This window comes from Schistocerca serialis, chromosome 9 (genome assembly GCF_023864345.2).
Source record: "Schistocerca serialis cubense isolate TAMUIC-IGC-003099 chromosome 9, iqSchSeri2.2, whole genome shotgun sequence".
Classification (NCBI taxonomy): Eukaryota; Metazoa; Arthropoda; class Insecta; order Orthoptera; family Acrididae; genus Schistocerca; species Schistocerca serialis.
Window position 1 is genome coordinate 322,074,933 of NC_064646.1, and position 72,089 is coordinate 322,147,021.

A 72,089-nucleotide genomic window follows, 5' to 3' on the forward strand; every position below is an offset into this window, starting at 1 on the left:
ATGACAGGAGCTGAAAAGCCCGACTGGTGTAGAAACTAAAGTGGAAACAGTCATGCATTCCGTCATCTTAGGTTTTCTTCATTGGACTAGGAGACCTTCAGCGACGGTTATGCCTTCCGTGATCGTTTATCACCGACTGGCACCTACATGACACCTACAACGCTGCAACGCATGGATGGCCACATATCGGTCATCACGTGGAGTTGTAATGGTTCGGTGACCTTTTCCAACTCGCCTAATGTACTACAGCGATGATCTTGTCGTATCCGTCCCATTCCCCTTGAGATTTATTGGAAGTCGGGACTCGCCACTGGCCATTCCATTACTTCTCTGTCCAGACTTTGCAAGACATTCCTGGTGATGCCCGCTACGAGGCCCCTGGCATTATCGTGCAGGAGAAGGAATTCAGATCAGCAACCACCACATGGTTCAACAGGATATATTCGCGCTGCATTGCCTGGCGGTAAGGCGACCACGGACAAGATGCGTACGGCTGTCAACATTGATGCCTCCCCGCACCATCACAGAACCTGGGCCAAATCTGTCGATTTCCTGGACAAAACTTCTCAGATATAGCTTATTACGGCGGCTACACACAGGAATACGGCCATCACCTTGCGTCAGAAAAAATCTGGACTCATCTGTGAACAAAACGTTTCACCACTGACGAAGTTGCCTGTCGACATCGGAACGGCAGATCTGAAGATGAGCTGCGAGATGTCGTCTTGTCGAGAGGGCTACCCGAACAAAACGTCTGGGTCGTAAGGTCCTTTCTCGTAACCTGTGCCAATCGGACACAGCGGCTTCACTGTCCCATCTGAGATCGTCATGCAGGGCTCAAGCGGTAGCCGAACAACGCAGAGATAGCCAGATATTGGTCTTCATGTGGGATTGTAATGCATCGTCCAACTTGCCCAGCTCGCCTTGTATAGGGACCTGTTTCCGTGTAGAGTGTTCACAACTTACGGATGACACAGCAGAGAATCATTAACGTGTGCAGCAGCAAGACGGGAAGTCACCCTTCTTGGATCAGACAGACTACCCTTGCAACTTACACTGCATTAAGATGTCGCACTGCACGTGTGTGGTTCAATACAACGTCCACAAATGACAACTGCCGCCTGTGTACCACGCTAGAGAACACTGAGGGGACCGGTACTCACTTCATTCTGAGAGGTCACCAAATACTGTACTGCATAACACAGCCGATAGATGGCGAACAACTTTATTTGTTGTAAACATTGAAAAGAAGACTTCAGATTATGCAATAAGACCACAAATACCGCCTGTATCAAAATAGCTTTAACATACCGGGCGTTGATACGCGTGTTCCCCAAGTTCTTTTGAGCACTTTATTTCCATTATATAACATTACTTTAATGTAACAGACATTCGCTCACCCGGAGTTCAAAATGGTTCAAATGGCTCTGAGCGCTATGCGACTTAACTTCTGAGGCCATCAGTCGCCTAGAACTTAGAACTAATTAAACCTAACTAACCTAAGGACATCACACACACCCATGCCCGAGGCAGGATTCGAACCAGCGACCGTAGCGGTCGCTTGGTTCCAGACTGTAGCGCCTAGAACCGCACGGCCACGCTCACCCGGAGTTTTGGGTTTTGAGTTGACTTCTCTGAGCGTATTTTGCCAGTTGCAAGTCACGTGACCGTTGCCCTACGAGTGACCCATTATATTAAGAAACACCACAGGCCTCGGCGCCATAGCCTGAACTATTAACATTGGCCATTGTTTGCCGCAAGGACTTGACTACTCGTGTTGCGCATGCACCACTGTCAGCGGACATCTCGTGGAGCGCAGCAGTTTTCCTTCTTGTTCAATTGCTGGCATCAAACTGGTGGAAGTCGTTCTGGAAGCGGCGGAGAAATGTGACTGGAGAAACAACGCCTTTGTGTATCTGGGTCTCACTCGGGCTATCTTTGCGTTGCGCCGCTAATGGCTTGCGGACAGAAGAACAAAGAGATATGTCCTGTAAACTAGCTGGGAGCTTTGTGTGTGTTTCGTTATCGATAATTGTAGTTCGGTTGCTCGCTGTAAAACGGAAAATAATGAGTAATGTGCCGCCGAGTGGTGGACTGTAGAGGCGAGCCTCGTTTCTCGCACCAGTTTCATATTAGTGATTCTAAGTGAAAACTATGAAGCAAGGCGATCATTGCTTGCGTGACCTTTATATGGTACTATTTGTGATTCCGGTATCTTGGTCGTCACGCCATTTCTTCATAGTCAAACATGAAAGTAAGTGCCACGCTACGTCATTCAAACGTCCATACTGAGTTTATCGCCGATTTATTAATCATAGCAATGGACGTACTAATTTTTCACTGGAAGCAGACTATCGGCCCACTGGCTGACAGAAGTAGCTGTATCAATGGTAGTCAAATGACCTTGGTCTGCACCGACAGCTTTGTCGCTTCCCCCAATATGTTATGGGTGTCTACGTACTCGTCAACGAAACCAGACGCATTTCGCGGAGGTAAAGATCGTCAAAAAGTTTTATGAAAAAGTTCAAATTTATTGATATGTCCAGTGAAGGCTCTCTTTGCACACGATATTGAAAGTTATGATCGGTAGCGATAGGAAACAAGTGAACGTCGATTTTACCAACTTGTCAGCTCCTCCCGTCACCCATCGCGGCAAGGGTCTTCTTTGAATGAACAATTAATACCTTCGATTTCGCAAACAGAGTGTTCTTCAGTGAAAGATATCACATGCTTTGTCAGGATACTACAGGAATGTGAAGGGATGTAAAAATAAGCGACGTCCAGATATGTATATGCAACCATAATCTGTAGTCACAACAGCATGGAGGAAACAGCAAATCGGTAAAGGTGTCATATGGGAGGCATAACATTTCTTAGGTGAGCAGATAACAAACTCTTTCATCGTTTGATTGTCGAATTTATCTGGTCATTATTAACAATGGATCCAATATAAAACTGTTATGCACACTAACTGAATACATCCGCAAATTCATTCTCATGTGTTACCTCAAGTAAACAATAGTCTATTATAATAGGGTCTCCAACTTTATTCTATGACAAGTCAGAGTGGAGGCTGCTGCAAAACAATGTGTCGAATAAATTCTGACCAAGTCTCTTACTTCCTGTGAACTCACGGTAGATGAAACGGAGTCAATGTAATTCTTTAGTCTTGTGGGCCAACCAAATAATAAACTGTGGACATACAGTATTAAATGTTATTATGTCACATAACGGCAACGATTTCTTTTAGGGTATATTGCCGTCCACCATCTAGGATATTCAGAGATATGGTATTTAGAGCAGCTGGTTTTCACCTCGGCGTAATCTATTTCGCTGCATGTAAACACAACCAGCCCATATTTTATAGCGAAGGAGCAGGCCGCCTACTGCAAATAAGCAAGCAGCCCAGCCGTTTGTTTAGGGAGTCGGGCGTGATAGGGCCGTTTACAACGGCGGCCTTGCCAGGGGCGAGATGGAGGCCAACCCTGACGTGGCGCATTCCACGCGACCCCCGGGCTCTGCGCATCAGCCGAGATCTGCTAACGCCACAAAAAATACCACATCTCTGCGAAACACTCAGTACCAGCTAGAGCCAAAAATACCACAGCCATACCTCTCACAACAAAGAAGCAGTTTGTTCTTTCAGTGTTACACCACCGTCGGTGAGCCCTGGCTGCCGTAGAGCATTCGATGGTTAGCCGAGAGCGATGCATCGAGATTAACTCCTATTGTGTTTAGAGTATGTATCAGTTATTGTATTATCAAAAGATAAAGTAGAAACATCCATGCTTCAAAAAATAAATAATTATTTGGAAAGATAGAAGACTTTACTAGGTAAAAGTGCAGATATTTTTATGGGTGACTGAGAACAATGTACTGTAGAGCATTACATCGGTATTTACGTCATTTGCAGACTAATAACTACAGCCAATACAAGTCGTACGTTATTAGATTGGATAATACCTCCAAGAACATGTGGCAAGAGCAAGCCATTAATGTTTATTTTCCCCTGGACAGCAGGTCAGGTATTGAAGTGTGGATGCGTGGAAAAAAGTCGGGTTGTAAGGTTTGTGACATGTTTGTGAGAAGGCCGTTCGATGCAGAGGAAAAACGACCAAGACACTGATGAATGTACTGCACTTATACCCGTTAAAATTCGTTAGCATTATCGCTCCATGACACTGAGTTTCACATGTCTAACCACCCAAACGGAGTTTCTGTACAAATGGTTCAAATGGCTCTGAGCACTATGCGACTTAACATCTATGGTCATCAGTCCCCTAGAACTTAGAACTACTTAAACCTAACTAACCTAAGGACAGCACACAACACCCAGTCATCACGAGGCAGAGAAAACCCCTGACCCCGCCGGGAATCGAACACGGGAACCCGGGCGTGGGAAGCGAGAACGCTACCGCGGAGTTCCTGTCTCTGCACAATAATTATAAGCTTTTATGTTACAAAACGACTTTTCAAAGCATGCCGGATGTTGAATGAATGGCTCTGGAATGTTTTCCTAGAACGTTTGTAGCAACTTCTGTCCAGTGATTTTGTTGTTTAAATAGAGACTTTGTATCTCCAGCCTGAGAGCTGCTGATAGTAGTGTTTTGTTTGTATCATGCTATTGGCTAGTTTCAGTCGTGGAGCTATTTCTAATGGTATAGCAGGTGTGTAGCCTCAAATTTACGTCAGACGTCATTCAAAAAGTTGGGCGGTACTGAAAGAAAGCACTCTTGTGACATTCAAAAGTAAGGCAGTCACCGCACACGCAGACGATAAATGTCAGAAATCGTGTGGCTTTATCTGCAAGGTTACTTGAAAACAACTAAGCTCGGAATTGGCTGTTAGTGCGCCATGTAAATAAAAGCTATCGTTAGTGATTTTATGGTGTAGCCTGGGTGGAACAAAATCTGCGAGAGTTTATTTTAATGTTTCGAATTATTACAGCACAGCTACGAGATCTTGAAGACCCGAGAAGTCTTCAACGCTTAGAGAAAGGCTGCTCTCAGTAATATTGGCACCTCCCTCCGTCGGAGGTTCGAGTCCTCCCTCGGGCAGGGGTGTGTGTGTGTTGTCCTTAGCGTAAGTTAGTGTAAGTTAGTTTAATTAGTGAGTAAGCCTAGGAACCGATGACCTCAACAAATTTCCGATTTCCAGGAATGTTGGCACACAGTATATTGGAATTACATTTCTCTGTTGAAGCCAATACAGCTCCACTTTTGGTGAAGGCCACTATAGAGTGTAACCTCTCGGTGATAGCTTGCAGCGTATGGAGAGTGACGTCGCCCGTGTTGCTTTTGCGCAGGGATACCGAGGCAAGGCGCCGCGGACGCAGCCGGCGGCGCCGCCGCAGCAGCAGCCGCCGCCCCCGCAGACGCAGCCGCCCTCGCAGCAGCCCGCCGTGGCCACAACGCAGCCCCAGCAGCCGCCGCCGCAGACCCACAACAACGCCGACCCCGCCATGGCCGGCACCACGGTCAGTAACAGCCAAGCTACCAGCATTTTGGGCCCATCGCGACGCTGCTCACACATCCAAAGTTACAGTGCATTTCTCTCGAACAACAACCGCTCGACTGCACTTGCAAATAATTTGACGATCGGTGCCATAGCTTAGATGCCACATCATCAGGTTGGATATGGTGAACCACGACACTCAAGGTGCAACATGGACGGGGCAGAACATTCTGTTTTTATAAATAAATGACGCAATTAGCGGATCGTCAGGTAAGTGGAAAGTGAGGATACAAAGCTGGGCATTTTCCCGCCTACATCTCCATCCATTGCGTTCTGCTGTATTTATGGCACTCTGGATGGATTGTGCCCTTATATCTGATGGTTAACTGGTTACGTTCGGCCTACTCTCGTCCGTTCCGGATCATGTCACGCTTGAGGAACCGTGGCCCATACTTTCGTACAGTACCTGACGATCCACTAATTGCGCCATTTATTCCGTCCCGTCCATGATGCAACTTCAGTGTAATGAGCCACCACATTTAACACGATGATGTGGCTTCTAGGTTACGAGACCGATTGTTAAATAAATTATTTACAAGAACATCCAAACGGTCCTTATTCCAGATCTCTACTTAGAGTTGCGATTGGTCCTCATACAGGTCGGCGTATTTAGCTGTTCGATTGCAAAATACTGACACGAATTAGTTATAGAAGACTGGAAAAACTGGTAGAAGCCAACCTCAGGGAAGAGCAATTTGGGTTCCAGAGAATTGTACGAACACGTGAGGCAGTGCTGACGCTTCGACTTAATTAAGATAGGTTGAAGGAAGGATCCACTTTTTTAGATTTTATATAGTTAGAAGGAAAATTTCTGAATATATGCGTTTGGAGTACAGCAATCTGTGGAAGTGACTCGTGGACTGTGGGTAAACCAGAAGAGACGAGAATCTAAACGTTCGAAACGTGGTGCTATAGAATCGACAAGGATAGTAACAGCACGAGAGGAAGGGACGGGGTGATAGAACGTGTGCTAAGGCATTGGGGGGGGGGGGGGGGAGGGGGGGGGGGAGCAATTGCATGGTACGAAAGGGAGCTGTAGAGCGTAGAAACTTTAGCGAAACTCGAATACATGAGGCAAATAATTGAGAACGCATGGTGCAAATGCTGCTCTGAGATAAAAAGGTTGGTACAAGAGAGAATTCTTGATGGGCTGCACCGAGTCAGTCAGAAGACTGGTGAATAATTGAATAAATAAAATACAAGGAGTGAAAGTTAAACTACAAGTTACAGAGAAACCAGTCTGCAGTTGTAAGAGTCGAAACATGAAAATGGAAGCAGTGGTTGAGAAAGGAGTGAGATAAGATTGTAGCCTATCCCGTACGTTACTGAATTTGTACATTGTACAAACAGTAAATACAACCAAGTAGAAATTTAGGAATGGAATTAAAGTTGTTGGAGAAGAAAGAAAAGCCACGTTTCCTTATGACATCGTAATTCTGTCAGAGATGGAAAAAGACTTGGAAGAGCAGTTGAACGGAATGGATAGTGTCTTCAAAAGGCGCTAGAAAGATGAATACCAACAGAAGTAACACAAGAGTCAGGGAATGTAATCGAATTAAAATGGGGCGATGCTGAGGGAATTATAGATAGAGCTTCATAAAGTACATTAAACATGTCTATTTACATTAGGAGCATTGTTCAAAGAGTGGCGCATTATAACCAAATACAATGTCGCGTTCAACCGTAGTGAAATGGTGCCAACAATTTGACCGATCGCGCGCAGATGTGGGTGATGGCAATCCGGAAGAAAGGCTGTCTATACCGGCCACCAACGGCAGTGTCCAGGTAATCGAGGAACTGGTTCGCAACAGTCGCAGAGTCACTTTCGCGGACATTGGTCAGCAGATGCGAATCTCAATAGGCAGTGCTCATTCCATCGTCGGAGATCGTCAGCAGTGTCGGAAAATGTGCTCGCGCTGTGTTCCGCTATCAATGTCATCTGCGAACAAACAGGCGCAAGGCTTATGACTCTCTGGATTTCTTGAGCGTTCCTCCGTGGAAGACAAAGATGTCCTAAGTCTCATCATTACGTCCAGTGAGACATGAGTCCATCATTTCACACCTGCAAGAAAGAGACCATCTATGGAATAGAGACACACTGTCTTAATGCAAAGTTGCGCCATCAGCAGGCAAAGCTACGACCACCGTTTTCTTCAACTGCGAAAGAGTTGTGTTCACAGAGCTTACAGCGCATAGCACAACAGTTAATACCGATTTGTGCTGTACAACGCTGACATCGCTGCATAACTCCATAAAGAAGAAGAGCCATGGAAAATTGAGCGAAGTCGTCGTTCTCTTGAATGTAGTGCAATACCCTACACGGCGCGCGCAACACAAGCTTTGTTGCGTTTTCGAAAGGACGTTTGGAAGCATTTGTGACAGATCAGATCTCGCACCAAGCAATTTCCATCTTTTCGGGAAGCTGAAAGAACATGTAAAGGGGGGAGGGGAGATTTTTCAAACGAGAACCGCGTGCGCACACCGGTTCTGCAATGGCCGCGTGACAGAGGTGAGGATTTCTATCGTCGAGGAAATGAACAAATACAGCGTGTTCTTCCATTAACCAGCACAATGATAAATGGTTTCGATGGAGCCGATGGGGTGTGAGGAGGACTGAAGTTAAAGTAAGACAGACATTTTCAAATCCAATATTTTAGTGTCTACCGTTTATTAACTTTTAATATGTCAAGATTCTTGTATCAATAACCTAAGGATGTGAACCTACTTCCCGAAAAGGGTCGTTAGTTATGTACCTTGTCACTAAAATTATATGTGGTTGAACGAAAGTTTAATACGTCACTAATTACATATACAATCTCCTTAACGCCTTCGAGTAGACTGGAAAAATCTGAACCACTTTTATTACATATTTTACTGTGGTAGTCTTTTTGAAGCAGTAGCGACTCACGTTCAGGTTGCCATGTGATCGATGGGCGTGTGTGCTTTAAAAGACTGGAATCGTCAAGCGCCAAGTGAAGCAACTGACACATGAAAGGCGTACACTGGGCTTACTGTTCTCAAATAATTGGACTTTTCTCCTTGCGTGTAACAGTTGTGTTCATTTCCCTGCGTGCCTGAGGACTTTTTGGCGTTCATCTGCAGTACGGTGACGGCTCCATTATTTCCAGAATGCTTATTGATCGGCACTATAGAAGCTCATAGCACACTGTACATGTATAGGAACATGCTCTGCATTGTATGTGATTGCTTTTATACCGCGTGTGAATGAAATTTAGTCTCTCTGCCCATCTCTAGCTTAGGCATGTATAAAGCAGCTCGCACTTATGTTTCTCGGGCTAAAGACGCCTTACGCAGTTACTCCTCCGGTGAAATCAAAGAAATACGTTAAAATTAATGGAACCTCTAAACCATTCTCTAATCAACTACCTTTTATACTAGGTGACAGTGTATATCCCCGATTTCTGCTATTCAGCGCTTTCAAGGTCGCCTCGTCTACGCACATTTTACGTTATCCGTTACTGTGGTTGTTATGAGAGTCACTTGAAACTACAAGTTTACTGTTACCAGTCACAATCTGAAAAATGAAGATGATAAAAGAGTTACTTTTTCATCAGCACCTAATGGTGTGATGTTGTGGATAAGTTATTCGTACGTGGGAGGAAACCATTTTAAAATCTTTGTGATCTTTAATTAATGCACCACGTTTATTCTTCTGTATTACGTTTTACCATTCTTGTTCATCTGAGATTTTGCTGCATCTCTAGGGACACCGTTGGCTACAGCCATTAAAGTAGGTGGGAAAAAATCACTGCTGTCCTCCTTGTTTGTTTCTGTTTTTAACTATATCAGGACGCCAGTTCTATTGAAAGCTATAGCAAATCTGTATTCTGAAGTTCAATGAAGTAGTGCTTGATGCTTCAACACCAGTCTTAAGACATTTCAGCTGTCTATATTGAACTTAATCGTCAAGAGCCGCGATTAGCAAAACGTACAGTGCTAATATCTTGTATTTGAACACAAACACATTTATTTTCGTCTTTGCTAAACTAAATTATGTTCTTTGTTGATTATTTGCTGATTACACGAATATTTCAAGAAGCTTTTTCATTTATTCCAAAATATTTACTACCGCCAGATAAAAGCGTAGTACATAGGTTGTTTCAAACCTCAATGGTAAAATTTAAGGAACGGAATCCTAATATAACAAGAAGAAAAAAAGTCTAGTACTCAGGCGCTCTAAAATGTATGCCAAGACCTAAGAGCACTTGTTGATCTTCGCTACTGTCAAATACATATCTTCTAGTGAACAAGTGTAATAATCAAGGAGTCTTACAACATTGAAAAATTTTATGATACATGTTGTAGGTACTGTCCAGCACAAGTAGAACAAATCAAAAAATTTAGCTGTGGATGAGGCCCTACACAAGCCGTCGCAGTCTGTCACATCCGTATTGACGCACTACATGACTGTTCCCCGAATCAGCCAAGTACATTTCCATGTCGCGATGAATAAGAGGCGCCTTTCTCGCAAAGTAGAGGATGATTTTGGCAGTACTGTCAATACATTAGTCAGTCAAGATAGTCATTCTGCGCGAGGCTGCCGTTCAATCGCCAAGACTAGCCAAGATCACCATACAACTGGGACAGGATTTTCACAGGTTTATATCGCCCATCCCTCGGGAAAAGTGTTGAAGCCGTAGCTGTTTGGATAATCTCATATGGTGATATTACTGTCTCTAACCTTGTAATTTTTGGGTATCATTTTCTCCATCCAGTATAATTTGTCTGACAGTTTCTTGCCAAAATATACATCCCAGTTCTAGCACGTATGTAATACCTGTAGTATACTATGCAATAAATTACCAAAACGATTAGACGGATTCACATTCTGGAATCGTCGTGACGTTAAGACTAGGTGAATCGAGATTTACCACCATTACGTGAGATGTGTTCCTGTTATATTACAGAAAGCGTTTTTCCCTTCTTATTGAATGTAGCTAAAGCCATTTTCATTAGTTTCACATGACATAGCTGATATTTTAGGAAACAACTTTGGAACAACTGACAATATCAACTAGCCTTCAGTACACTGTGTGACGCTAAAAGTAGAACAGGGATCTAATACTGAAATTTATAATATCTTTTAAAATATCTGAAATCTGCTCTGTAATTAAGCTAACATCCACATCTCAATCCAAGTGGTCCTCACCTCTGGAACAAAAAGGAAAATACAATAATAATGAGGCGGGTTATGTTCAACCGACGAGGGATACGCTGGATGACTTTCAGTATCGACTTGGTATAGTTACTGTATCGATAAGAAACCTGTTAGACTTCGACATAAAAGTTTTCTAGGTATGGTACCGCGTCATATTGTGGAAAACTGCTGCTGGAGAAAAACCAACGTTTCGGCCACGGTTGCAGTGTCCTTCTTCTAGGTCTACAGGTGTTGACCCGGAAGAAGGCCGCTGCAACCGTTGGTTTTTCTCCAGCAGTAGGTACCATGCCAGAAAACTTTTATGTCGACTGACTCTGGCCGCGGAAACCTACGAAGTTATACTGTTAAGACTTATTTTACGAATCTTAAAGTCTCCCAAGCCAACCGGAGCTGGTGGGAACTTTTAGCTGAGATGTGACAGCAGTGCTACAAGAATATTTTGTTATGGAGGTGTTTCCTAGCGGGAACAGATCGCCGTGGGTTGAAACATTACTTCTGAAAATTAGCAAAGTCCAGAGGAATTTGGGCAATAATTCCGCATAGTGTGAGTTCAGCTACCGCCAGATCTGTGCTCAGAGTTTTAACACTGACAGGACGCTGTCATCACTTGCCATCAATATATTTTCGCTGGTGACAGTAATCATACCACACTTTCGAATAAGCAAACACGAAGATTGGGTTTTGCCATTTCAGCAGCGACTACGTATTTTGTAAATGCGATGCGCTTACAGGAATTACCGAAGGAGTGTGTTATAGAGGGGAGTACTTTTTTTTAATGTTAAGATTCTGGCACGAAAACCTATAAGCGAAAAACTGCAAAGAGAATTGAACTACTGCATATTCCATCAACTACGGGCCGTCTCACGCGATGACTTGTGCTTGTCAACACGACAGTACCAGTTACTATAGGACACTGTCTGGGAGAAACATTTCTGCACAGCAGCGTTCTGGAAATGTCGTCGTCGTTGTTGTTGTTTTTGTTTTTGTTTTCGTCGTGGTCTTCAGTCCGAAGACTGGTTTGATGCAGCTGTACTGCCCTGTGCAAGCCTCTTCATCTTAGAATAACTACAGCAGCTTACATTCTTGTGAATCTGCTTACTATATTTATCTCTTGGTCTCCCTCTGCGTTTACCTCCCAGACTTCCCTCAAATACTAAACTGGTGATTCCTTAATGTCTAAGAATGTGTCCTTCTTCTAGTCAGGTTGTGTCACAAACTTTTCTTCTCCCCAATTCTGTTCAGTGCCTTCTCATTAATTGCACGATCTACCCATCTGATCTTCAGCGTTATTCTGTAGCACCACGTTTCAAAACTTCTATTCTCTTGTCTTCCATTCATGGCTGCTCATCATACAAACACTTCGAGAAAATCGTTCCTAACATTTAAATCTATATTCGATGTTAACAAATTACTCTTCTTCAGAAACGCTTTTCTTGCCATTGCCAGTCTACATTTTATATAGTCTCTACTACGTCCATCATCAGTTATTTGCTGCCCAGATGCGAAACATGTCTACCACTTTTAGAGTGTCGTTTCCCAATCTAATTTCCTCAGCATCACTTACTTAATTCGACTACATTCCACTACCTTTATTTTGATTTTGTTGATGTTCATCTTGTATCTTCCTTTCAAAACACTGCATTCCGCTCAACTGCACTTTCAAGATATTTGCCGTCTCTGACAGAATTGCAATGTCATTGACAGACCTCAATGTTTTTATTTTATTTCTTTTCCCTGAGCCTCGATTCCTACTCCATTTTGCCCCTTTACTGCTTGGTCATAGATTGAATAAGGTCGGGGATAGGCTACAACCCTGCCTCGCTCCCTTCTCAACTACTGCTTCCCTTTCATGCCCCTCCACTCTCACAACTGCCGTCTGGCTTCGGAACGAACTGCAAAGAGCATTTCGATCCCTGTATTTTACCCTTGCCACCTTCAGAATTTCAAAGACAGTCTTCCAGTCAGCACTGTCAAAAACTATCTCTAACTCTACAAATGCTATAAACGTAGGTAAGCCTTTTCTTAACCTATCTTCTGAGGTACGTCGTAGGGTCAGTTTTGCCTCGCGTGTTTCTACGTTACTCCGGAATCCAAACTGATCTTCCCCATTCCATTTTTCCATTCTTCTGTAAAGAATTCGAGTTTAGTATTTTGGAAGCATGACTTACTAAACGTGTCAGAACCTGCTTTCTTTGAAACTGGAATTATTATACTCTTCTTGAAGTCTGAGAGTATTTCGCCTGTCTCATACATCTTCAATGGAAGAGTTTTGTCATGGTTGGCTATCCAAATCAACCTTCGGGTTGATGAGACCTCCTTCCGGTTGATGAGAGCTTCACTGTCACTCCTAACAGCACTGTGGTGTACAAATTGACCTTCGGGTTTGATATGAATTTCACTGTAACGTATCACAGCTGGTCAGGAAACCGTGTTCATGTGTGAAAAGCGGCAAGAGCTGCATTGACTCCACGGGACAGTAAGCTGGCGAGAAAATGAAGGCCGGGGCTACGTGCGTGCTTTAACGGCCAGACTGCCCAAGGCCACGCGCTGCTTTCTTCCGGAGGTACACCCAGTGGGAAGCGCTCCGCTCCAGCTCCGTGCTGCCACCTGCAGGCACTCCACTCACTTGTCGAACTGCTCGCCTTGTGCGTGACCTCCTGACCTCTCGCCGCCCTCATCGTCTCACCGCTCCCCGCCTCACCACACACTTCCTGCGTGTGCCTACTGCTTGTGCTCCGTCTCTAACGATCTCGATGCCGACGGGACGCTGAATTCTTATATTTCTTCCTCCAAGTCTGTGTTATCGTAGCGGAAAATGTCAGTGTTTTTCCTTGAGACAGAGAAGTTGCTGTCCATGCATCAGCACGGCTCTAGAAAGCATCGCTCCTGCGAAACGCAACTCGCTCTTTTTTCACATGATATCTTGCGAACCATGGATGAAGGGTATCAGGCGGATGCCATATTCCTTGACTTCCGGAAAGCTTTTGACTCGGTGCCCCACTGCAGACTCCTAACTATGGTACGAGCATATGGGATTGGTTCCCAAGTATGTGAGTGGCTCGAAGACTTCTTAAGTAACAGAACCCAGTATGTTGTCCTCGATGGTGAGTGTTCATCGGAGGTGAGGGTATCATCTGGAGTGCCCCAGGGAAGTGTGGTAGATCCGCTGTTGTTTTCTATCTACATAAATGATCTTTTGGATAGGGTGGATAGCAGTTTGCGGTTGTTTGCTGATGATGCTGTGGTGTACGGGAAGGTGTCGTCGTTGAGTGACTGTAGGAGGATACAAGATGACTTGGACAGGATTTGTGATTGGTATAAAGAATGGCTGCTAACTCTAACTATAGATAAATGTAAATTAATGCAGATGAATAGGAAAAAGAATCCCGTAATGTTTGAATACTCCATTAGTAGTGTAGTGCTTGACACAGTCACGTCGACTAAATATTTGGGCGTAACATTGCAGAGCGATATGAAGTGGGACAAGCATATAATGGCAGTTGTGGAGAAGGCGGATAATCGTCTTCGGTTCATTCGTAGAATTTTGGGAAGATGTGGTTCATCTGTAAAGGAGACCGGTTATAAAACACTAATACGACCTATTCTTGAGTACTGCTCGAGCGTTTGGAATCCCTATCAGGTCGGATTGAGGGAGGACATAGAAGCAATTCAGAGGCGGGCTGCTAGATTTGTTACTGGTGGGTTTGATCATCACGCGAGTGTTACGGAAATGCTACAGGAACTCGGGTGGGTGTCACTGGAGGAAAGGAGGCGTTCTTTTCGTGAATCGCTACTGAGGAAATTTAGAGAACCAGCATTTGAGGCTGACTGCAGTACAATTTTACTGCCGCCAACTTATATTTCGCGGAAAGACCACAAAGATAAGATAAGAGAGATTAGGGCTCGTACAGAGGCATGTAGACAGTCATTTTTCCCTCGTTCTGTTTAGGATTGGAACAGGAAGAGAAGATGCTAGTTGTGGTACGAGGTACCCTCCGCCACCCACCATATGGTGGATTGCGGAGTATGTATGTAGATGTAGATCTGAGCTGTTGCAACCTATGTGATTGGAATGCGTGTGTGAAAGGCTATGTCAGGCAGTTGTTTGCCTCAGATATTCATACTTCCCGTAAGAGCCTAAGATCTGTATTCAAACTGAACTGACTATATGAAAGTAATCGTAAGACAGGTATATGCCACACGGAGATCCAGTGAACCCTCAATAAGTGTACTCCATCGACGGAGATGGATTACAAATCCCTCGTTTGACCAACAGCTGAATATTGCTTATCAGTCTGGTACTGTTACCACAAAATATTGACAGATCAGATGCTAAGAAAAGCAGCGCGGTTAGTCACACGTTAATTTAGTTAGAGCGGAAGAGTTAGATGCTCGCGTAATTCCAATGGCAGACGCTACAGGAGAGACGTCGCGTCTTACTGTTAAAATTCCGAGAGCATACGTTCCTGCAATAGTAAACCAGTATATTGCTTCATCCTGCATGTAATTAGCGACAAGGCAATTACGATAAGAGAGATTCGACCTCACACTGAGGTTTACCAGTAGTCGGTCTTCCCGCGCACCATTCATGACTGAAAGGGAGGGAGGGGGCGAGTGACAGCGGTACGCAAACTGAAAAGTTATGCCTCCGAATTTTTTATGTGAAGATTCTTAGCGTTTTTCACATAAAACAATCTATCATTAACTTTTTACATCTTTATTCATCACGTGTACGCATTTATTTCTCAGCATAGTCGCCCTGGCGACGAACACGTTTCTCTCAACGAGAGACCAGTTTGTTGATACATTTACTGTAGAATGTTAGACTTCGTTGACGGAGCCACAACCTCACCTCTGCTTGCACCGCTTTATCACTATCAAAGCGAAGTTACGGAGCCACTCCGTGCCCTGTCACACATGTCGAGGGCAGCACCATCGCTTTCTTCATTGCGAGCACGCACAACTCAGCGTCGCAACATTACTGATGTGGACACAATCATCACCGTACACGTATTTCATTCTTCTATGGATTTCAATTACAGGCACTTTCTCTGCGGTTAGGAACTCGATAACAGTATGCCGCTCCTCACTCTTGCTTAGGGTTGCCATTTATACCTCGGACCTCGTTAGGACACTCCGAGGTGGGTGTGTAGAATTGAAGTAAAAATTTACTTAATATAATTTTTTTATTCGGAAGTCTATTACATGGAACTTGTTGCGGTAGAAGTAGCTTGTACACCAATTTTTTCGGAACATTTCATCTTTTTCAGCAAGCCTTTTTTCCCCCTTTTACGTATTTATAAAATTCTATGCAAGTCAGCTTGTAGCTAAATTGACACTGTAAGATTGATTCCACAGTCCCTGGCAGCAATCGATTTCTTTTGTCAGTCAACTGGGTCGACATAAGCAAAAATACTCTTTCTACATTGACGTTGCCTGCGGGAATACAAAACAAATACATAATTTTAGCAGTTGGCATTTACACGCCTTCCGTGAGAGTAAATTGACCTTTCATCAAATGGTTCGAATGGCTCTGAGCACTATGGGACTCAACATCTGAGGTCATCAGTCCCCTAGAACTTAGAACTACTTCAACCTAACTAACCTAATGACATCACACACATCCATGCCCGATGCAGGATTCGAACCTGCGACCGTAGAGGTCGGAGCGGTTCCAGACTGAAGCGCCTAGAACCGCTCGGCCACACCGGCCGGCCGCCTTTCTTCCACAGAGTATTTAGACTTCCATTTACCGAGCCACGCTTAGTTTCTAGAAAGCTCTTCAAGTACATAAATTCCTGAAAACAATTGCCGTCTGAAATCTTCACACCATTCTTAGTCTGGTATATGCGTATAGTAGTGTTTCCAATCATCACCCAATATGGGGTTTCCAGCGTCAACCAGTCAAATACCTGATATTTATTAAAAGAAGCAGTCCATTTCTGTAAGTAATCAAACTCTGTGGTATAGAAAGTCATTATCTCTTCCTCAAATATCGAAATTTCAATTAGCGAGCCTTTCTTTTTCTCCACACTTTTTATATATATTTTTTCAAATAGAGCCAAGTTTGGCTGCAGAAACATGAAGTAAATTTCACTGAACGGACTCCTGAAAAATATCTGAAATTATTGAAGATGGCCTGTCTTCGGCGTCAAAAAGTTAATGAAATGCAGAGCTTAAGAATTCTCTCAACTGCGGACATTAATGAGAGGCATCTCGTTTTTCAGTGAGATAGAAGGATCTGATGATCGACATCTGCGTATAATCAGAACTCTGTAAGTTTCTCTGTCCTTACTGTGTATATTGAAAAATAATTAAATATTTTCTTGACGGTTATTTCAATGTCGACAGTCAAGGCTCCACCAGCGCTTGGTATAGTATTGTGGAGGTTATGGGCAGGGCACCCAATTCCTTTTACAGTTTTCCTAGTTCATCTTTAATTTGGTGAAACATACTCCGATGGCCGGGTCGATGAAGCCCTCCGAAGTTGGTACGGGTGTTGACTCCTTGAAAAGCGATTAATTTATCTAATGCAATTTGCAGCTTAAAGTGTCTAGACAAAATTTTGCAACTGTATCTGATTTTTCGTTATTTAGCGAATCAGACGGCTTCTGTAGGATTCCGTTAGTTTCCGTACAGTATTGAGAATTGTGGTTTGATGCGCCGGTGCCTATTCCGTAAAATGAAACTTCTTGTAAATCTTCTATGCATTCGGGCACGAAGTGTGGTGCGAAAATATTTTTAACAATCGCTGTTTGGTTCTGGCTGTAGACTGCTTTGCGTCGACTTTGGAGTCGGGGACGCTGCGGACTCAGATTTAAGGTACAGTCAAGAAAACTGGAGGACTGATGATCCTTGACAATTTTATAAGCTCTTGTTAGTTCTGCAGAAGCAGCGAGCAATTCTTATGGGATATCCTCTTTAATCATGAATGTAACAGTAGGCTTTGATGTCGATACTACCCCGAATCTATTTGTATCCGTAGAAATGTGATGCCTCACATCTGACATCTCCATGAGTTTCTGATGTGTAACAGCTAAAAATCTGTCACTACGCTTCCTGAACCGTACGGCTTTTCTTGACAAAAGACCACTCTCTTGTGTAATCATCCGAAAAGTGACACTTTCTCTTTCCATGCTTAGGCATTTTAGTAAGCTATGGTAAGATACGTTTATTACACGGTAACCGGTCGACAATAACACTTTATTGATCGAGGTAGACGTCACTATGTACTTCACGCCTTATATACGCTTCAAACAACTGGAACAAGCTTGTACTCGTTGTTCGTATTAAGTTTAGAAAGAAGTTTTTCGTATTACGTTTAGAAAGAATCGTCTTGTCAGATCGCTATTCAAAGGTGAAATGCCAGATTCTTCCGCGTGGCGCTGCCTAAATAGTTCCAGCCCCATTCTACTGGAGAAGTTTGGTAGTTTCTCGAATGATGACGCTAGATCTAGAAGGTACTTACGTCATCGATACAGGATACGCAACATGCAATGCCATCTTTGAGACTAGCTTGTCAACATGAACGTGTTGACATAAATAACACTGAGGCTGCATTTACACGTTGCGCTAACAGATGGTGTTACTTCAGTACTTGGACCAAGCTCGTACCAGTATTTTGCAAACTCGGGACAAAATGTCGGGACAAGAATGTCCATAACTGTGAGGGTTCCGATATATCGGGACGAATGACAATCCCATACACGCTGTAAGTCCGAGTCCTCTAGCGACAGAAGGTTGCAACTTGCGTCAGCGAAGCGATTAAGTCGCCCGAATAATACGCCTGACATGAAATACCTCAACCAATATTGAGAACAATAAAAAAATTCGGAGGCGTTACTTTTGAGCACGCCCTCGTACCCTCACGATACACCGTAAGATGTCTTGCGAGTGAGGATGTAGATGTAGCGATAAGTTCTGTTCTTGTTAACGATTGGTCTTCCATTTCGTATTTTCTTACATAATATTCCTCTAACATGGAGTGAAGAGGAGTATTATAAAAAAATATGTAGCTACATCTTACGTGGTATCAGATAGAGGCGCTAAAGGGAAACAATTCACTCATAAAGAGGAAATTTACTACAGATGATCTCAAATAGCTTTGTTTAAACGGAGCTCGCATAAGCAAAATCTAGAAGAAGAGAAAAAATGTAAACTTAACCAATATTCATTTCGACGAGAAAATGTAGAAGTACCGAACACTTTTAGAACGATGGTGCCGGTTCCACATGAGAGCTCTGAAAGTCCCTTTACACGGCCGTATCCGTGTTGAGTCTGTGTCATGGAGAAAATGGAATGAATGTAATTGGACCAAGGGTGAAGAGACTATTTTTCGCTAGCCGCTGTTACGTTCTTCGGGGGCCCTCGTTCGCTCAGTGGCTGCGCACCCTTCTCCCACCACCGCCGCGGCCCGCACGAGCGCCGCCATCGACAGCAGGGCGGCCATCCTGTTCCTTTCCCATGTCCGCACGTCCTTCTGCTCGTGCTTCTCTTCTATGACGTCATAGGAGTGATCGATTGTAGCACTCCAGGTTTCCACCTCCTGTTGCTCTCAACGAGTCACTGTCGCTGCAGGGGATCGATAAGAATTCCTATTCGCTTCTGAAGCACTAAATTCTGCATCATGTTTATTTTGATGACTACATGAATGACGGTTCTTGCACGCACATAATTCGGTGATTTACTCTTTACTTGTGGCAGAAGCTGTAAGTTAAATGATCTATTTTTTGCCTCAGTCTTCTTTCCATCTGCATCTGTAAAACTTCAGTTGCATAATGGAAAAATTTCGTTCCCTGGTGACGCGCAAGGTATCCTGGACGTGCGGTATACTGTCGCTCTCTTCCGCGTTGTAAGTTGGCTGCCCTGGCAAGCCGCAAGCGCGTCATTATGCGTGCGCTGTTGCCAGATGGGTTCGCCAGTAATTTGCGGGGAAAGTGGCTGGCCGTGGTGGTGGGGATACGGAAAGAGACCCATCAGCGCCGCGGGGAGGGGAGCGCAGTACCCGGTGGTGGGGGGTAAGGACAGGTTGCGCTCAGGGGGTGGGGGCGGATGGCAGGAGCGGCGGGGCGCGAGAGGAGCGGAACAGCGGTTTATGAGGTTCGGCCGCAGCCCGGGCAAAGGAAGGAACAGGAACCGGAGCAGGAGCGCTAGCGCTCGCCGGCCGCCCGCAAGCCGACCCCCGGGGAACCGCAGGGGAGCGCTTAACACTGCACAGCCACGCCGCGGGACATTCGCACGTCTGCGCGCTTCTTATCGCATAATTACTCACCGCACTGCCTCCGTCTGGGACAGCACAAGGAGCTGTTTCCTCTTTAACAATGTTCCGGTGCGCGTGATAGCCATTTCTTAGAAAGTACTGTGCATTACCTCATAATTTTGCCGGATTTCTTTCTTTTTTCGTTTTTTTCTTTTTTCTGTTCAAATCAGTGTTCCATGAAATGATTGACAGCATTTACTTCAGATAACGCCAGTGAGAGACCCAGAAACCGACGGGCGATGCAATTGTTTCTAGGAGACCTATTATCAGAAAATTGATGCGAAATACAGAAAGACCTACAAATAATCAGTGGATACTACTGCGACTATCAGCTGACGCTTAACATTAGCAAAATATAATTTCGTGTTCGTAAGAAGGCGAAAAACAGTTCTTTAGTTTAAACATCTCCAATCAATCTCTATAATCGCAGAAGTATATATCTGGTATTGTTTGAGAGATAACAGTGATAGAAAATTCTTCGTTCTCGCGGATCCTCACAAATGCAGAATAACAGACGAACTTCGCCACTTGTTTTCTTCCATTTCACTAGAGCTTTATAGAAATATTCAATAGGAGTCGCTACTGGACTGATACGGAAATTTTTACCAAAGAAAATCGCCAGACAACCCTACATTAGGAAAAATTATTTTATAAAACAAAGAATTTAGGCATTGCAAATAGACATATCGGCAAAACGCTCTTCCTGCTCATCAATTCACGGGCGGAGGTAGAGGCTGATACTGGTAGACTATGACCCGTGCTGTGAGTTCTGGTGAGGGTTGTATGGGCGCACGACGGCAAGGTCTTCAGCGCCTGCTCAGTAACAGATTGAGACGGGTGTCAAGGAAAGACTCAGAACAGTAAGATAAAACAGAACGTAAAACACAGGTAACAAGCTTGGAAAAATATGTGCCTGCCCACACTGAATCGTGGGATGAAGCATGCCGCCAGCAGTAGAACATGGACAACACAGGAAGAAAGTGGTAGAGGGAGCTTGGTTCAAATGGCTCTGAGCACTATGGGACTTAACATCTGAGGTCATCAGTCCCCTAGAACTTGGAACTACTTAAACCAAACTAACCTAAGGACATCACACACATCCATGCCCGAGGCAGGATTCGAACCTGCGCCCGTAGCGGTCGCGCGGTTCCAGACTAGCGCCTAGAACCGCTCGGCCACTCCGGCCGGCGGTAGAGGGATCTAAAACAATATAGCAGATGGAAGTGGCTGACAGACCGCAAGGAAAGAAGGGAAGAGCCAGCCACTTTGCAATACACTAAAACCTCCAGCCTAAAAGTGTAGGACAGAGTCCAGACACATCACAAAACTTTAAAACCCTAGATACACACGTCTCATAATTAGCGAAAACACAGGGCAGATCCTCATCAACTTGTGCTTCTGCCCTTGCATCACAGTATAAAATGCAGTCTGTTAAAATGTGGCGGACAGAGATGTGCACCCCACAAACATCACAAAACGGGGGATCCTCCCGCCGTAATAGAAAGGACAGGACAGTGCCCAAACCGAAGATGCGTGAGGGTCACTTCTTCCCGGCCAATAAACTGCGGTTAGTGAAGTCAACAACTCGGCCGTGTCGTTCCTCCTGTTGTGGACTACAAAGCTGTCTTTCTTATTTACACATTTGTAGATAAAGATGGACGGGGCACTATTTATAAGATTCAGTTCCTTAAGTGTCTCTTTCCTTGTGCGCAGGTCCATACTGGACGTAACTATAGGAGATGCGCCCGATGCTCTTTACCCAAATGTAAATCTCGAACTTTGATCGAGTAAACAAACAGTGCACTCATCAAGCGTGACTGAGTTAAGATTTCATAAATGATTCGAATATCGAAACAAGGTTATAAAGAAAGGTAAATCGTAAAGGAGATAATATATCGATGTGAGGTTGATAGTCGTGTTTAGTCTATAGGTTTGGCAGCAAATTTTTTTTTTTTTTTTTTTTTTTTGCGAAGAAATTCGTTTTAAACACAACAAATATGGTACCTATTTTTCAGTCTGTGAACATAAACCACGGTCGTATCAATGAATTCCTATTTTCCAGAGCTCTGTAATACTGCGACGAAAAGTACTTTGTTTCTTTAAAAATATAATTACTTGAAAGTCTCGTTACTTAATAAAGTGTATGAAATGTCATTCATGCTCACAAAGATATATATATATATATATATATATATATATATATATATATATATATATATATATATATATATATATATAATTCGATGTTCGGACTTCCTGACAGCCATACAGCACTTCCTCGTGTACCAACCAAGCGTTGGGAAAACTGTTCTTTTAAACACGTTTAGGACTTACAAGCTGGAATGCAGTTTGTACCATCCTCCTGGAAATTAGTGTGCTCATATTCTTTCGAAATGTCTGCGAAAGAAATGAGCTGCACTGCGTCTATGTAGCTTTGTTTAAGAGTTTTATCACTGAAGAAAGAAGAAAAAAAAGGTTGCTCCTACAACGTTTGTGTGACTTCGTCCCTAGCCCGCATCTCGTGGTCGTGCGGTAGCGTTCTCGCTTCCCACGCCCGGGTTCGATTCCCGGCGGGGTCAGGGATTTTCTCTGCCTCGTGATGGCTGGGTGTTGTGTGCTGTCCTTAGGTTAATTAGGTTTAAGTAGTTCTAAGTTCTAGGGGACTGATGACCATAGATGTTAAGTCCCATAGTGCTCAGAGCCATTTGAACCATTTGACTTCGTCCACAGCACGCTTTGATTTGTTCGTAATTTTAGTTGGGCCGATCTCCAAACAGGGAAACTGTGCTCAGTCCCGCAACATTGACATGAAATTCTGCGTCACACATGTTTCCCCGACCATCATTTGCGTTTCATGACGTATTTTAATTCTTATTCCCCTGTAATGACAACCTAATGAACAGTTAATTTCGAAATACGAAGCTACGAACTTCAAATCCTTAGACCTCCAAAGCATATGGCGGCGACCGGGGAAGAGGTCTCATCTTCCATTGTTCTGGAAAGCCACAGCGGTATTACTCCTTACTCCTGGTGTGAGGAGCCTTCGGGTATGAGTTCAGGTTCCGGCTGTTAGTGACTTAGGGAACCCTGACGGCACAACTGTACGGTGCGTCATGGTCCTCCTGCGTCCTCATGTATTACCTCTCATGCGACAGTGTCGTAGTGCCATTTTTCAACGGGGGGGGGGGGGGGGGGGGGTTCCACTGGGGGCCGAACGGCACAATAACCCTGGGTTCGGTGTGGGGCGGCGGAGGGGTGAGTGGACTGCTGTAGCCTGTTGTGAGCCATTGAGGGTTACGGCGGGGACGAAGACTCTCCGTCGCTTCTAGGTCCCCAGTTCCGTACAATACAATCCCAAGAGCAGTAACGCCCACTTTACGCTTTGTTTTTACGTCAGTGTCAGTTAACAGCTATACTGTGTGGATAGGTTTACTAATGGAGAGCTGGCCCATATGCACTTTGCGTATTGGTTTACTGAATGCTTTGGAAGAGCGACATAACTACGCTATGCTGAACTGTTCCCTCAGCGACGACAACTATGTCACAGTATTTTTACATCTAAGAGTTGTTGCATTACTTTATGTTTCACAACTGGTTACTGCATATTAAATCTTTTTCACTGTAGGGATTTTCCAAAAAGCAAGGTAATTACGGTAACAAATCAAATGAATCATAAGCACATTATTATTGTGCAACGAGCCACTAGAGGCCACAGTTCCTTTAAACTCAAAAATATCCCTGGAAAACGTCTGACGCTATGCATACGTTGACATGGGCGCATACCAGTTACTATATGATGAAAAATATTTCGTACTTTGTCTTCGTATCTCCGCATGACTCTCTCTAAAATTCGAGATTTCCATTGATGGGGTAGACTATTCGTTAACAGGGGTCAAAAGAAATTATGAAATCGACGTTCATGTCTTGGTAGCACAAATTTTCTAGCCCCCAGATATCTACTGAAAGTCAGGCAGTTATCTTCTCCGAGATAGCTTCATCTTTAGTGGAGAATATTAAGTTCTCGGTATTACTGTCGAATTCGCTCAATATTCCATTTAGTGTTGTGTCAGCCTTCGGTAACAAAATGGTTCAAATGGCTCTGAGCACTATGAGACTTAACTTCTAAGGTCATCAGTCCCCTAGAACTACTTAAACCTAAATAACTTAAGGACATCACACACATCCATACCCGAGGCAAGATTCGAACCTGCGACCGTAGCGGTCGCGCAGTTCCAGACTGTACCGCTTAGAACCGCTCGGCCACCTCGGCCGGCCCTTCGGTAACAACGGGAACAGGCCGCTGTGTGTATCCACATAAGACATTCGCAACTTAGATACCGAGAACCACTGTTTCATCGTTTTAAACTGATGAATGTAAGCGCAAATGCACTGTAGACTGTGATTTAGTCAGCGACGTATGTTTAATACGTCACTTCTTTTGGTACAGCACTGTGCTCATGAATTCAACGGGAAACTGGGGTCCAGTAACACTGCTACGAAGATTCCACGGTTACAGATTATGGGAAGAATCTTGAAGATCTGGTCCGTGGAGAAGAATATGCGTTAAGGAATTTTTAGAACTAACTTACGCTTGAGGCCTTCCCGAAGAGAATAGTTGGTGCGTCTCGTACGTATTTGGATGCGAATATCAGAAGCGAAAGAAAGGCGCATACTTTTTCGTATAAGAGCTACAAAATATATATTTGTTCCTCAATATTCATTAAATTCGACAAGAAAGAAACTTGGGCACTTGTTTGAGTCTGGAACGGTCGAGAACAATCACATTTGTGTACGCTTGCAGATGTTAAGTAATACATACTCGCGTCCTCCCTCGAAGATATACACTTCCCAAAATTTCAGTTATTGCACTGTGTCGTGATATTCAAATCTGAATACCTCGACAACCATTAGAAGTCCATATTGGTTTGTTTATAGTTGATATAAGTCAGTATCCTTTCTATTTGCTTGCCCTGGAGAGTGACGCTGGAAAATCTTATCACTTAAAAAGTATATAGCAAAGAAGCAAACCAGCGACATCTTAGAAACCAGCTGCCGATAAAGATTTGAGCTTCAGCTTTATCACCCAAGGCTTCAAATACAGAACGCTGTACGGGCGTAAACACGCTTCGAAGTTCCATGAAAACATTACACATTGATTCAGGAAGGTTAGATGTTTGTAGTTACTCATAGTTTAGTTCATCTCACGTATATTCGCTACCATTCGACTTGTGATGCTGGATACGGTTCTAGTTTCTATTATGAAGATTGTCTCCCAGGTAAATTTTCAATTTATTCCATTCAAGTGGAAATACAGAAAGATGCAATCTGTTTTCTGACTCCGTAAATTTAAAACCAGTGCTCATTGTAGCTGAGGATCGTAACCGAAAACAAAACTGTATTAACCAGAATCGTCCGTCGAAACATTTGAACGAAGTGATCAGGTAAAACTGGGTTGAGGTATTCTGACGAGCCCAGTCCATGGAGTAAACAGGACCAAAATTCATAAGTCGCCGAGTACTGCAACTACCATAATTCAGTTAGCGCGAAAATGGAAGTGTACGAGAAGATTTTATGCCTCTTTGTCCGATACGAAATGCTTTATTTGTACAGTAAAGAGAGGAACTATGACCTCATACAGGTCAGCTTCCGAAAGTCGGCAACTGAGGAGATATGGGCTGTTTTTTTCCTCACGCTGTAATTCACCTGCGGCTCTGAAATATGCACGGAAGTTGCAGCTCCTGCGAACAGTTCGCGAGGGTAGCCGGCTGGTGCGGCAGTTAAAGACGGGAGCCATCGTATATCTTGGCAAATGGCAGCTGAGCGATGGTTCACCCTGCGTGCAGCTGTCGGCTCGCTAGATTGCTTTCAAATGAAAAATGAGCCGTCTCCAGGTGCCGGTGATGTCTTGGTCGATACGTCCGAATTTTAAAGTAGCGACAGAGATAATGGCTTTTTCCTGTTTGGTCGCAGTACTATTCTTACACTTTGAGAGGAAAGTGTTAGGGGAACGGGGATGTGAACAGTGATGAACCCAAGTATAGTGGTATACAGGCTGTTTCTAATTTTTGTGGCAAACTGGACGAGTCAGTTGTGTACAGCGTAAACACAAACTCCAGCGACGATAATTCGGAGGTCGTTCAGAAATATTTTCCGATTATTTTGGCATAAGGGGCGCATGGTCTTCGATTGCTCGGTACAGAGTAATTGCATTTCGTCTGATTTCTTCCCCCTCTCCCCATTTATTTTGTATCTGCATTGCATTGAAAATACCCGAGCGACAGTGCAAATGTCGACAGCGTGTGCCGTGCTGCGTCTTGTTTGGAAACAACCGTCTTTCATTCACTTACGGTACTTCCTGTTGACAACAAGAGTCTAATGAACACCGTGAGCCATCGGTAGATTCTGTGACGTGTAGCACCTAGAAAGATTTAGTTTCTCTATTTCAGTTATAGACATTGGCCTTGTGTTCTATTTATAATAAGTCTTTAGTTCTCGTGGGTGGCGGATTAGATCATGTTGTTTATTAGACCTCCATAATTTGGTTGAGAGTTGGCGAAAACGACGACTGTGTCATTATTCCTCTATTTTTTTTTTTTTTTTTTTTTTTAATACACATTATGCAGTAAACGCCGTCGGCGAGTCTGTGAATGATTAGAGTGGAGGTGGAACAGCCACCAGAGTCCTTTAGTGTTGCTGTGTTCAGTGCAACTATCGGGCCTAATAGTGTATAAAAGGGGCATGGACAGCGGCAGATGGTGAGGGATCACTCTGAAGAACACAAAAATGGTTCAAATGGCTCTGAGCACTATGGGATTTAACTTCTGAGGTCATCAGTCCCCTAGAACTTAGAACTACTTAAACCTAACTAACCTAAGGACATCACACACATCCATGCCCGAGGCAGGATTCGAACCTGCGACCGTAGCGGTCGCGCGGTTCCAGACTGTAGCGCCTAGAACCGCTCGGCCACCCCGGCCGGCGAGGAACACCAGCACCTGACACAGTTTGAATGGCGCCTCGTTGTGATTCTCCATTTGCTCAGCTGGTCGAACCGTTCAGTGTACAGGCTTGTGGGGCATTCAGATGTGACAGTTGCCCGATGTTGGACTGCATGGGAAAGTGAGAACAGGAATTGCTCGTCGCCAAGGTTCTGGTCGATCGCGTCTCACAACCACAATGGGCGAATCGCTGTATCGTGCGTCGACCACACCGTAACCCTTTCACATCAACTCTTGTCACCCGAAAACATTCTGTGTCACCTTACACCATCGGTCAGAGACTAGCAACTGCCAGTCTACGGAATAGTGTTCCATGTGTAGGCTACCGTTAACACCAGAACACAAATGGCTGCGGTGGAATGGTGCCGTGACAGACGTGGACTGCTGATGAAAGTAGTCGAATTGTCATAGTCAATGAATCACTGTTCTACCTTACCCGAAATGATCATTGCTGGCGAGTATGGCGGCGACATGGGGAAGGTCACTTTCCTCCATTGTTTTGGAGAGGCACATCGACGCGTTACTGCTGTTGTCACGGTGTGGGAAGCCATCGAGTGTGACATCAGGTCCCGGCTGGTAGTGCCAGCACAACGGCAAGTCACGGACATCTTGTGTCATTATGCGTTACCTCTCGTGTGACAGTATTGTGGTGCCATTTTTCAACAGGACACTTCTCAGCCAGACGTAACATGTTTCTGTGAGCTGTCTCTTCGATTTTGAGGTACTCCCGTACCCAGCGAGATACCTTGATCGTCTCCGACAGAATTTCCGGGTGACCACCTCAGATGTCAACCCTGTCACAGTGCCAGTATCAAGGATAGAGGATCATATACCTTAAACTTTCATTTTGTGTCCTCCTCCCGTTCTGGATACTTCAATTCTTTTCTCAGGCAGTAAATTTTTCTAATGTTTTACTGTTTTTGGTAAAGTTATCGACTGACCATTTCTTGAGGATCATATCTCTGCCACATGTACAATTATATATAGTTTATCGCTTTATTAAGTAATCCCAAGAACAGTAATGCCCACTTTACCCTTTGCCCACAAGCTCGCATTCACTACTGCTTGGGTTTGTTTTTACATGAGCATTAGTTGCATGTTGTTATACACACAGTAAGGATAAGTTTACTAATGGCAAGGTGGCCGATAGGCATTTTGTATACAGATTCACCGAATCCTTTGGAAGAATAGCAAAACTACACTATGGTGATCTGTTCCCTCAACGACAGCAACCACATTACAGCATTTTTGCTGTTGCATTACTCTGTTTTATGTTTCACTATTGGTGATTGCATATTACATCCTTTTTCAATGTTATGAAGGCATAAATCAAGGTAATTATGGTAACAAACCAAATGAGTCACAAGTACAATATTACTTTGTAATGAGCCCCTAGAGCCCACAGTTCCCTTAAACTCAGAAAATATCTCTGGGAAACCTCTGACATTATGCATATGTTGCCCTGGGCACACACCAGTTACTATTTATGGTGAAAAGTATTTTGAAACTTGTCTTCTTACCTCATTGGCCGGAAATTTTCTTGGGCTGTCATCTGCATATACAGGTTCTGTAAGGAGTTTTTAGCACTAGTCAGAACCATGTAGTTGCTAGTTCTCTGTGTTCTCTTAAAAGGATGGGCACAAATCTTCAGCACTGTAATTATAGCTACTATTGCCAAAATACAAATAACTGTGTAAAGCTGTATACAAATATTGCAGAGTGTATATATGATGTGTAAATACAGATTGTTTTGGTTGTCTTCTGTGATGTGGTGTCTTCTGTTTTGACCAATACAATGTTTGTATTAAGAAATCTATCGAAGAAAGATCTATGGTGAAAAGTATTTTGAAACTTGTCTTCTTACCTCCAGTTACTTCTCTCCAAGATTCGAGATTTCCATTGATGGGGTGGCCTATATGTTAATGCAGCTCAAAAGAAATTAAGAAATCAAGGTTTAAGGCTTGGTAGCACAAATTTTCCAACTCTCATGTATCAATAGAAAGATCAGCCTTGCTCATTGGTTTTCTTTGAGATCTTTTCATTATTGCGTTAGTGGATAATATGCCAGTTCTCGATTTACATGTGTTCGCAATATTTGCACAATAAGCATTTCACACCATTGCCCAGGGGCTGCTCTCTTGTTGAGCAAAATGAGGAGCACATCAGGGTAATAAGGTCACTCTACCCATGGTACTTTACAGTAATTGCATTCTGGTGCTGGAGTTAACATTGGCCGGAAATTTTCTTGGGCTGTCATCTGGATATACAGGTTCTGTAAGGAGTTTTTAGCACTAGTCAGAACCATGTAGTTGCTAGTTCTCTGTGTTCTCTTAAAAGGATGGACACAAATCTTCAGCACTGTAATTATAGCTACTATTGCCAAAATACAAATAACTGTGTAAAGCTGTATACAAATATTGCAGAGTGTATATATGATGTGTAAATACAGATTGTTTTGGTTGTCTTCTGTGATGTGGTGTCTTCTGTTTTGACCAATACAATTTTTATATTAAGAGATCTATTGAAGAAAGAAAAATTAGCAAAAGCACCATCTTTGCCTTCATTTTTTCTCTAGGTGAAGGTCTCCTTTTACAAAAATTACTTTCTCGTGCTTCTGATTTGTTGTAGGTTACAAACTGTTTCACGAGTTTTGTTACAGTTAGTGTCATATAATTAATTAATATTTCCATGGTAGTCACATTAAGCTTTTCAACCATTTTCCTCACAATGAGTGCCTGTAATGATTGACTGCCTGGATAAAGTGTAATATTTGTTACCAGCAGGCACCGACCGTGATGCCATTCTACGGGAACTCGGCCACCCCAGTAGGTGTACCTGGACAGCAGCAGCAACAGCAGCAGCAACAGCAGTCAGCCACTGGCATGATTGAGGCAGCATTTGCACCACCCCTGAGGGAACGCTACACTAACTCTGTCTGGCACCCAGCAGCTGCTGGCGATCCAAATGGTGTTGGTAAGTTGTTATTTATGAGGCAACATTTGATTACACTCTAATTGTATTTGTGAGGAAAGATTTTAAAACATCTTATACTTGCTCTAATGCAAAGTAATTAAACAAGTGTGGAGTAATAGAGTTGCAAGATTTGAAGAACTTCCAGTTAGCTTTAAGGTTTGCATAGTGATTTTCCTTTCAGCAACAGCAAAGCAAAGTGATTATAATACCCTGTATATATGTCCAAAATGATGTATTATTATGAAGTTAATTATCCAAATGTGAAAGCTAGTAGTTGTGTTGAGAACAGCTGTACTATATTAAAAGTTGTATATAAATATATTATGAATCTATCAATTGCCTCAACCTTTGTTTAAAAACTGAAATTTTATGAAAAATGAAGAATTGCTACCATTCACCTATCTATATTATGGAAGCAGCAGATTAATACAAAGATTTCATACATATACCTTGCTTAATAACTTTGGAAAAATTAGTAGTGGGAAACTGGCAATGGTGGATGTCAGATGACCAAAGTCCAAAAAAATTACTCTAGATATATATTATCATATAAAGGATTATTTTCAATGGAATAAAAGACACGCCACTGTTGTGTTTGATTATGTTGTTCTGTTAATATGTTGTTAAAATACTGGAAAGTAGATCAGTATAGTATAAATTAAAAGAGGCCAGTACCATGTATAAATCTATGTAATGCTTATACTTTGTTACAATGTTAAAAACAAAAGGAGGGTCAGCATTGGTTGTTCAAGCAGAGATACTTATTTCTGTTGCAAATCAATTTCAATAGCTGTGTGACCATCATTAGTGTTGTAGATAAAACAAGGGGAAAATCATCAGACTGCGCAATAACATACTACATCTGCCCAACTACATAGGTAAAAACATACAGAAGAGTTCATTTTCACAACTTACCTAGTATCAAAGCCCTGTGTACTCATAAATCCAGGCACTACAACTGTAGTATCTGCACATATAAATGAAATGTACTTGTCAGACCAAAGGTACAAATGGAATTGGGCTAGCTGCTTAAAGGGACCTACACAGCTATGCTCATTGCCTATACCAGACAAGGCAGCATCCTCTTTAATGATCATTATTACAAAATCTTTTATTAATGGAAATAGAAGATTTAACAAAATATAGTATCTAATCCATGCACACATCAAAAGATTTAAATGTAAAAATCTTTAGGATTACATCATAAAATCATAAAACTGAAGTGGTCACTCCTGGCATGTGTTCAGGAACACTGTCCTAAAAGTATGTGGTGTAGCACTTTGTTACAATTTTTGCAGATTATACTAAAAATAAGCTTTGTAATAAGGGAGAAGAAAATTGTAAGAAGGATGTACAAAGTATGTTCAACAAATGTTGTTTGTTTCCAGCTGCATGGACTCCGCAAGGACAGTTCATTCAACAGTTACCTCCACAATTGGATGATCTGAGATATCACCACCATACACAATACACTGCCTACCATCAACCGACAGGTAAGGATGATCGTGAGCAAAAGCACTTACACAAATCTCAAATTTGCTAGTCTACAGAAGTTACTTACTATTTATGAATATTTGTACGATTTTATATAAAATTTGTTACGTTGCACACATGCAAACTTGAACAGTTTTATTAACATTTCAGTAAGTTACCAGCCCCAGCCACAGCAGTCGCAGACGGCAGTGTTCGATCAGCAACCCCCGACCGCAGCTGTGTTCCAACCGCAACCACAACAACAGCAGGCGCCACAGCAGCAGCCCCAGCAGGCACCGCAGCAACAGTACGGCAGCAGGCCTCCCTCGTCACCAGCACAGGCTCAGGCGCCTCGTGGCTCCTACTCGCAGCCTCACACCCCGCAGCCTTCACCACAACAGGCAAACCATTCAGGTGAGGCATACATGCTATTTCTGACACAGCAGCTGTGGAAAATATCAATGGAATACAGGTAATCATTAGTTTTGATAGATCAGTGTCACTTCTTCTGCCACTGATACTCTGTTCATCTCTTTAATTGTAATTTATTAAGGGAGAGTTTCTCTGAGAAGTACTAAATCATTATCTACAACATTTTGTAGTAATCAAAAATAGACATTCTGAAGTAGATAGTACACTGAAGGCAATTACAGCTCATTAAAATACAGAAAAGCCACAACAATTGAAAACTGTTTAAGTAATTGATAAAATTGTGACTACAGTTCCAATGTCCATATAAACTCTGCAGTTATGTGGTCCAGATTGTCTACGATCTAGGTGCTTGCAAAGCTCCTGTAGTGTAGTATTCTCAATATTTATGGCTCCATCATGTCCTTGTATGCTTCCGTGGAATGTAGAACTATCAAATACTGTCAATTCATTGTGTATGGTGTTATTACAAATCACTGTGTGGACTAGTGCAACAGCATCCATGTAGACATATATCAGCACATATCTGTCATAGAAAAATAGGTAACCAAGGCACAATAAGTAATTTACAGCTCATAGTGCACAGTTCTGCTGCTGCTTTCTAATAGAAAACATTTGAGTCCCTTTTATGCATCACACTCTTCCAATTATTGATAAGTACAACTTAAAGACCTGATATAAAAATTTTGTGATCCAAACTAAAGCTTATCTTACGATAACTTACCACGTCTTTTTCCATTCCTTTCACTTCCTTGAATATTTGTAATCATCTTGTGGTGTTGCAGTTCTTCTTGTTACGTCCGTGCTTGATACAAAATGGGAAGAGGAATTCTGCCTTATGCAAGACACCTTTTTTTCTGCTTTGTTTCACCCAGAAATGTTTCAGCACGTTTTGTTCTATTTTCAGTGGGTTATTTTTTTATTTTCTAACTGTAAAATTGTTGTTACATATTAACATTTAGCATAAGGCAGAATTCCTCTTTCTATTGAATTTTTTTTTTTTTCCTCTTTCTCGCACTTCAGTTTATTTTAGAGCTCCTGTTTACCCAATCCCATTTTACCATTAGTCAATGACATATGAGTATTTTTTTTTATGAAACATAACCTCTTCCAGTTGTTCCATTGCCCCCTCCCCCCTCTCACTCTGTAGCAATTTGTTTATTCTCTCTTTGGGTCACCATTCTCAGGTTGTATTACTATTGTCCTTATTTTTGTTTTCTGCAGTATAATATGCCCAGTTACTTTACATTTACAGAATTTACAAAAGATTTAACATAAATATGAAAAATTTCAAAGTGTTGCCTTGGTAACATTAATATGTATTTTCTGTGTGACATATTTTTCATTGATACCACCTTTTAATCTCTGTCACTCAAATATGATGTAAAATATTAGATCTGGTGCAGAGATCCAGTCTGAAACCAGTTTTTTCACTTGACAGGTGCTACAGGCATTCCAGCCAATGGTCCTGTAAATGGTCATGGGGGGGCAGTCAGTGGAGGGTCCAGTGCCAGTGTGCACAGAAATGGAACTGTCAATGGTGGAAACCAGTACATAGATGCCTCACCAGGTAGTCAGTTCTCGGAACAACGAGAATACGTTAATGGAAACTACAACCCATCACAGGTAATTCATGCTGTAACATTGTGTAACACAGTATTAAAGGCTGAATAAAAATAATGGAATGATGAAGGATAACCAAACATTTTGTAGTGTCAGGGCACTGCTAGAGTATGGTAGTTTCTCTTCAGAGTTCACAGACACATTGCAGAATGAAGGAGCTTGGGTTGGACCACAGTACTGAGAAAATGTAAATATGTGTGTGTGTGTGTGTGTGTGTGTGTGTGTGTGTGTGTGTGTGTGTGTGTGTGTGTGTAGGCACACATGGAATGGAAGTTTGTAAGTTGAATTACTATGTTCTAGTGCTTAATTAAAAGTGGAAGTGATACACAGTACCTCACTTTCAGAACTAATAGTTTCTTTCTAGAGGAGGTGAGGATATGTTGGGAAAGATTAAAAAGAAAAGGTGTGACACGCAGACCCTGTGATGATAGAGCCCCACCCGTAGTGAGGATGATGATCAGGTCAGAGATGGTAAACTGGTGCACAGAATGCCAACTGTAGTCCACATATAATAAGTACAGAGTAAAACACACACACACACACACACACACACACACACACAACACACAATAAAAAGGACAATGAACAAGGTGAGGGGGGCGGGGCGGGGGGGGGGGGGGCATATTAACAGAGATTAACACCAGGAGGATGATGTTGGGTTTCTTCAGGGACATGGTATGAGTCAAGGGATACATTATTAAACAATTATTGTTAAACTGTTATAAGTTTTCGTGCTTACTTAAGCAACATTTTGAATACTAAAATTAATAGGGATAAAGGTACTTTGTGAAACAAGATACTTTCTCTGTTATTTAATAAGTCCTGTAAATCTCCTGTATTATTCAACTTACTCTTAGATGATGAATGTTTCCCCAAAGGGCAGCATATAGATGGACAGTCATCTAATTGTTGGCAACTCTGATCAATGCATCCAGAGTGAAAATCAACTGGACACATTTTCTACATATCCTATTACACATTACAGAATGTGCATGTAAGTACTCCTGTGATAGGGATGCAACCAGCCAGCTTCTGATTCCTGCTTAGTTTTCTGTAGCAATTATCTGACTGCTGCTCTGCACAAAACTACTCTTCACTCCCCAGTTACACAGCCCTGAACTGGCAGAAAATGGCATATTTCAGACAAATAATGTGGTACTTCTGTTGATGATTTTTAGTCGACAAAATATTGTTTTGTGTGACTGGCTGAAAAGACCTAGATCATTAAAAAGCTTTTTGATTGCAATGATAAGTCTGAGACAGTATCAGTGACATAACAATTAATTTTAAAATGGTTACGTGGTTTTATCCCAGAAAATCTGTTCTCAGGAATCCCTTGTAGAAAAATGATTGCTGCTCTCACAGAACAGTGCCTTCTAAATAAAGTTCTTAATGGTGAGCTAAATCTAAAATGTTATTTTAAATTGCAGGCTACTGCAGTCAAACTTCCACATTTTGTAAGAAATAATCTGCCCTGGCTGTAGAATACTTTTTATTAAAAGTCACAACTGGTTTCATGCCACTAGGAGATGCATCCTCGGATGATAAAGATACAGCAATGACCTGTTAAAAAGAATCTTTATCACCTCAGGATGCGTCTTCTAGTGGCATGAAACTAGTCATGACTTTTATTACAAAGTATTCTACAGCCAGTGCAGAGTGTTTCTTGCAAAAATAAATCTAAAATCTGATCTATGTGGAAGCCTACATGAATAGATTGAAAAGGCTCACAAATATTAAATTGTTTTTCACTAAATAAAGAGCTTCCTGCTTGATTTCAATGCCCATTTTTCTTAAGGTTGCATTGTAGAGTGATGTTTTGAAGTGACTTTTGTACCTTTTCAGTTATTGTTCATGTCTTTCAGAAAGAGAGGTGCAGTGCCAACAGTCTTAAATGGTTTTATGATGCAGTGTAGTGCATTTCGAAAGCTTTATTTGAAAATAATAATCTTACAAAACATAGTGCTTAAGACATTATGATCAAAGTATGTTTCTTAGAAATTATAAACATGGTATGTTTGCAAAATAAACAACAAATTCATTGTTCTAGGATGTGACAATGGCACCACCTCCATCGACAACCCCCACTAGCAGGAGCAGTTCTGTGCACATGGATCCCAGTGGCACAGACAGTTTGGTCAACAGTGGCACAAATAAAGCAAATGCTTACAGTAATCAGGCACAGAATGCTACCGGTCACCCAAACGCCTTGCCTGGATACCTACTCCACCCCCAAATGCAACACCAACATCAACAGCAGAGTTCACAGAACTCTAGCTCCAGTAGGTATCCAGGCCAGGAAAACATCATGGGGGACTTATGGGAGGGCAGCCGCCAGCAGCAAGGGTGGCAGTCGCAGGAAGGAAATGAGCCAGAGCCTGGAGGGGAACCTCCGTTTCGAGAAAGGTCGAATTTGAATAGCAGACTGAAGACCATGATCCTTAACAAACAGCAGCAGCAGCAACAACAACAACAACAAGTTAACCAACAGCAGTACAACCAGCAAGCACAAACACAGCTTAATGGAACCTTTTCCACAGATCGCCCACATGAAAGTTCTGACGGTAATTTTTTAGTGCGAGGCCACCATCCTCAGAACCATCCGTCCACAGTGACGTCTGAGGGTGGTGGCTTCCCGTGGGATTGGGTAGGGGGAAATGGTCCTGAAGTGGATGCTGGTGCTCTCTCGGCAATGGAGAACTTTATCAAATATGCCACTGGTGGAGATGAAAGGGAACAAAGGAAAAGTGGAAATAGTCTTAGCCCTGCCAACTGGCACTCACCATCTGCTCAGGCAGCAGCTGAAAAAATGGAGCAACATAGGTCTGAATCTTTTGAAGAGAGTTCTTCCAAAGGTCAGGGTGCATCAGTATTTAAAACACTGCAAGGAGAAACGGTGCCATTTAAACGCACAGTGAATGCTGAAGTGGCATTTGATCGACAACAGAACAATCCTGTTTCGGCATTTAAGTGCCAACAAAATAATGAAGCAGCATTCCAACTGCAACAGCACACTAATGACACTGTTTTTAAAATGCAACAGACCAACAACTCGGCATTTGAGTGTCAGCAGCGTAATAGTGAAACGTCGTTCATGTGCCAGCAGAACAGTGAAACGACACTACATCAGCGTCACCAGCAAAATACTCAGACTGGATTAGGAGATCAACAGAAGGACACAGAGATGAGTTTTAAATGCCAGCAGCAAGAAACAGATACAGGCTTCAAAACTCAGCAAAATATTGAGACAGCATTCCAGGTGCAACCAAACATTGATGTGGGATATAAGTGTCAGAAACAGAATAGCAAATCACCATTTAAAAGTCAACAACAGAGTGGTGATTCGGCATTCAAATGTCAGCAAAAGCCAGAAGCAGTATTTACTCTTCCGCAGCAAAGTAATGAGCCCACATTTCAATGTCAGCAACAAGATGTCAACCCTGCATTCAAACAACAGTCAAATAGTGATACTATTTTCAATTGTTCTCAGACCACAGAGGCCTCTTTTAAATCTCAAAGTAATTTGGATCCACAACTAAAATCTCTTCAAAGCACTGAATCCACCTCTAACAGTCATCATCCTCAAGATGAAAACTTTGCTTGCCATCAGAATAACCAATCATTATTCAAGTATCAACAGAACCATGATACCACAGCAAAAAATCAGCAAAAGAATGATCCAAATTTCAAATGCCAGCAGAAAACTGAGTCAACTTTTCAGGGACAACAGCTTGGTGAATCAACATTTAACTTTCCTTTCAACACGGACCCAAGCTTTAAACCTGAAAATGGCCAAAAACAGCAAACAGCAGAATCACCATTTAAATGTCCCCAGAGAAATGAAAAAGCTTGTAATTATCAACAAGATAGCTGCACAACTTTCAAGACCCAACAGCAGTCCAATAATAGCAACACAAATTTCAAATGTGTACCTGGTATTGATGTTGCCTTCAACTGTCAACAGGGTGTGGAATCAGCATTTAAGTGTCAGCCAGAAAGCAAGACATCATATGAGGAACAGCAGAAGGTTATGGAGACAGCATTCAAGCCTCTTCAGCCTGCAGATGGATCGTATGATCAATGTCGGCAGGCTCCAGCAGGATTTAAATGCCAGGCGACCAATGTCCATGCTTATCATCATCAGCAACAAGGAGGAGAAAGAAATCAATCAGGTCAAACAGTGCCTTTTCACCAACAATCAAATGAAGGAATCTTTCCATGTCAACAAGACACAGGTATATCATTGCATAGTCAGAAAACTGTCACTGGAATGGGGGAAGCACCTTCAAGTGATAGGCATTTTCAGACTGGAACTAGATATGAAAGTGGTGAATTTATGGACAATAAATCATTTCATCAACAAATGGGTATAGGAGTATTTCAGCAAAAGCCAGAACAGCAAGACAATAACACATATGGACAATCAGTGAAGACAGAGGCGAGGCCACAGACACCACCAATGTCTCCTTCTCATTCCAAAGGTACTTATCCTTTCAAAGGAGATGGAGGCCCTACCCCTTTGGAGAATATGTCAGGTTCGTGGTGTTGTCGACGTGGTGGAACTGATACGCCAGCACCAGAACACCTTCGTGATGGCTGCTGCCAAGGTCTTCAGACAGCAGACGAGCTAGACACTGGCCAGAACTGGGGTGATGGACCTCCCACACCAACATCTGGAGCAGCAAGAGAATTGCAAGAACATGTTGAAAGGCTGAAAAACAATGCTCGTACTGAAGTTCCTGACTGCTCATGTTTTACAGCTGACAAAAGTAAGTATCTCATTTCACCACTGAAGGAAATCAATCTTTGTTACATTTTTCTTAAGAGAAACAAAGTTGTTTATTTTACATGAAATAACACTGGTTTTAATGTTAGTTCTAATTAGATGGATGTAAATTTCACATATAAGTGACAATCTTTTGCGTAGTGTGTACTCGATTTCCTGAAACTTCAATTTAATGTAATAAAAAACAAAAGACAAAAATACTTGTACCAGTTCTAAAACTCAGATCAATTACTATACTATTTTATTACACATTCTATCTTAATGATTAACAAATAAACTCATTCACAACTTTTTTTGTCATGAGACCATGGTTTCCCATTCCACTAGTTGATCTGAGGTGAGCATATGTAATGTGGTATCTTATTAACATTAATAAATAGAACTGAAAAGATCAACAGGCTACTCACTGGTTTTCTTATTGGATATAGCAAACAGAAATGCCAAAAATAAGATGTAGTAAGGAGAGTTTTCAGTACTGGGGAAGCCCTGTTCACTACCTTGGGAAAATACAGGGTTATTACAAATGATTGAAGCGATTTCACAGCTCTACAATAACTTTATTATTTGAGATATTTTAACAATGCTTTGCACACACATACAAAAACTCAAGAAGTTTTTTTAGGCATTCACAAATGTTCGATATGTGCCCCTTTAGTGATTCGGCAGACATCAAGCCGATAATCAAGTTCCTCCCACACTCGGCGCAGCATGTCCCCATCAATGAGTTTGAAAGCATCGTTGATGCGAGCTCGCAGTTCTGGCATGTTTCTTGGTAGAGGAGGTTTAAACACTGAATCTTTCACAATAACCCCACAGAAAGAAATCGCATGGGGTTAGGTCGGGAGAGCGTGGAGGCCATGGCATGAATTGCTGATCATGATCTCAACCACGGCCGATCCATCGGTTTTCCAATCTCCTGTTTAAGAAATGCCGAACATCATGATGGAAGTGCGGTGGAGCACCATCCTGTTGAAAGATGAAGTCGGCGCTGTTGGTTTCAGTTGTGGCATGAGCCAATTTTCCAGCATTTCCAGATACACGTGTCTTGTAACATGTTTTTCGCAGAAGAAAAAGGGGCCGTAAACTTTAAACCGTGAGATTGCACAAAACACGTTAACTTTTGGTGAATTGCGAATTTGCTGCACGAATGCGTGAGGATTCTCTACCGCCCAGATTCGCACATTGTGTCTATTCAGTTCACCATTAAGAAAAAATGTTGCTTCATCACTGAAAACAAGTTTCGCACTGAACGCATCCTCTTCCATGAGCTGTTGCAACCACGCCGAAAATTCAAAGCGTTTGACTTTGTCATCGGGTGTCAGGGCTTGTAGCAATTGTAAACGGTAAGGCTTCTGCTTTAGCCTTTTCCGTAAGATTTTCCAAACCGTCGGCTGTGGTACGTTTAGCTCCCTGCTTGCTTTATTCGTCGACTTCCGCGGGCTACGCGTGAAACTTGCCCGCACGCGTTCAACCGTTTCTTCGCTCACTGCAGGCCGACCCGTTGATTTCCCCTTACAGAGGCATCCAGAAGCTTCAAACTGTGCATACCATCGCCGAATGGAGTTAGCAGTTGGTGGATCTTTGTTGAACTTCGTCCTGAAGTGTCGTTGCACTGTTATGACTGACTGATGTGAGTGCATTTCAAGCACGACATACGCTTTCTCGGCTCCTGTCGACATTTTGTCTCACTGCGCTCTCGAGCGCTCTGGCGGTAGAAACCTGAAATGCGGCTTCAGCCGAACAAAACTTTATGAGTTTTTCTACGTATCTGTAGTGCGTCGTGATCATATGTCAATGAATGGAGCTACAGTGAATTTATGAAATCGCTTCAATCATTTGTAATAGCCCTGTATATGCAAAGGAAAAAGATGAGAGATGACAGATGTACATCATTCACTATCTAGAGCAAATAGAAGTACACTCACTGTGAAGAAGATACAGGAAACTTTGCAGTCACAATACATGCACCACATATCTGCATAAAGTGGTTCAGTTTAGAAAAGATATTGTCGTAGCGGAAATGTGAACATCAAGTAATTATGATCAGTGGTATGCATTTAAAGCAGGGTAAATTTGTGGAATTATGGCACCAGACACTAACAGAATTTCAGATGAAATGTATGTAGAATGCTTATGTAGGAAGGCCTTAAGCAGAGCAATTTATTTCTCACCTACCGTGTAAAGAATCGGATCTTTGAGTACTGGGAAAACTCTACAAGAGCTGGAATTTAAAAGCTTTGCATAATTCAGTTTCTGTTGTTTTCTAGTTGCAAAACCAAACAGGTAACTTGACAGTTGTCTGAAAATTTATGATTAAATAATATGAAGAGCTAAATGTATATTCAGAGTTAATATGATACATCATTTAACTTCTGTTTATTTCGAAGTGTTAGTCCCATGTATTTAAGAATTAACACCCATTAACATAAACTGACCAACTTTTCTTTTCTGTTAAGGCCCACCGGAACCAGGCTCTTACTACACTCACTTGGGAGCAGGTCCAAATCTTCCTGACCTACGCAAAGATGTAGAGTCAAGGACAGGTCTCCAAGGGAAAGCCATCCGTTTTGAGAAAGTTGTTTACACTGGCAAAGAAGGCAAAACTCAGCAGGGGTGTCCACTGGCCAAATGGGTGAGTTGAGAAAATTACTGTTTGTGTTGTGTGTGTGTCTTGTGCACAAGAATGCTCATGACAGCTATGTTTCAATTACGAGCTACATGAGCACTGCTGTAAAGAATTGCTATATGTGAATGAATTCAGATAAAATTGCCTTTAGACATCCGCTACGTACATTATTAGTTATGCCTGATCTCTACATTATTATTTAGGCCTGATCTCTCTTGACTTCAGAAACTTTCATCTCCTAACCACTTCTGGATTTGCAAAGGTCCATTAAAACTGGGCAGTATAAAAAGCTCCTTGAAATTATACCTAGCTTTCCGCGTGCATTTAAAATTATCACAATTCTTAAAATATCATAGTTGCTCATACCAGTAGAGTACACTCCATGTGCGATTAAACAGTAGTATTTGTACATTCTCTAATGAAATGTCTTCCTTTTTCCTCCTTTTTACTGTTATAAGTCTTCCTTGAACATGAAGGGCCCTATGTACGCAAAAATATATTGTTTTAAAATACACACACACACACACACACACACACACACACACACACACACACACAGGGATACAGGGGTTATATACCACTGACTTTGAGACAGAAGAGCAGTCTGTTTTTACTTTTGGCTTAAATAGCATTCTGTGCTATTTAGTTTAAGGCCATTCTTTTTGTTTGTTAATCAAGTATCCTCTTTCCTTTGGGTCAATTTTTAGAAGTAATATTTGTCCTTTAAAATCTGTGCATATGGTAACCTGTCCTGACATAAAATTTGAGTTTTCATGCTTCTTAAGTGGAACATTCATCCATTGTTGGTTATGAACATTATGTTATGTTTTATACATTTCACTAAGGTAGACTGTACAAAGAGTTTCACACAGGATAAATGGCGTGCTTGAGATTTTAAAATACTGTTTTTACCTAAAATAAGACAGACAACAGTAGTATCAGAAATAATGTTCATTGTCATTATTTAAAGCTGTTTAAGGTTGTACTCACAACATGTTAGAAAGACTAAATTTCACACTCATCTTCAAACAATTCTGAAAGAAGAAACTAGTAATATATAAATTAAAGTCCACGTTTCTCCAATTTGACATGTATCCTCAGCACATTATTTAAGCAACGTATTTTGTCAGACCGGTTCATTTAGAAAGGATGACTTATCAGAAATGTTCTCTCTGATGTGAAATTTAGTGCAAATCTTCGTAATTTGTTGTTACAGATAATACGTCGTTCTTCAGTAGATGAAAAAATATTGTGTATTGTAAAACACCGCCAGGGTCACAAGTGTTCTACAGCATGGATAGTAGTGGTAATGGTTGCATGGGAAGGCGTGCCAGCTGTTGAGGCTGATCGTGCCTATGGTCTCTTAACGCACAAGTTGAATCGCTTTGGCCTGCCGACAACTCGCCGCTGTGCCACAAATGAACCTCGTACTTGTGCCTGTCAGGGATTGGATCCTGACACATGTGGTGCTTCTTTTTCTTTTGGATGTTCATGGTCTATGTACTACAATGGGTGCAAGTATGCCCGTAGTAAGACAGTGCGCAAATTCAGGCTATCAGTCCGTTCAGAGGTGAGTGTCAAAATTGAAACAAGGTACTAATTTTTTTCAGATAACTAAATGTGTTTTAATGTAAGCAAACATCATTTACTTCAGGCTGCAGGAAAACAGATATATGAGACCATGTTTTAGGATAATGGCTGTAGTACTCTTGATAAAAGACAATATAGAATCAAAGCAAATCGACTGAAACCAAATATATATTTTTACTTTCAGTTAGTGTGTGTTTTGAATGAAAAGGAAAATCTGAATCACAAATGTGTTAATTTCACAAAAAGACAGCCCAGTGCAACAGGTACCGGTACTAGCAAATGTAAAATAATAGCATGTCAAGTCACAGATGAGGGCAAGTTATTGAGCTATAAGCAATTGGGCTGATGATTGTAAAACAACCTTTGCAGTTTTTAAAAGAGCATAACATAACAATTTATTGGGCAAGTATCCGCAGCCAAACTTTTGCATGTTGAATGAAAACTGCTGCAGCTATTGTAAATCCTTTATTAAAGGCTCAAGCAGTTTCATAATTTAAATTACATCATTAGGTGCAAATATTGGAGTGATCACGGAACTCTTACAGTCTGATCTCAACCCCGTCTTCAAAATTTTGGAAATTTTGCAAAAAGCAAAAGTCATGAATTAAAATGCAGCAATGAAAATGGAACCTCAGCTGAAGCCACAGTGGGATGGAACGCTGTGACTGCCATACAAGAACACAGTCAGTGTTCCATCCCACTGTGGCTTCAGCTGGCAGTCCTGTTTCATTACCAAGTTTTAATCCATGACTATCACTTTTTGTGAAATTTCCCAAGTTTTGAAGAAAGTTTTGTGTTCAGAATGTAAAAGTGGGTTGACCACTATAATATTTGCACCTGATGATGTAATTTAAAGTACAAAACTGGTTGTACCTTTAATAAAGGATTTACAACAGCTGCAGCAGTTCTTATGCAACATTTAGAGAGGTAATATTAATGCCTTCTCAGCCACTATACAGAATGGTCAAAAACAGTCTGAAAAGCTTGTAAGGATGTTAAAGGTAGAGTGTGCTAAGAAATAATATGTTGTGGTGTTCTCAAGTTATTTAGCAGTAAAATTAGTCAATCAGGTTGTTGAAATTGCAAATTCAAGCACTTGTAGGCGCTAAAATACTGTAATACACTGCATCTGTAGGTCCATGAGTTATCACTTGTGGGAATACTCATTACCAGTTAAAGTGTGCCTTTTACAGAAGTGATAGATTTAAGCTAGGTCAGCAATAGCTACGTTCGTTCAGATCTTTGGAAACCAAATAAATAACACGTCTGGCAACACTCGCTCTGGCAGGCTTCTCAAATTTGCCTACATGGTGATCTGATTGGCTAACTTCAATGCTAAATAACTCAGACATGGTGCAACCTATCAAATTGTTTCTTAACAATTATTTTTCAGCACAGATTCCCATGCAACACCCTTTCAAGCTTTACAGGCTGTTTCTGACCACCTCATTAGTCACATTAATTTGGATTATTAACTTTTTATTGAGTTGCCATAATGTTTAATTTTGGAGGTAGAATTCAGTTCAAGAACTCTCAAAATTTGTGATGTACTATCAAGTAGCTTAAAAAAGTATTGCATTGGGTTGCCATGTACTAGATTTATATGTCACCTTTGAGCTTAAATGTGATTAAACATTTTCTGATATATAGATGTGCATTGCACATTAATTTTCCTTAAAGTTGTAAAGGCACTGAGTGTTTGTACAGAGTGATTTCATTACACTTGAAAGCGTATATCTGTGAATCATTTCATCAGATTTTGAAAATGCTTGCTGAACAAGCTCAGTTACATATTTCAATTACTGTTTTTGTGTCTATATTCCACTCAGCATCTCCACTATATGGTGTGTGGTTATCACTATTCACCCTATTGTTTTTATTCCACTCAGAATTTTTCTCTATCACAGAAAGAAAAGTATGACATCTTCACAATGAGAGCTCCTAAAAAGTCTCTAGCTCACACAGCTGATGCTCTTTGCTGTCAAATATTTTAAAAAAATCTCTAATTCATTTCTTATGAGTGTTTCACTGCTTCTTTAAACTGACAAAGTGGTTTTACATCAGTCACATTATGAACTATACACTGGCAATATTTTTCAGCTATCCAGCACAAATCTGAGTGCTAAACTTAGATGGTATTAAAATATGAAAGATGTTCTCCATTTTGAGGGATGGTTCACTTGTTTCTTTTAGTTTTGTCAACACACAGGCAGCAGATTGTACAGTCAGGAAATTTTTTTGCAGGAGCAAGAGGTGGAGGAGCGAATGCATGTTCTAGCAACTCTCCTGTCACCACTGTATCAGACACTTGCCCCAGCTGCATTTCGGAACCAGACTCAGTTTGAGCGAGAAGCTTCTGAATGCCGATTAGGATTCAAGCCTGGAAGGCCATTTTCTGGAGTCACAGCCTGTCTTGACTTCTGTGCCCATTCTCATCGAGATCTGCACAACATGAATAATGGGTGCACTGTGGTAAGTATAGTATTAGCAAATTTAATAAAGTATCTAAATATTGTACAGTTCCATATAATACTATTTTCAATACACAATATTAATACGAAACATGTTTTAGCATGATATACGGCCGACTTCCTTCCTTAATCCGATGAGACCGATGACCTTGCTGTCTGGTCTCCTTCCCCAAACAACCCAACCCCAACCGTTTTAGCATGATAGAACGTACTTCTCAGATGTTTTACAACTATGAGAAGATTAGTGGTTGAACCTCTCAGCAACACTGTGAATGGAGATATTTATGAAGTGTGACGCATCAGGTGATGTGGTTTCTAAAAATACTCATACTCTGCCTTCAGCATATGCGACTGTATACTGAAATTATCAGTCCAATTGAAATTTTCCCACACTTGGCAGAGTTCCTGGGCCTAAGCTAACCACAGCGCCCCTGGTGTCTGACGAGCTGAGATACACCTATGAGGTGGCTTCTACTGCACACCACAGTGAGGTGTTGATGTCATATGGCTGCTTACCGATCACTGTCTGGCACTGAACTGCTGCACTGTTGCTCATCTGTCTGCAGTAACCAATGGTGAACCCACTGGCTGACACATTGTTGCCCATGGTACTTGAGTTCAGTGTACTCTGAATCGAGGTACTCATGGTACACCTATGATACAGGGCATGTGAAAAGTGCAGTTCCTAAAGTCTTGCCTCTACCATCTTACAAAATCAAAAAGTTCTGTTGAGAGCAATTGCATCATTGGTACAAAAATATTTGCTAATTTTTATAGCCCTATTAATCCTTTGACAAATGTCTCGTTCACAGCTTTTTCATTGTTGTCAATGCGACAAATACATCAGCTTCTTATCACTGATACAAAAGAGAGAGAAAGAAAAGCGGAAAGTAAAATGAAGTCTAAATTGTGTTAGACATGGAGAAAATAGGAGGTAAAATATAAATATATACACACATAAACACAGAATGAGGAACCAGCTAAAATTAAGACAAGATGGATAGAGAATAAAAAGGCATTGATTCCCAAACACCTGGCAAAAATATGCTTGAAATAATATATATCGATAAATGTAATAGTTGGATTCCAAAATAATTACATCAGAACTGTGATTCGTCGATAAGAATTTCAGGAAACAAGTGTGTGAAAGCAAGTCAATTTGAAGGTGCAGAAATGGATTTTGACAGTGCCTTCATATATGTAGAGAGAATTGCAGTTCTCAAATTGTTGCTTCCGTTCATACCTTCAAAATTATATAGCTCAAATCTACTTAAAATAACCATTACTATACATACACAGCTCATACTATTTTTGTTTAGAATTATGAGTACATTAACATTTGTATGAAAACACCACAAAAGAATATGTTTTGCATGCTGTAATCAGAGATTCTTGGGACCAATGGCCTTTGTAGTCTGGTCCCTTCAATCTCCACAAACCAACCACAGATTTTTAACATTATAACACGAAATCAATGTAAGAGTCACACATTCCTGGGGAATCTCTCTCTATGCAGTATGGTTGCAAATCCAAAAAGCCTCTATAGTGAATGACAGAAGATTGCAATGAACAAATTGCTGCCTCAGATATATTCAGTGGATGACAAGTTGTGCAACATGTAGCTCAACAAAGGAGTGCTGACTGCCATTATTTTAAGACGACTTGTATGATCCTCAATTGCCATATCTGTTACTGTACTTTGGCATTGAGGCAACAGTTGCACAATGTGTAAAATGTCATTTATTTGCATTTTTAATCACTTTTGTTACACTGTCCTACACATTTTTAGAGCTAATGATGATGTCTCGGGTCTTGACTGGGCAATCTCAAGTTAGGTAGTTAGAAGAAAGTAATGATACATTGTTTGTAACAAGATTGTTTCACTGCCAGGTGAAGGCATTTTCTTGCCTTGTTATTTTTTGAGCACTTGTGCATTGTCTCAGTGCTGCAGCAAATGCTATGTGGGCCATATTCATCCACATGCATCTAGCCTTTTCCATGGTTTCCAGCACTTCTATTCCCACAAATCAGAACATCCTTTTTTTGGGGAATGCGGTTTTTAAACAAAGACTATAGGTGAAAGCAGGCTGATACAGTAGTTCCACATGAAAAAGTCCTGTCTCAGAGCACTATTATGTGTAAATGTATTTGTACGCACTGTCCTTTTTTCCCCCTAAGGTAAGTCTTTCCGCTCCCGGGATTGGAATGACTCCTTACCCTCTCCCTTAAAACCCACATCCTTTCGTCTTTCCCTCTCCTTCTCTCTTTCCTGATGAAGCAACCGTTGGTTGCGAAAGCTTGAATTTTGTTTGTTTGTGTGTCTATCGACCTGCCAGCGCTTTTGTTTGGTAAGTCACATCATCTTTGTTTTTAGATATATTTTTCCAACAGGAAACTTTGTTATTTTTCAGGTTGTGAGTCTAACAAAGCATCGAAACCTGTCAAAGCCAGATGATGAGCAGCTGCATGTACTTCCACTGTACATCATGGATGAAACGGACGAGTTTGGAAGCAAGGAAGCACAGGAGGCCAAGGTCAAGAGTGGGGCCATCGAGGCTCTAACAAAGTAACTACTTGCTGTCATCACTAATTCACAGCTCAGTTGCTTATCACTTCCTTAATGCACTGAGCTAAAAGCTTCAGTTTCACCCTTTTGTATTAGTGCAATTATACTATAAATGACAGGTGACTTTATTGTGATTAAAAGGGAATCACTAACGAACTTGTGTATAAAACACAAGTTATCATTAAGAGATTTCAGAACAGTTCTGCTACAGTAGAATCAACACGAAAGATCTTCCTCTATTCCACTACAAATTTAAATCTTGATTGCATAATTACTATGAACACTCTTTGAGTTATGTGGTAATCATACATGGAATGGCAGATGTTGTGAAAATGGAAAGTGTCACTTAAAATCAGGAGGTAAGAGGGACAGAAACCATTCCACATTTGAAAAGTTTCAACAAATTTATGAATTACTGTTGCCTCACAAGTAGGAAAATAATACTGGCAGAAAACTAAATTACAGTTTTTTCTTATGGTTATTCTTGCATAGCCCAAAGAAATGTTTTATTTAAAGAATTTGTATGTGAGGCACAACTCACTATGATGATCATGGAAAGAAACAGGCATTCATTGCTCTATCAGTCATCATAATTTGGGGCATTGAATCTGTCAGTTTTCAGTCATTTAACTAACTTCTCCTTGGAAAAGAAGCAGCAGGAACTGTTTCAGCATTCATTAAATTAACGTGGAGGAAATTTTCATACTTTGATATCTTCAGAAGAATGTCCTGGATATATTTCAATTTTTTTGTCAGCTGAAATTTATCACAGAACCATTATGAAACTCCTTGCTAAGCTGCTGTTGAGTTTCAATATGTCTTTCTCCAAACAGGTTGCAAAAAAACCTGCACTGCAAAATACTTTATTATTATATTTCCATAAATTTTTCTGTCAACCATCTTGCTCTACCTGCTTTGTTTCTTTTCTATCTATTGTGAGTATGTAGTTTCTCAATTTATGGTCTTCCTGGACCATTGTCTCTAACCTTGATCATTCAATCTCTGTCTCATAAAAATATGAGAATACTATGTAACTTTTCAGGCAGTACTTCTGAACTATTGGTGTTATGTATAATCTTTTGTTAAAAAAAGCTGTACATGAAGTTTAACCATGAACCTTTTCAGCGCAGCAGCAGGCTTTTCAATAGATAAGATACTTATTAAATAATGCTACGAGGACATGTCACTGTTAATTATCCACAGAAAACACTGAACAATGGACAAACCTGTAAGAAACATTAATTATCTGCCAGTTGTTCTAAGAGGAATTAACTTTGTCTTCCAATGCTGTGGACTTCTAAAGATTGCTCGTAATGGGTGACATTCAGATTTAGGAGTACATAATTTCCCCTTCGTTTCTATGATTGAACAATCTTATCACTATGCTTGTTGCCTATTATAACTATAGTATACTGTACTATGTAGTACTTTCCTCTGTTATTTTTGGATGGATACTTATTTTGTCTATTTTGTGTGGAATGATAATCATTTTACTATTATTTGCTTGAAATTCTGTACAATTTTGTGCACCTATTGGGCTTGGGAACATTTGACACATCCACTGAGGAGATCATACATTTTTTGAATGCTTTCAAGAATGATTGTATATGCCAAGGACTCCTGCTTTGAAACTTTGATCTGCTGTTAACTACATTTACCAACACCACATTTTTATGGGTGAAGGAATGGATAATTGCAATATATGACAGATGAGATTTTAAGCATCTTAGAGGAGGTACTTGGATTAATAATTATGGATAATTTAGTACATCATCTCAAATTTGAGTGCCAAATTTTCTGCCTGCTATAGATACCCATGCGAAGTCAGAGTTCGCTCAGTTCCACTTCAGCCTTGTCGACGACACGGCAAGAAGCGCAAAGAAGACGAGCCAGATGCTGTCATAAAGCCTCCCAAAGAAACAAATACATCATCAGCAAATACCACCAACAGTGTTACGGCAGCAGCAGCAACTGCAGCAGCTGCTGCAAGAGCTGGTCTGGGAGCCGATGTAATGACAAGTATGCTAGAAGGGATGGAGGCGCAGCTGCAGAGTTCACAAGTAAGTTTTAATTCACACTGCAATTCTCAATCAGTTAATAATATGTTCTGTGGATCATTGCAAATAACTTATAAAAGCTTTTTTTTTTAAGCTTATTTTTTTTTACCCAGTTGATAATGTGAGTTTCTAAGTTATGAAACCATAATATTCCGCTTAAAGGAGTTTTTCCATGGTAGCCTAGTGAGGCTGTCTTTTTTGTACTGCAGACTAGAGTGGTGTCAACTTCCATCTTGCTGCCAGTATAAGTGAGGTCATGTTGGCTTTATAAGCTTAATTTATTTGTTCCAGTCTCCCTCTCCACCAAAGGATGCAGTTGACGAACAGTGGAAGTTTTATATCAGTCAGCTCTCATTTAAGAGGAAGACACTAGAAATGACCAGTTTTGTTGTTAAACATCATATTGTGGCAAGTGGGAACAAACAGCTTAGTGTTACCATCTGCTATTCAGAAGTGTAACACGAAAATGCCAATGGGACAATGTCAGTATGGAATCCAATAAAGATCCAAGTACAGCAGCTGTCTTCTACAAGATAAACAATAATGAAACTAGATCAGAGTAAGGGAACAAGTAGTGTACATTAACCTCTTTCAGAAAAACATAAATTGTTAGAGTGTGTGCAGAATAATGTGTCCGGTAGACGCACAATCAGTGAGTCATGCATGGGGAAAGCGGTAGTGGTGGGGGTTGCAGGCAGGCTCTTCAGGGAAAATGCTGTACACTGGAGGAGAAGTGCCATTCTAAACTGACACCTATGCTCACATTTTTTGCACATATTACGTTGATCCCTCCGTGCCCTCACTTACAAGGTGACCATTCAAAAAGATCTACTGTTACCTCTGCTTTCATTAGTATCTAGAAAGAATTCAGCTGAAAATACAACAAAAACGGTGATTTATTTTTGCCTAGCTTTTTGACTGTTTGTAACTTCCAGAGAAGCATCATGAGTAACAAATTTTGAGTGAACCCTCTATTTCTATTGTTGCCGTGTTAAAATCTGCTGCTTTTGCCAAAACACAAGGGAGTTTACACAATGTCACCTCACTAACATAATGTGCAGATACAACTGTGAGACAATTCTGAAACTACAGTTTATTAAGTGAGTAACTGGGGAAAGGTAAGGACAATAACATATGAAAAAGCACATCCCTAGTAAATGTGTAATGTCTTCACCTTGCTGTTCTAATACCCACAGCATTTCTCATTTCATCAGCTATTGATCATCCTCAAAAATTGCATTGTTTCATCAAAAAAGTCTGTAGTTAGTGGATGAGGAAGTTGTGCATAATAATCATATGACAAAATATTCTCATTTAGCGTGTTATTACTTATGAAACTCTTATTTAAATATCTCAAACCATTTATGAAATTTGAGGAATATTATTTCATTCTGGTTTTATTGCTGACTTGCGTGATCACAAGTGAGTGTGCTACATCAGATCAATTTATTGAGACTGGTGACATATAGAGATATTTAGCCAAGGCTAAAGAAAAATTCAATATCTCTGCTAAAATTCATACACAGGAACATATTATGTAATATGCACCAAATGCAAAATCATAGTGACCCCTATTTTTCATTTCAAATATTTTTGAATTTCACAGTGTCTTACTAAGCTATAAGTAACACAAAAATGATTTTTTTCCATGTAATTTCTTCATTTAACAAATACTGTAGGGTGTGCACCTTGATTCCATTATCGCAGACTGGCTGAAAGGGAGCAAACAATGTCAGCCCCACTTCCTAACAAACAGATGAACTCACCCAGCACTTTGGATGATAACTGGTCACTGCGCGTTGGCCACCGCATCCTGCATGGACTTTTATTATATTTTTTAAAAATGACAAAGTGTCTCTCTTGATATAGCATATGTATGTTGTTTTGTAGAGGTGAGTACAGACCACTAAATGAAGTGGTGGTGCAATAAGGTAGATTAATTTGTAGATTGTCCACCCCTGGTAGCTGAGTGGTCAGCGCGATGGAATGTCATATTTAATGGCCTGGGTTCGATTCCTGGCTGGGTCGGAGATTTTCTCCGCTTAGGGACTGGGTGTTGTGTTGTCCTTATCATCATCATCCTGTCATCCCCATCAACACGCAAGTCGCCGAAGTGGTGTCAATTTGAAAGACTTGCACCACGTGAAGAGTCTACCCGATGGGAGGCTGTAGCCACATGGCATTTCCATTAGTAGATTAATTATAGTGCACACAGAGACGTTTAAACAGTCATTCTTCATGTGCTCCATATTTGCATGGAATGGAAAGAAGCTCTAATAACTGCAATGAGAAGTACCTTATACCGTGCCTTTCACAGTGGGTTGCAGAGCATGGATGCAGATGTTGATGCAAGCTGGAATTTTATTTGGAAATTTTATTGTGCAAGCTATACCAGACGAAGATTTTTAACTTACAAAACTTGGCAAGAAGAATGGTGTCTTTTATGTATGATAAGAAGAGAGTTAATAAACAAAGGCTATTTTACAACCAAAACCAAATTATTAAATGTTTTGTTATGTTTTTTCCCACTTCAGACAGTTCATCCTTCAAGTGATGAGATGTATGTGTCTTGCTTTACTCTTCAGTATAGCATATGTGCATCTGCAGGTCTCATCCACTGTACTGGACACTCCAATGCCCGTATACCAGGGTTGGGGCTACGAAGCACGGACTACCGCAGCCGATATGTACCACCCTCGACATCGCCCGTGGGGCTGGGGAACACCCGAATTCGAGCCGGACAGCACGAGCAGCCTCGCAGGAAATCCCTTTGTTGGGAGCCCGCAGCCCAGTACCAGCCCATTTGTACAGCAGTCACCACAGCAGCAGTGGCAGGGTGAGTTTGATATACTCCACTGTTGAGACATCCTGTGGTTTCAAAGCTTATGAAATAAATTTCCAGTCTTCCCCCTTTTAGGTTCCATCTACTATATTTACTTGTGTAACTGATAATATTTAAATGCTCTAACATTTTCCTCTATCCCATCACTAGTAATGTTATTTCTTTTAGAACATTGATCATTAACAAAAGTATTTCAATCAGTCACTAATTTTGAAGCAATATGTGCTTCCATACTAGTTTTTCTCAAAGCAGATATTTACCTTCCATCTAACCAAATGTACTGTACTCTACATTTGAATTCTGTGTTCCTGGGGTTGCCTTATTTTATATGTGACATGTAATCTAAACTTTGTCACTTGAACCATGTTCTGCCGTCCACTAGGCTGTTTCTACCTCCTTCTATTTTCCATACCTTTTCAATTAACAATACGTTATTCCTGAGCTTCCCGTAGTGCTGGATTATTTTCCAATATTTTGTAAACATTTATTAATGACAGCCACTTTTCTACATTGTGTGGAATTCTATGTTCAGAGGAAAATTTTCTAAATCTCTACACACCGTACGTCTACCTACATCTTTCCTTTCGTGAAAGGAATAAATACCTCAGTGAAATGTATGTCTTCTTAAGGGCTCTGTAGATCTATATCAATTTCTTTGACAGTTACCGTATTACTCAGTTTGTATCACACTGCTCAGTTACGTTATATACAAATAAATAACTGTGATGATGAAAGTAACTTTCAAGCTACAAGCATATACAGAAACTGCACAGCATTGAAGAATGACTGTAGTGTTCTATACCGTCAGAAGTAAGTTATAATTGTAGAGACAAAATCAAAGTTTTTTTTATTATAGTTCCTTACAGGTCAGATCCTTTATCTGTTTTAGGTAGCAGCCCATACCCTCAGCGCTCTGCTTCAGTGACTGCGACGGCTGCAGCAGCTCCTCGTGCGTCACCTAGCAAGTCGCCTTCACCAGGTTCTCCATGGACGCAACAGCCAACGTGGGACAGTTCTAGTACTGCAACCACTGCAACCACCCCCACATCTCCAACCCAGGCATCACCGTTTCGTGTACCGAAAGCGAGACCTCCTTCACGAACAACAGCATCAGTGGCTACTACAGAATCCATGTCCACCTACAGCAAAAGCTTTTTGAAACCATTTACACCACCTAGTGAAAAGGGAACAAGTTCAGAAGGAGTTAGTGGACTAACAGATGCCTGGCAACGTCAACAGGCAGCTGCAGCAGCAGCGGCAGCAGCAGCAGCCCAGGCACCAGTCAAACAGGAAAGTCCTGCATGGGGAGACTTCCGGTATGGAGGCACTGGTTATGGACATCAGCCATTCTATGGCTATCCTCCAACCTATCCTACACCAGATGGATACGGGTATCCGTATGCTGATCCACTGAAGCAAGAAGCTGCTGCTGCTTGTTACCACGCATCTGCTGCATACCACCACCAGTTCCGATGGGATCTGTATGGGCATGCTCATCCCTTCTTCCCACCGCCAGTGCCAGAACCACCTCGTGCAGAGCCAATAGGTGAAGTTACAGGTTACTGTGATAATGAAGAATGTTTCAAGGATTCACAAATGGGAGGTGTGGCCATAGCTTTAGGTCATGGCTCTGTGTTATTCGAGTGTGCCAAGCACGAGCTGCACGCGACAACGGCCCTGCGGAGACCAGACAGACTACGACCCACACGCATATCTTTAGTTTTCTACCAACATCGAAACTTAAACCGTGCCAAACACGGATGGGACGAATGGGAAGAAAAGATGCGCCTTAGGAAACTCGGTGTTACAACATCGGCTTCAACTCCCTCATCGCCGTCCTCTGCACAGACATCCACACGCCCATCGACACTGCCTCCTACTGACCGTCCTCCCACCTACACGGCACAGTTCCTTATGCGAACACCGACTTATACGACCACGACCTGGACAACCTTGTTTCCAATGCACCCTTGCATGGTAACAGGTCCTTACCAGGAAGGTGGTGCGGTTGGATAGCCCCACGCAAACAGCTGCAGATAAGAAGGCAGCTGCTGCAGCTTAACAACTGTGTGAGAACTGTGATTCACTGCTGCTTTTGACTTCCAGGTGCTTCTGTATACTAAGGCTGTATCACTTTAGTACTTGTTTTGGTTCTCATTCCTTAGGCGAGAAGACAATGTGTGTTTTCCTCTGGTGAGTCAATAGACACTACGTAGTGTGTGCATTTAGTGTGTGTATTACACACTTGCTGAGTGCTCATATATAAGCTGTATCACATAGGTGGAAGTAAGTGTGGTGAGGACACAGTGCAAAACATCTTCAGTGTTACTTTGAGACTGCTGCTGCCACTTTGCATCTTGCAAACCTTTATTTTGAATATGTTGCAACCGATGCATCAAATGATGCAATGATTGCTATAAGTCCTCAGAAGAGTGTTCAAATACTGGGTTCATCTGCTTTATAGTACACTGATTAATTGTACTAGCTATATAGGGAGAACTGTATCATACTTCTTGATGCTAACTTATTTTGTATTAAATTGTCATACAGATGTGCTAAAATGATACAGTTTTTTCTATCAATCCATAGTAACACAGTACAGTTCTGGTAAAACAACTTGGTTACTTTTTCTTTTGTTTGTCAATAATTCATCAAGATTTTCACCACTGTGGAAGCATTTAAACTAAAAGCTTGAAGTGGTAACATAACTATCTCGTTTCCTAGTCCTCACATATTAAGTTTCATTCTTGTTTTGCCAGTTGTATATTAATGCTTCCTAGTCCGAAATCTCAGAAGCCAATAGTTGTTTATTTTTATTACTTATTTCCTCTACCTCCACTAGTCAACATAAATTGACTGACACGTCCTGAAATTTATCTGCAGCTGCAATAATTTCATTTATTGTCTGGGTACAACTTCTTGAACTGATCTAACAAAAAAATTTTAAATATGAGAATATAATTTATATTTAGTCTAAGTCATAACCTTGATCTGTGATTGTAAGAAGATGCCTAATACTAAGTTTTGATGGATTTCATCTCAAATCTTAGACAAACAGACATCACAGTTAATTTTCACAATTCTAGCACACCTGAAAGTACTCTCACAAAGTATACGTTGTTTTCGTTCCATTTGACTCTGAACGTTGCAGCTGAATCTATGCAGTTGCTGTCTAGATTCTAAGTGTCTGCATGCAGTCGTTCTTACCATTACGTAGCTAGTCCAGTTTCCCAGGTATTTTACTGAACTATTTTATTCTAATGTAGATAATATACTAATTTAAGCTGCCTTGTGGCAATGCACTGATCTCACATCATGTATTACTAACTTGCTGTGGTAGAATAGTGCTGCAGTCTGTAATTTTAAGAGTGGGAGATTCACTGAATTAAGTTCCATGAACTGATTTTTAAAAAGCTCAAAACTAGTGTATTATTTATTTAGACAGAATGTGTTTCAGCCCACCACTGATGTGATCAGAATGCAAATGTAAAAGCTGCCATTTTGAAGCTAAATACATTTGTCCTTTCATGTTGTCACAAAAAGAAACTGACTGAATCATTGTCCTTTGCAGGACTGCTTACATGTTATAAAACAATGGAGGAGTTGACTGTTTGAGAATTTCTTTAAATTTTAATGGCTTTTAACTTATTTAATGGAAAGGGTGCGAAAGCAGGTGAAATATTTTTGCTTTCGGAGTGAGCCTTCTTTCGTTCCCTCCTCAATTCCCAATTTCCACCTCATTCTAGCATGTAGGAAATCCATGGAAAACTCTGTCTCTCCTGCATTTCTAAAATAAATCACTCAAAATCCCAAAAGATTGCTCTATTTTTGGAAGTGAGTCATGATTACTGTGTTGAAGTAAATTAAGAGATGAAAAAGACTAGTATTTTGACAATATGATATTTCATTTATAATTTAATTTATACTAAGTGATCTATTTGTACATATATGTTTGTGATTTTATACATATTTTTGTTCATTTAATGTAATTAATACAAGCCTATTGGTTTGTAACTATTTATTGTTCACGTGATCAACTTCATAAGAATACAGAAAATGTGGTCATATTGCCAGATGAAATGTTTGTTAAATGGTATCATTTTGTTTTGTTATAGTAGCAACTTAATGCTCAAGCTCATTTGGTCTCTAAAAGAGAGAACTCGTTGTATGGGTCAGCGTAATTTTTCTTTAAACTCATAATGGCAGTTATGCATCTCATTGTTAGAAAGCAGTATTTATTAATATGTTTTAGTGTGTTGCCAAGTATGAAATTGTTTTGCTCGTGTTGTGTTCAATATGTGTTCAGATTTTCTGTGAGATGTGTAAAGTTAGAAAACTGTGGGCCAGAATACTCTGAGATACCAATTTATTACTTACAAATTGTCATCTTAGACTACCATTCACATGCTAATGATATGTCTTCAAGACATATATGCATTCAGAAAATTTCACACATAAATTAAAATTAGCAAGTGAAAGGCAAAATATCAAATGATGCAGCATTTCTTTGAAAGAAAAAAATCCTAGTCACAATATAATGTGGACATCATTTGTTTATTATGGTAGTTTAAAAAGACTATTTGTATCAGTTTTAGTTTGGAAGTACATAAATGTCTCATTGTGGTTTTATTTTGACTGTAATTTAAATTTTTATTTATTATGAAGATAGCTCAGTGATGATTTCCACAATCATAATAAATTTTCTTTCAGAAGCTCATGAATAAAGTACAATTTTAATATATATTTTAAAATAAATCCCCTATTCACATATGCTAAGCCCCTTTTGTAATAAAAGTTAAAAAGTTAAAAATGTAGTGTTTTAGGTGTAGTGACACAGTACTTTAGTACATGTCGCTGCTTTGAAGTGCCAAGGTTATTGTGACAGTAGATGCCAACTTTTACTTCATGTACAAATCCGGCCCCTTAATGATGCCTTCAAATTTTAGTTTTCTAGCAAGCTCCATGTTTCCCAATCAAGAACCCATAAACAACATTTTTGTAATAAAATTAAAACATTAAAATTAACAAAAACAGAAGTGTGCCCTGTATAGATTAGACTACTGTGTACATCCTTCCAAAAGAACAATGTTTTATATGCATATATATAAAAAGTAATAAAATATTCAAATTAATTTTTAAATATCATCTGATGTTGTCCATGAAGTTGGATTTAATAAAAAAAGACTAGTTTTACAAGATGACATAATTTTGTGAAAAGAGTTTATAAAAAATATGGTAGTCTGTTAGTGTTTGTGTGTTCATAAATTTTTGTGTGAGAAAGCAGATACTATAAAACACATTAGAAAAACTTTTGCAATGAAACAGAAAAATTCAAAAATATATTATCAGTACAATATCATTTTTCACATGAGAATGGATAAATAATGAGTATATATATTTATATACTTTGTATATATATTTTTGACACTTTGTGTAAAAGGATGTAACTGAAATCCCATTTTGAATTAAAAATGAACAAATGTTGAAGTTTTAGGGAAAACATTGTGTAAGACTATAGAAGTATGAGTCTGTGGTAATTTTCTGTCACATGATTCAGGAAGTACACTTTCTTTTCTTGACGCAGGAAAATTTTTCATAATTGTACACAAAAGTTTAGGCAGTTCCCAAACATGCACAAATGTGTTCTACAACATCCCTTCAAGCTTTGTTTTAAAGTGTCTAGAATAAAACAGCCCTGTAGAATTGTAATCTTATAAAATAAGTAATGATAAGTAATGTAGTTGTGAGTGAACGTAATTAATAAGTGTAATTGTTTTCTTTTTTATTGTGAATATAGCCACACTTTGTGAATATTTCTGAAAAATTGTTATTTCATTTATCCTTGATGAAACAGCGCACCAAAGTGTTGTGCAGACTCTCCTGTCAACTGACTGTAGTATACTTAAAATATTGCCATGTCCTTATTTCTTCTTTCCTACATCCCATTATGAATTGGCTTCATTGTTTTAAGAATGGTGTCTCCTCTGTAGTCCACAAATCTTTACATTGATAAAACATACAACTCAATACTATGATCTAGTCAAAAAAATAAGTCATAGAAGCAAGGTTCGCGATGTTACTCCTTTTTACAGGATGTATGTGCCCTGCGACAATTGTGAAATCTGGAAAAAAACTGGTGATTTTTCATTGTTTTTGTTTTCAGTTCATTTTTTGTAATTCTCACTGGTAAAAACTGATACACTAACAAAGAATTTTACTGTATCGTACTACTGCAGAATAATACTGCAGGAATAAAATATGAATAAGAGAAAAAGAAACAAAACTGAAGTTGTAAAGTAAATGCACCATTTACAGCAACAAAACACAGTGTACCCACAAGTGTCTGCCAACAAAATGTGTGAAAGGCTTTAGTACAAAGACTATGCAATACTTTGTAACAACAAACTTCTTCCAATGAGTGTGACATCACAATCGTTTGCATTAGGTTTGTTTGAGCAGTTGCCACCAGGCTCGTGCGCAAGCACAATTGAGTTGTGTATGAGCGGTACTTCTCCTGCTTCTGGCTACTTAAAGTGTGGCTGTTGCTGAATTTCAAGTGCACATTTTCATCATCTGGAACATACAGTTTTTTTCCATAATAAAGAATAAAACATGAGAGACTACAGTACTGATACTCCAAGAAAATTTGCATCCCGAAAAGCACACTGAAAAACTTGATATCACATTGGGAACAACTTCTTAGTGAATCTGGACATACAAATGTGCACTTTAAGCCGAATTATGCTTTTTTGTACTGTTTACGAAATTACTATGGTCTTGGAGTATCCACCAATATCCTGTTTCATTTATGACATAATGTAAGAGCTCTTAATGCTATATATGTACAAACATAGGGGCTTCTTCCGTAATTATAGCTGTGCAAGTGCAGTAAGGCCTATTTTCTGACATTCTTTAATAACAGCTGAAACAAATTCTAACAAGATGCGGGAAAATATTGGGAATGATGGTTTGAAAATATTACCTACAAAGTAAATTTCATTTTATGCAAGGTGATGTCAATGTGTGAGAATGTGCTTTGAATTTCTGACATCACGGAGTGTTTGATTCTCATTTACAATTTAACACTTTGAGCACCAGCCACTGAGAAGAATTTTGAGCCCAGAAGGCCAGACATTTATGTCATTATTTAAGATTTTACAGGCACTTTACTGTGATGTATCTTAAAGTACGACATGTGCAAAAAAGACCAATATTACATGTGAAAGTTTAGCTTTACTTGTAACTACACCATGTCTATTAATTTAAACTACACTATGTGATCAAAAGTATCCAGACACCTTGCTGAAAATGACTTACAAGTTCATGCCGCCCTCTGTTGGTAAAGCTGGAATTCAATATGATGTTGGCCCACCATTAGCCTTGATGACACATTCCATTCTTGCAGGCATACAGTCAATCAAGTGCTGGAAGGTTTCTTGGGGAGTGGCAGCCCATTCTTCATCTAGTGCTGCACTGAGGAGAGTATCGATGTTGGTCGGTGAGGCCTGGCACAAAGTCGCCATTCCAAAGTATCACAAAGGTGTTCTATGGGATTTAGGTCAGGACTCTGTGCAGGTCAGTCCATTACAGAGATGTTATTGTTGTGTAACCACTCTGCCACAGGCTGTGCATTATGAACAGGTGCTCAATCATGTGGAAAGATGCAATCGCCATCCCGGAATTGCTCTTCAGCAGTGGGAAGCAAGAAGTGCTTTAAACATCAGTGTAGGCCTGTGCTGTGATAGCGCCATGCAAAAAAACAAGGGGTGCAATCTCCATACATGAAAAACACTACCACACCATAACACCACTGACTCCAAATTTTACTGTTGGCTCTACACACGCTGGCAGATGTCATTCATCGGGATTTCGCCATATTCACACCCTTCCATTGGATCGCCACATTGTGTACTGTGATTCGTCACTCCACGCAACACTTTTCCACTATTCAGTTGTCCAATGTTTATGCAACTTACACCAAGCGAGATGTCATTTGGCATTTACTGGTGTGATGTAATGCTATGAGCAGCTGCTTGACCACGGAATCCAAGTTTCCTCGCTTCCCGCCTAGCTGTCATAGTACTTGCAGTGGATCCTGATGCAGTTTGGAATTCCTGTGTGGTGGTCTGGATAGATGTCTGTCGGCGGTCTCTGCTAGTCAACAGACGAGGTTGGCCTGTATGTTTTTGTGCTGTACGTGCCCCTTCACATTTCCACTACACTATTACATCGGAAACAGTGGACCTAGGGATGTTTGAGTGTGGAAATCTTGTGTACAGATGTATGACACAAGTGACACCCTATCACCTGACCACGTTCGAAGTCCGGGAGTTCCGTGGACTACCCCCTTCTGCTCTCTCATGATGTGTAATGACTACTGAGGTCACTGATATGGAGTACCTGGCAGTAAGTGGCAGCACAATCCACCTAATATGAATATGTTTTTGGGGGTGTCCCAATACTTTTGAGAACATAGTGTATTAACCCTTCCTATTTGTGTGTTCTCCCTACTTAACAGTGATATCGCTATTGGCTGACTACATCACATGTCCTATGCTCTGAATATCTGCTATCATTGACTGACAAGATCAGGTGATACGAGCTATGACTGGCTTATGAAAGCACATCGCTATCTTGATTTCAGCACTTCGAAAGTTAATGTGTTGTGTTTGGTGGAATTCAAATATATACTTTCATAATATGAAAATATGCAGATATCATACTACAAAAATATGCAGTGTACATGTTGCTGCACATCAAAGACCTTACCAAAATGTGATCCCCATGCCCGGAGTTTGTTTGTCGGGAAGCTCTAGACAGGTGTATAAAACCTTGATCATTCAAATAATTTATAAGTTTTACTATTCTGAGGGAAAGTGTACTGTCACTTAACACAGAAAAAGTGTATTTTCACCTGGACAAAAGAAAATTTTTATCCAGGAAATTCAGAAATCTTTTTTCCTTGTGTGCGTATACACCCTGTTTTAGCATCTGCTGTTCTTAAGCGAGCATGTCCTCCCCTATAATGTAAAATGTAAGAACAGATATATAGTTTCTCAACAATACTGACATGTAAAATTTTGGTTCCATATTGGAATGCTTACTTAAGGGGTGGCTGATGCCTTTCCTGTTGCCACCCCTTCACCCCATACCCTCTGGGATGGAATATATATAACCCAACCATCTGTATATAATGTTATTGATGTGATTGTGAGCGAAAGTTTTCCATCCAGACTGGCTGGCTGACTGAGTCTAATCGTTAATGTGGCTGGTGGATTCAATCCAGGGGTGGCACACCTCTGGCCTGGAAGTGGAACATTGACCCTAGAGCAGTCACATTGGTTGACTGAGTCAACTAGAGTTCGTTTTTTTCGCTCTGAATTCAAAATACGCATTGTTGCAGTGCTGGAGGTTCCAACCATCTTCAAGTTGGACCTCTGTCGGTCACTTGTATTGTTGCTGTGTTTGTAGCGCTTGCACATTGACAACAATTACAGCTTATTTTAGTCCGTGTTCTGTTTGGTGTATAGAGTCAACATACTGTCTTTATTTTGGATTAAAATCTTTCACTAGCAAATATGTTTTACTTTTATTTATACTTTTAGGGCCTTTTTCGAAAAAGGGTTATCAGAGGAGGGGATTGAAAGGCCTCTAAATGAAGATTCGGACAACAGCAAGTCTTCTGAATTTGACTGGTCTGACGGGGAAGAAGAACAAATGGTAGTTAGTGATCACAACAGTGATTCAGAAATAGAAGTAGTTCCTTCAGAGGAAATACACATATTGAAGAGGAAATGCAACTTCATGAAGGTGAAGAAGATGGTGACAATAATTTTTATTTAATGTGTGGGTATTTTATTTGTAAAGATGGCAAAACTAAGTGGCCTAAGGAAAGTTTAAGAGCCAAAACGGCAAAAATGCCCTCAAAAAAATGTAATAAAAATTCTACCTGGTCCGAAGAGGTCTGCTAAGGGTATTACACAAGAAGTGAAAGCATTCAGTAAGAGTACAGACATGATTGATTCATTTGTGGAATACACCAATTTGCATATTAGAAACGTAGTATCACAGAACATCTATTCTAGAGAGAGAGAGAGTTATGAAGGAAACTTCTAGGTAAGAGGTATATGCTCGCATTGGAATCCTTATATTGATTGGCTTGAAGGGTGGAAATAAAACTTTGGAGTAAAGATGGCACTGGTATGAAGATCCTTAGAGTTTGCATGTCATACAGATGGTTCTTATTTCTCCTCGGAAGAGTGAGATTTGACGACAAACTGACAAGAACACAAAGACGTGAGAGAGACAAATTAGCAGCAATCAGGTCATATTTAGGTAAATTTGTCACCAATTGTAAGGAAAGCTATAGTCTGGGAGAGTTTGTAACCATAGATGAGACACTGACACCTTTTAGAGGGAGATGTTCATTTGTTCAGTACATACCGAACAAACGAGCAAAGCACGGCTTGAAATTCTTTGCTATTTGCAATGCCAAAACATTCTGTACACCATCTGTTGAGCTGTACTGTGGGACACAACCAGATGGCCCTTACAAGGTGCCAAATAAATGGTACGATATTGTGCATCGTCTGGCAGAAAGTCTGCTGAGATCAAATCAGAATATTACTTTTGGTATATCAGTCATCCACTGGCAGTTTCACTTTTGCAGAGAAATGTCACATGCATTGGAACTCTGAAGAAAAATGAAACAGAAATCCCTCCGGAATTCCTACCTCTGAAATCCAGGAACATTGGGTCTTCACAGTTTGGATACCAAAAAGGTATCACACTGGTGTCATAGGTGCCAAAAAGAAACAAACGTGTTGTTCTGCTTAGCACCATGCACAGTGAAGGCACAGGTGATGAGAATACCAATAAACCACACATTATCAAGGACCTCAACATGAAAAAAGGAGGGGCTGACACAGTCGACCAAATGTGCAGTAAATATTCTGTTGCATGAGTAACAAGGAGGTGGACAATGGCTGTATGGTTTGCTTTACTAAACAACGCAGGTATCAATGCCCAAATTCCGTTTCACTGCAACGCAAAAAAAAAAAAAAAAAAAAAAAAAACAAGGAGGCTATTTTTGAAACAGTTGTCCCAACAACTTATGAAAGTTACAAGTATAGTTACAAGATCCCACATTTCGATGCTTCCAAATGATCTCAAAATTTTTTGGCGCCTTATAAATTGTAAGAACCTAAAGAACCAGAAGAACCTCCTAACAAAAAGAAGAGTCACTGCATTATGTGTGGCGGAAAAAACAATGTTGTCACCACAATTCATTGCAGTCAGGTAAGATATTTGTATGCAAAAAGCATTCCGCAATTGTGTGTGAAAAGTGTGCTTGTAGCATTGTGGACGAGGTAGAGGAACAGGATGAGTAAAGTCTGTTTTTACATAGAAACAATATAGTCATGTTCAATAAAGAGAGTATTATCCGATAAATGATGTATGAGTAACATGTACTGAGAAATAAATGCAGGTCAAATGTGATTTAACTTCATCCTGTGTGTTACGAATGTGTTGTTAAATGAAAAACTAGGATTCTTTAATTAGATTTTGTAACTTTATCTATAGAAATAATAAAGGTCAAATATTAAAATTTGTATTTCTATTAATTAAAAAAAGAAAATAAACTTATTATTTTTAGTAGCAAGCATATTATGGTAGAACTTTTCACATCTATGAAAAAAATGGCTGGTTGATAGAGTCAACCATGCGACCACTGGTGTTACAAAAAATGCAGCCACTCGAGGGTTAATACACATGGCTGTCTGGGTGGCTTACAAGAGGCAATCACTTGATTAGTTAGTATTTGATGGAGTTGATAAATTCTAAACTCACAGAATCTGTGAGTACACTTTTACACTTTTCTTCAGGATACAAAAAGCAGTGTAATGACAATTATGGTATTCTTACTCTGCAACTTGCTGATTTCTTTAAGTTGTTTGTTATAGTCAGTTGGATATATAACTTTCTTCTTCATCTGGCATTAATTACTGCCATCATGAATACATTTTCAAAACTAATAATCTGATGTGACTCTTGGATATCATAAGGTGTGTTATAACAACGAAAACAATTATTTAAAAAATTATTTTATGGGATAGATTAAAAATCTACTCACTAAGCGGTGGTAGGACACACACATAAAAGACAGTTGTAATTGGCAAGCTTTTGGAGCCTGTGGCTCCTTCTTCAGGCAGAAGGGTTGAAAAGGAAGGAAGAGGGGTGAAGCAAAATGACAGGAGATGTCTAGGAAAAGGGGTAGATTTTGGAAGTCACCCAGAACCATGGGTCTGGGCAGACTTACCATAAGGGATGAGAAGGAAAGACTGATTGAATCAGAGGCGAAGGAAGAGTGGTGAAGAAAAAGGGCTGGAGAGGCCCTTTTCCTAGGCCTCTCCATTGTCAGATGTTGAGTGCTTACTGTGAAGACCAACGGAGATGCTGGGTAGTTGTGTGAGACACAAATTACCAGCATCTGACTCAGTTTGAAATGTGCCTCAGAGTCTCCATTTACTCTGCTGGTCGAATCATGTAATATACAGGTTTATGGGGTATTCTGAGGGGCAATGACCTGATGTTGGACTGCATAGGAATGTGAAGGTAGGCATACTCATCGCCAAAGTTCTAGTCGATCACGTCTGACAACCACAAGGGGGGATCACTATGTTATGCACCAACTACATATAAGGCCTTCGCGCCTGTATCTGCCATCCAAGAACAAATAGGGGATTCCCTGCATCATTCTGTGTCGTCTTGCACCATTGGTCAGAGACTAGCAGCTGCCAGTCTATGGAATGCTGCCCCATGTGTAGGCTGTTGTTAACATCACAACACAAATGGCTGCGATGGAGTGGTGCTGTGGCAGATAGGCATGGACTGCTGATGGACGGCATCACGTTGTCTTCATCAGTGAATCCCGGTTTTGCACTACCTGTGTGCATTAGTGCTGTTAGTGTTTAGTGTTGTTGTCAGGCCTGTTAGTGTATATAAAGAACATGAACAGTATTAGATGTTGACTGATCATTGCCAGAGACACACGGATGCTACATGTACATATGCATTATAAGCAACTGATAGTTTGAACGGAGCCTCATTGTAGGTCTCCATTTGGCTTACTAGTCAGATTCAGATTTGTGGGGCATGCAGATGTGACAGTGGCTTGATGCTGGATTGCATGGGAATATGAGGATAGGCATACTCATTAACAAGATTTTAGGTGACCGTGTTTGACTGCAGAAGGGAGGATCATCATAATGTGCACCAGGCAGATCATAACCTCTTCACGTGCACAAGTAATGGATTCCGTGCAATATTCTGTGTTACTTCAAACTACTGGTTGGAGAGGAGCAGCAGCTGGACTAGGAATTTACTGTCCCATGCATAGACTGTTATTATGACCATAACACAAAACACAGCTGTCTTCAGAGCAGTGCCGTGATTGGGGAGCATGGATTGTGCTATTCTGGATGACCATAATCAGAGACTACAGTGACAATCTGTGGAGAGGTCCTATTCTTCTAATGTTTTGGAGAGGCAGTACTTTCTGCATGATACTGAGGTACTCCTGTGGCCACAAAATCTCCAACTCTATCCCTGATAGAATATGTGTAGGACCAGGTCAGCCATCAACTACGTCCCAGTGTCAGTATCCAGGATATCAAGGATGAGTTAAAACAATTGTGGCCCAGCTTGCCTCAAGAGAGGCTACAATGGCATTATGACACACTTCCCAACTGAATTAGTGCATGCGTCCAGGCCAGAGGGAATGCAAGGTCATACCAATAAGTGGGCCCATATTATCTAGTTCTTTGTAAATGTGACTCAGTTTTGTAGTCACTGAAATAACATCAAATACCGTCTCAATCTATGAAGTTTAATTTCATATCCTCCTACCTTTATCAGTCCTTCATTTTTTTGTCAGACAATATATTTCCTATTAGAAACTTTTGTTCAAATTGTACTTGCAGACTTTACCCTGCATTTCATTCATGGATATTTCCAGATAATTATGTGATCCCAATTCTTAAGCACACAAGGTAAAAATAAGTAATCTTTGGTTATGATGTTTGGAGTCAATATGACACTACACTTCTGTGGGCTATAAATAAAACATTATCCCATTTAACCTGCTGTTCAGTCATAACAATTGGGTATATGACATACCTTCACAGGCTGAATCTTGGGACATTCCTTTTCTTTATTATTTTTTCCTTATGAAGGAGCAACATTCACTTGTAAATAATCTGTCAGTATGAATGAATTATCCTATGACTTTTTCTCTGAGTGGCACACACACACACACACACACACACACACACACACACACACACACACACCATCACCATCACCATCATCATCATCAAATATTTTCTGATTGATAGTGTCCTAATAAAGACTAATGCTTAAGACAGCCATAAGACACATGGAAGATATTGTTGCAGGTGGTAGGTGCGAAACCTAGCAATAGTGACAAAGATGCCAGATCAGCAATTATTTTTTTAATTATAAATAGCCTGATTTGTACTGGTTTCCGGCAGTGCATAATGCACAGATTCATAATTAATATTAATTTTAGGGACGTACACTGATTCAGGTGGCCAAATTATTTTAGTTGGAAAAATTTAAGTACTTTCTAATGTAAGTAGAAGAGTTGCTGCTAAATTTAGGGAGGTATCAAGAACAGTGTCGCACAGGAGTCGTGGGTCCCTTACTGTTCTTAACATACATTAACGACTTGCCACTCTACATTCATGAAGATGCAAAGCTAGTTCTTTTTGCTGTGATACAAGTATAGTAATCACACCCAACAAGCAAGAGTCAGCAGAGGAAATTGCAAATAATGCCTTTCAGAAAATTATTAAGTGGTTCTCTGCAAATGTACTCTCACTAAATTTTGAGAAAGCACAGTTTATACAATTCTGTACAGTAAATGGCATAACACCAATGATAAATATAGACTATGAACAGAAGTCTGTTGCTAAGGCAGAATACTCAAAATTTCTGGGTGTGCACTGATGAGAAATTGAATAGGTTCAGCTACTCATTCTATTAGGGTTATTGCAAATTTTGGTGATAAACATATCGGTAAATTAGCCTGTTATGCCTGTTTCCATTCACTACTTGTATATGGAATCACATTTTGGGGCAATTTGTCATTAAGAGAGAAAGTATTCATTGCACGAAAGTGTGTAATCAGAATAATAGCTGGAGCCCACCCAAGATCACCTTGCAGACATTTATTTAAGAAACTCGGGATATTCATAGTACCTTTGCAATATATATATTCACTTATGAAATTTGTCATTATAACCCATCCCAATTCAAAAATAAAAGCGAAGTGCATAGCTACAACACTAGAGGAAAGGATGATCTTCACTATTTTGGATTAAGTCTCACTTAGGCACAGAAAGGGGTGAATTATGCTGTCACAAATATCTTTAGTCATTTGCCAAATAGTATTAAAAGTCTGATAGACAGCCAATGAACATTTAAAAGCAAATTAAAAGAATTTCTGATGACAACTTCTTCTACTCAACAGTTGAATCCTTAGATATGAAGTAGTAACTGAAAAAAAAAAAATTTTTAAGTGACACATTCCACATCATTACGAAATGTCATAGTCATGATCTTTGGAACAAGGATTAATGTATGTATGTATGTATGTATGTGTTGCAATGAACTATTAATGTCAAGAGGCTGTCACAGAAATAACTTTGCAAATTAATTTCTCATACTGCTTCAGGAAACATAAATTAACTTCTCATTAGTAAAGTTGCTGATGGCAGAGCATTTCCAACTGAGATAGAAAATGCTGGTTAACTTCAATAATATAAGGATGGTGTGCACACTGAATCACTGTAAGTACTTACACTTGTTGCATAATGCCTGCAAGAGGGGTGATTCTACATAAAGCAGTTCTTTCTCTCTGAAAAAAATAAAAATTTATTACTTAGTTTTAATAATACATTAGGGCATCAAGATCTGCTACTGAGCAGTTATCTGATTGAAAATGACAAAATGTCCATGCCGTAGTTCTAACTGTGGCGAATTGTAAAAACAAAAGTAAAATAAACTTCCCGATGACTATTTTGCCACTACCCTTGAAAAATGAGTTCCATTTTTGCCTTGGCTCCAACTAATCTATTTTCCAACTATGATACAAATATTGATCAGCTCAGCAAGAAACTGATAATACCCTGGCTAGAAAAATGTTTTCTTGTCTCTAAGATCAGAAATAATTAAAGAAATGACACTTATGACCTCTGTCCAATTCAAATCAAATATATCTACTTCTCAAGTACAGCTCACTGATGTGTGCTGCAATGAAACATGGAATAGAAAATAGTATTTAGTATTGTGTCTCCTAGCTGCCAAGGGACTGTATTTCTTGGTGTTTGTATGGCTGTGTGTGTGACTTTGGATACTTCTGCTAGCGAAAGAACAAGAGCTCAAAAGCTAGTGTAAATACAGTTTTCTGTTGCATGTTTTTATGTGCCAAACATCAGGTGCAGTTTTTGCTTGCAGTTTCACCTTTCCTGGATTACATACTCCCTGTGTGTTCACTTTTCAATGTCTCTAACACAAAATAATACAGAGTGCCCCAGTAGGAATGGTTAATATTCAGGGATATGACAAGAGACCATTGAAAGCAAAAAAGTCTAGTAAATATGGGCTCTAAGATCTATATCTTAAGAGCTATGTGCACTCTTCACCACAGTGAAACACTGAGCAAGTGTCCACAGATCTTAAGGTACACATTTTAGAACCCATTTTTCTTGTTTTGGTCCATGCTATTTCCTCTCAAAATATGGACAGCAAAAAGCCTGCAGTAGAAGTGACTGTTTCACAGTATTGAATATGAAATGCTCATAACTCTTAAGATACAAGTTTTGTAGCCCATGTTTAATACACTTTTCACTTTGAATGTGCATCCCTGTCATATCGCTGAATACTTTTTGTTCCTCCTGGGACACCTTGTATGCTACTTATTATGTGTGAAATAATTAAGCATGCATTTCCATGTGTTACTCTGTTCAACATATCTCTTGGGCTGAAATACACACACACACACACACACACACACACCTGACGCTGTCCCACAAGTCACATCACCATCAAAAACGTAGGTAGGAGCAAGACCTGTCTCATAAATTCATCACTTCCTATTTTAGGCTTATCTGACATTTGCTATATTGTGAGAGGTGCTATCTGAGAAGCACCCACATCAGATACCAAATTCCCTGCAGCCACTTCATAGCATTTTAAGCAGGTTTGACCATATTCAAACCATCCAACCAGAAAAGTGGCCATCAATAGACTGGGGTAAGGTCAGGCAGAGTCACCCAATGTCATCAATATCCCACCACCAACATTTATGAAAAGTGCCAGTCGGAATTATGTGCGCAACATATCTTAATTCTTATAGCACACTTGATGTCAATTTCTCACTACTCTGCCTTTCCTCTGTGTCCCCCCCCCCCCCCCCCGCCCCCATTCCCCTGCTATTTCCCCACACAAGCCTTATTTTTTCCTCGTACTCCAGAACTTCCATCTCATTCTAGTATCTTTTGTCTCGCTGTTTGTCATAGCAAATGTCTACACCAACCCATGTGTGGGTGCCTACTACCTTTCTTGCATGCACCTACAAGTTCCACACAGACATGATTTTTTTAAACCACTATCATATTGTTTGTCACTTTGTTCAGTCCACACCCCTTCCCTTAACCCACTATCCATTCCAGCCAAGATAGTTATTTACAACAGTGAGGCTGCAGTATCAGAGAGGATGTTAGTGGCATTCTGTATGCATGTGTAGTAGCATAATTTGACCTAGAGAATGCTTCCAATAATCTAAAGAAAAAGAGGATGTTCAAAACTTAGAGAAGAAACAGAAAAAAATACAAAGCTAAAGGAATAATCAATAAAGTCTACAGAAAGAAAACCAAATAAAATTAGCAAAAGTGAGAAATCAAGAGCAACAAATTTATGCTAAAAATTTTTATGGCATGGTTTCATATTATCCCTAGTTTTGTTCAACTGGTTCATAGAGAGAGACTGAAGGGAGGGCTGAAATTTAAAGCAGACAGTAGTCTGCCTAAAAGAAAGGACTCCAAAAGTGATATTGGGAGAAATGTGGGGACTAGTTAGTGCAGAGTTTGGTTTGTGTTTAAACAAGGCATGTATAAAAAAGAGAAAAAACAGAAGATCCATGATTTGTCGAACATCAATGCTACAAATAGCACAGAAGCTAACAGAAAGAAATACACAATAAGATGAACAGGAATGACACTTTTATTCAAAGACATTTATTACCCTGAAGTCACCATGATTTCTGATAGTCCCCTGGGTATTTCAATATGAGGAACATGGTTCTTAATGCACTGTGTGATCACTAGGGGCACCAGTACTGCTCTGCATTGTGCTCTCATGCTCACTATAAGATTGGTGATAGAGTTTTTGTGGTAGGACATTCCATTCCTCTACCTAAGCAGTTGACAACTGCTAAATGGTCATTGATGCATGCAGACATGCTGCAATATATCTCTCCAACAAACCCCACACATGCGCAGCAGTATTGAAGTCAGGGGAATATCCTCTCATTCCAAGAGGTCCTTCATGCGTTCTGCTCAATGTGGTTGCACACTGTCATCCATAAAATGAAGTTGGGGTTGAACACATCCGTGAAAAGACATGGGGAAAAAGTTCGGTGTGATAATAACACTGACTGGTGAGTGCGCTGTGTTCAAAGATTTCAAAGTCAGTATGCCCATGGAACATTATGCCTCCCCACATCACAACACCTGGACCAGCAAAAAATCATGTTCGGCAGTGTTCCTGGGTGCATTATGTATTCCTGCCTCTCGCCATGAGAGGGTATGTCAGAATCACTACTCAGGTCAAATTCACTTTCATCCAAGAAGACCAATGACATACTCCTTTTTGGTCTAGTCCCTATGCTGTTGCCACCATGACAAATGGTGCCACCAATGTGTGGGTATGAATGAAGCACAAAGCACTGATCACTGGGCAGAGAGACCATCATCATGCAGTCCCTGTGCCCCTGTGGAGTGTGAGATTGCATGCCTTGCAGTCCTGTTAAATGTGGTTGCAATTGCACCTGCTGTTTGACCAATGCACAATGTAGCAGTTACCTGCTGCTGTAGTTGGCAGTGTTCAACCACTCCCTCTCCTTCAAGCAAGAGTGCATGTGGTTTGGAACACTTCTCATGTATGTGAAACAATGCTGTGAGCAATATGAAATTCCTGAACTACACTTGTCACACATCATCCTTACATTTTCCTGATAGTTCTTCACCATATTAAGTTACACAGATGTAATGAAGAACACCACCACAGTGCATCATAACTGTCTTTTCCTATTCCTTTATCTTGCAGGGCCAGCCCCATTTGGCACAGCAGTAGTGCTGGCCTCATGCCATGTGATGTCGAACTTTCTGTGCATGACTGGGAGACCTCTAGCAACATGCTGCTGTACTTTCATTCATTTCCAATGAGTATTTAACATGTTATGATACTTTATCTAGTTTATCCTTAAGTTTTAGATAGCAGTTTGTGCATATATATGAGGGACATTCAATAATTAAAGAGACAAATTGATTCAGCAGTGAATCAGTTTGTAGGAGAAATTTTGTAATTTCAGGACTTTAGACTGGTATCACTGGAATGAA

At 40.6% G+C, this 72,089-nt stretch overlaps 1 protein-coding gene across 1 annotated transcript; it reads left to right on the plus strand.

Annotated features, from left to right (window-relative positions):
- Window positions 1-5,438: 5,438 nt before the first annotated feature.
- LOC126418934 (uncharacterized) lies at window positions 5,439-58,564 on the plus strand. Its single transcript, XM_050085969.1, has 13 exons — window positions 5,439-5,476; window positions 29,734-29,923; window positions 31,312-31,416; window positions 31,568-31,810; window positions 33,267-33,451; window positions 35,499-38,217; window positions 40,691-40,866; window positions 42,077-42,430; window positions 44,695-44,922; window positions 47,333-47,487; window positions 49,298-49,547; window positions 52,152-52,380; window positions 53,276-58,564. Exons 1-13 carry the CDS (start codon window positions 5,462-5,464, stop codon window positions 54,400-54,402), a joined length of 5,976 nt encoding a protein of 1,991 aa, XP_049941926.1. The 5' UTR covers window positions 5,439-5,461; the 3' UTR covers window positions 54,403-58,564.
- The last annotated feature ends 13,525 nt before the right edge of the window (window positions 58,565-72,089 follow it).

Coding starts and splice junctions, on each gene's coding strand:
- LOC126418934 (XM_050085969.1), top strand. Junction 33,452..35,498: donor GAAACTACAACCCATCACAG/GTAATTCATGCT, acceptor TCATTGTTCTAG/GATGTGACAATGGCACCACC. Junction 38,218..40,690: donor ATGTTTTACAGCTGACAAAA/GTAAGTATCTCA, acceptor TTTTCTGTTAAG/GCCCACCGGAACCAGGCTCT.